General features: G+C 48.4%; 8 protein-coding genes across 8 annotated transcripts; 6 read left to right on the top strand and 2 right to left on the bottom strand.

The window, feature by feature from the left end:
* Positions 1 to 26,058: 26,058 nt before the first annotated feature.
* CLAFUR5_05821 (Vacuolar protein sorting-associated protein 13) lies at positions 26,059 to 35,769 on the top strand (the record flags this gene model as incomplete). Its single annotated transcript, XM_047904969.1, has 1 exon — positions 26,059 to 35,769. One exon carries the CDS (start codon positions 26,059 to 26,061, stop codon positions 35,767 to 35,769), a length of 9,711 nt encoding a protein of 3,236 aa, XP_047761823.1.
* Positions 35,770 to 36,652: 883 nt separating this feature from the next.
* CLAFUR5_05820 (uncharacterized protein) lies at positions 36,653 to 39,158 on the top strand (the record flags this gene model as incomplete). The annotated part of the gene is made up of 3 exons (XM_047904968.1): positions 36,653 to 37,106; positions 37,207 to 38,130; positions 38,212 to 39,158. 3 exons carry the CDS (start codon positions 36,653 to 36,655, stop codon positions 39,156 to 39,158), a joined length of 2,325 nt encoding a protein of 774 aa, XP_047761953.1.
* Positions 39,159 to 39,857: 699 nt separating this feature from the next.
* On the bottom strand, positions 39,858 to 41,189 carry CLAFUR5_05819 (uncharacterized protein; the record flags this gene model as incomplete). The annotated part of the gene is made up of 1 exon (XM_047904967.1): positions 39,858 to 41,189. The coding sequence occupies one exon, from the start codon at positions 41,187 to 41,189 to the stop codon at positions 39,858 to 39,860; it is 1,332 nt and encodes a 443-aa protein (XP_047762546.1).
* A 1,493-nt stretch (positions 41,190 to 42,682) lies between these two features.
* On the top strand, positions 42,683 to 43,055 carry CLAFUR5_05818 (uncharacterized protein; the record flags this gene model as incomplete). Its single annotated transcript, XM_047904966.1, has 2 exons — positions 42,683 to 42,791; positions 42,844 to 43,055. 2 exons carry the CDS (start codon positions 42,683 to 42,685, stop codon positions 43,053 to 43,055), a joined length of 321 nt encoding a protein of 106 aa, XP_047762545.1.
* Positions 43,056 to 44,244: 1,189 nt separating this feature from the next.
* On the top strand, positions 44,245 to 47,356 carry CLAFUR5_05817 (MFS siderochrome iron transporter 1; the record flags this gene model as incomplete). The annotated part of the gene is made up of 6 exons (XM_047904965.1): positions 44,245 to 44,282; positions 44,565 to 45,304; positions 45,427 to 46,031; positions 46,082 to 46,183; positions 47,067 to 47,194; positions 47,242 to 47,356. 6 exons carry the CDS (start codon positions 44,245 to 44,247, stop codon positions 47,354 to 47,356), a joined length of 1,728 nt encoding a protein of 575 aa, XP_047762373.1.
* A 1,392-nt stretch (positions 47,357 to 48,748) lies between these two features.
* Positions 48,749 to 50,253, top strand: CLAFUR5_05816 (cAMP-dependent protein kinase type 2; the record flags this gene model as incomplete). Its single annotated transcript, XM_047904964.1, has 3 exons — positions 48,749 to 49,743; positions 49,801 to 50,175; positions 50,226 to 50,253. 3 exons carry the CDS (start codon positions 48,749 to 48,751, stop codon positions 50,251 to 50,253), a joined length of 1,398 nt encoding a protein of 465 aa, XP_047762640.1.
* A 2,012-nt stretch (positions 50,254 to 52,265) lies between these two features.
* Positions 52,266 to 53,012, bottom strand: CLAFUR5_05815 (uncharacterized protein; the record flags this gene model as incomplete). Its single annotated transcript, XM_047904963.1, has 2 exons — positions 52,266 to 52,714; positions 52,769 to 53,012. The coding sequence occupies 2 exons, from the start codon at positions 53,010 to 53,012 to the stop codon at positions 52,266 to 52,268; spliced, it is 693 nt and encodes a 230-aa protein (XP_047762641.1).
* Positions 53,013 to 54,095: 1,083 nt separating this feature from the next.
* Positions 54,096 to 54,659, top strand: CLAFUR5_05814 (uncharacterized protein; the record flags this gene model as incomplete). Its single annotated transcript, XM_047904962.1, has 1 exon — positions 54,096 to 54,659. The coding sequence occupies one exon, from the start codon at positions 54,096 to 54,098 to the stop codon at positions 54,657 to 54,659; it is 564 nt and encodes a 187-aa protein (XP_047762375.1).
* Between the last annotated feature and the right edge of the window lie 16,711 nt (positions 54,660 to 71,370).

The raw sequence follows: 71,370 nt of genomic DNA, 5'->3' as shown, positions 1-71,370 counted from the left end.
AGCGACCGGAGCTAGCCTATAAAGTAGATAATAGTAGCGAGCTAGTCAAGGTATTCACGGACTATAAGAACTTAGAATACTTTATAACGACGAAGTAGCTAAATCGTCGGTAAGCACGGTAGGTAGAGTTCCTATTACAATTCAACTTCTAGATTATATATCGCCCCGGGGTATAAGGAACTAAGCTAGATAGCCTAACGAGACGTAGCTAGGGCCTTCCGTAGGGGGTGGACGATCCGAGAAATTAGCACTAGTATTAGACATTGCTTCCGCCGGAGCGATTCCTTAAGATCGACTCTATATAAGCTACCGTCGAAGATACGCCCGAGGAGGAAGACACGACTCTACTGAACCCTAAAGCCGTAGAGTTCATTCTAGAACCTAAGCTAGTACCGTAGTTAGTATAGCCTACGTATAAAGTCTAGATTAAAGCCGAACTCGAATACCGTATAACGACCGCTTACGCTTTAGATAGCGAGCTCAAAGTAGCTATTAAGCTACTATAGAAGGATAGTAGTACTATCCCTCCTTTGTTATAGAAGGCGAAGATACACCCTACGTATTGTAAGGTAGATAGCGACATGTTATATATCCGTAATTAGTACGAAGGTTAGAGCCTATAGGTACTAAATAACTAAGCTCTATAGACTCGATTGATCAAGATGAACCACGATACTCTAGTAGTAGGACATCTAGGGCGGGTACGTATATACGAACTCGTAGTACGTGAATTCTACTGGCCTAGGCTAGTAAGATCCGTACGTAGATATACCGCGAATTACCGTACCTACCGTATATCGAAATCTCTATACACCTAGCCACTAGGATTATTGTACCTACTTTCTGTTCCGGACCGACCTTAGAGACATATCGTAGTCGACTTCGTCGTCGAACTTCTAGATAGCACCGTTAACGGCATGACTTATAACAACATTATAACCGTTACGGACCGACTGACTAAAGAAGTCGAGTTGATTCCTATCGGAGCTATAATAGCATAGAACGCGGCAAGACTTTTCCTTAAACACGTCTTTTGCCGTCGAGGCCTACCTAATACTATCACCTCGGATAGAGGGCGGTAGTAGATCGCGACTTTCTAGAAGAAGCTCTATAAGATGTTACGTATTAATCGTAAGCTAAGTTCTTCCTACTACCCTAAGACTAACGGACAGTCTAAGCGTACGAACTAGGCTATAGAATAGTACCTACGTATGTTCGTTAACGAGGCACAAAGTGATTAGGCAGACTGGCTTTATCTAGCGCAATTCGTAATTAATAACTATATCTTAGAGACTACCGGCGTATCTCCTCTCTATACTACGCTTAGCTATAATCTAGAATTCACGGAGCGTATCGACGTATAGGTAGGCAAAGACCGATAGATAACGATACTATAGCGATTAGATAGCAAATCTGCCGAGACGTTTATTAAGCGACTATATAGCCTATATAAGAATCTATAAGAGAATATAAGAATGTCGTAAGCGCTATAAGCTAAGGCCGCGAATCGCTATCGAAGCATCCTACTAGATTATAAAGTAGGCGATATAGTGTACCTTAGCACAAAGAACATCCGTACGATACGGCCGTCTAAGAAGCTCGATAGACGATACGCTAGTCCCTATAGAATCACTAAGGTGATGCCTACTAGACTCTCGTACAAGCTAGACTTGTTAGATACGATAGTAGGGCTCGACAACTACTTCTATACCTCCCTTCTACAAAAAGCCGACGACCTAAACTTGCCTCTACTCGAAGACTAGTACCTCGTACCGCCGCCGCCGGTAGTTATCGAGCCCGATACGACCGAAGCTAATACGATCGCCGACGTAGTAGCTACACCTACTTCCCCGATATACGAAGTAGAGAAGATTCTAGACATATACACTCGTAAGCGAGTAGGCAAGGTGAAGAAGGGACAGAAGCGTAAGGTAGACACTTAGTATAAGGTGAAATGGCTAGGATATTAGAATAAGGAGGATAGTGAGACCTAGTAACCGGCTAAGGACATGTTTAAACACGTAGCCGCCGCTATTATAGACTTTCACTATAACCGGCCGGAGTTGTCTACGCCTATAGGTTTCGTAGCTCTATCCGACTAGTCTCTACTAGCTACTAAGGTGCTTAGGCTCAACACGATTAGGGTCACTTAGTAGAACGACACCGTTACGAATAAGTTGCCTTAAACTATGCCTTTAATAGAATCTACTCCGTATATGTTCACTACGTACCGCTATACTAGCTAGATTACGGGGAAGCCTACCGTCGTAACTAGGGTCACCGGTCTTATCTATCGCCCTTAGCTCTACGACAGTACTAGCAGTTATACAGATGCTCTAGTAAGACCTATAGAGCCTACAATAATACCTAACCTTAGCTATAAGGATTATACGCGAGTACTAGCCGAAGACAGACTTAGGTCTAGGGCAAGCTAGCTAACTAGGCAATATATTTCTCGAAGGAAGCCGGTCGCGGATAGGCTAAAGGATGAACTAAAGGTAGATTTAGAGACAGAGGTGTTACTAGATAAGGCATAGGCTCTAGAGGATGATTAGGCTTTCGCGAGACTATAGAGTAGTATAGGCAAGTGGCCTTATAAGATAGATAACGCTTAGAGGACTAAGGCGTGTTTTAGGAGGGGGGGTACTATTACGGGCGACCCGCGCCACTTCACTACCGAAGCGTCGGCCCGGCTAAACCGCGGACCTTCCGTATTAGGTTAGCGCGGCTTAGTACTTCCTTATAAGCCCGCCGCGCCTCGCGCTCCTCTTTCGTAGCTTCGTAGAACAACAACTATCTCAATTAGACTCTATAGTACGCGCGCCCTTATAAAGCGATATAGAGACCGTAACCTAGTCGGTAGGGCTCGTAACCGCCTAAATAATCTTAAGATAGATAATAGGATAGCTTCTAGACCTTCTTCCCTAAGTAGCGCTAGAATGCTAATATCCTAGGCCTTAAGGGTAAAGATGTAATAGATAATCTATAACGTAAGCTAACTATCCCTACCTTAATAAGTATCTTAACTTCCGACCCTTATTAATAACTAAGATAATCGACAACCTCTATTAAGTAGACGAAGACTTTAAGATCCTCGACGCCCTATACCCGCGCTCTGAGAAGCTAAAGAACGATAAGAAGGATAATAAGAATAAGGACGATAAGCTAGTAGGCCTAGGCTCGGGCTTAGGCTCTAATAAGCTAACCCGTAAGGCCTAGTCTACCCGTCCTAAACCTTTTAAGAGTAATCTCGGCGAGACTATAGACAAAGCTAAGAATACTCGTTATATACGTAAGAACCTCTATAAGAAATTTCGTAAGCCCGGTTACCGTCTATAGTAGCGTACTTACGAACTCTTTAAATACGAGATACTAGTACGTCCTAGTACTAACGCTAGCGGTACTACCGTTATACTACCGGCGGAAAATGCCTAGTCTGCTATTTGAGCGTAATAAGTAGTAGATATAAAGAGGAGAAGATACGATATAAGGAACTACTACTAGTAGAGCCGCTAGAAGGGCTTAAGCTATTATTATATATTCTTAGAATAGTAGAGATAGAACATAACCCTATTATCGGCTTATACCTTATAATACTAGGGATAGCTAATAGGTAATACACATTTACTTTCCTTAATAATAGTACTAACTCTAAATATATCGACTTCTCCTATACGTAAAAATATAACCTATGTTGAATAGGTACGGGTAGATAGTAGCGGAGTAGAGTACGAGATCAATCTTCAACTGACTAATAGCACGAGCATGTAGCAATATATCAGGAACCAATATGTTGATTGTGTTGGATGTCTATCTAAGCTAAAGGGGAGAGAAGGTATCTCCCTACAAGCTGAGTCATCGTGGATGCCTCAGGCTACTAGATCACTTCCTGATTGTTGACTCCCTTTGAGATGCTACATCTTAACACTCCCACTCATCTCGTATGGGAGGTTACAGTCTGCTCACTTCCTGTCAATAGTACTTGGACCTTTTTATGACAGGTTCAGCTGGCTTGCAAACCTCTGGAAGTGTGGACCAGTCTTTGGTTTTGTAAACCCGTCTGCAACTATCTCAGAGGTTGGGGTGTACTCAACAGCAATAAGCCTCCTCCACCAAAGTTTCCTAACAGCGTTATAGGCAATGTCAATGTGCTTCGACTTGTCATGAACATGTGCATCTTTCACTAGGGTGAGGGCAGCTTGATTGTCACCTCTTAATTGGACTGGTCTCAAATTTGATACAGTCTCCTGGTTTCCAGTGATTCTTGGTTGATGGGAACAGTCTCCCACTAACTCTGGACAATCCATTTCCCTTAGCAGTGAAGCTAGGAATTGGGACTGCTTCGCACATGCATTCATAGCCATGTATTCAGCCTCCATTGTGGATGTTGCTACAGACTTTTGCTTCTTGCTCATCCAAGAAACTGGTGCCCCACAGAGGAAGAAGACATACCCAAGGATTGAGACTCTGTCTGCTTTGTCCATTGCATAATCAGAATCACAGTATCCAATAAGGTGTCCTTTTCCAGACTTTGAGAACTGAAGTCCTAGATCAGGGTATGATCTTAGGTACCTACTGATCTTCTTCAAAGCCTTCATGTGGTAGGTGGATAGGTCACTCACAAATGAGCTCATCCTTCCTAGGGCAAAAGCAATGTCTGGCCTTGTGATTGTTGCTGGCCACATCCAAGTACCATTAATACTCTGGTACTCTGCCTTGTCACACCTCTCATCCATGTGGCTTGAAGGTTTGAGGGCCTCATAGCTGTTCATGGGTGAGTGTGTAGGTGCTGCCTTCTCATGGTTCATTCCTATCTTGGCTAGGCTGTCCCTAACAAAGTGTCCTTGGTCAAGTTTCAGGATTCCTCTCTTCCTGTCCCTTGTGACTCTCATGCCAAGGATCTTTTCAGGTTCACCTAGATCTTTGATCTTGAAGATCTTGCCAAGTTCTCTTTTGAACCAGAGAACATCTGTCAACTTTGGTGTAGCAATTGGAATGTCATCCACATATATAAGGATTATGATCTCCCTCTTCTTATGGATAAGTAGGCATGGGTCCACTTCTAACTATGTGAATCCAATCTCTCTGAGCTTTGACACACAGAGTTGATTCCAATCTCTAGCTGCTTGCTTAAGTCCATACAAGCTTTTGAGGATTTTGAACACCATGTTTGGTGGAAGCTCAACTCCTGGTGGTGGTAACATGAAGATGTCTTCATGGAGGGTGCTTTCTGTGAATGCATTGTTCACATCCACTTGGTGAAGATGAAGATCCTTCTTACACACAATAGCCATAAACACCCTAAGGGTGTCCTGTCTTACTGTAGGTGCAAATGTCTCCATAAAGTCAACACCAAACTTCTGTGAGAAGCCCCTTGCAACTAGTCTAGCCTTGAACTTTTCAATAGCTCCACTAATGCTTCTCTTAATATCAAAGACCCATCTTGATGTAACCAGATTTGCTCCTTTTGGTGGAACAGAATTTTCCCAGGTGTTGTTACTCTGTAGAGCATCTAGTTCCTTTTGGATTGCTTCCTTCCAAAGATGTCCCCATTTCTTGTCATTCACAGCATCCTTGTAGGATTTTGGAATTAGGACCTCTTGCTTGTATGCAATGGCTTCTACAGTTGCTGCAAAGGCCATTTCCTCAACTTCTTCCAGGAATTCGCTATCCCATGGTATTGAACTGTCCACTGATTGCATGGCTGCAAAGAAAGCTTGGTGAAAAGCAGCAAGGTTCTCTGAGAGGTCCATTGCTTCTCCCACTTCAGTGGTTAGTTCGGGCTTAGGGACCATGGATTTTGGGGCTTTCTGTTTCATGTCATAGCCCTCAACATCATAGTCAGCCTTTCTCTTTCCAAGGGATGATTTAGGGACCGTCACTTGTGACCTAGTAACGTCTATTTCCTGGGGATCTAGGGAGCTTCTCTCAATTGGCTGATCGATTTTCTGAAATTCCCCTACGTTCTCCGGAGGCTGGGGAAGTTGCACAAACAGCTTTCTCGGCTGAGCGACTTTAGGGCTCTCAATTGGCTGATCTATTTCGGGGGGGCTCTGATGGACGCCTGAATGGTAGGTAGATTGTCCTAAGGATACGTTCTTCCTCGGCCTTCCTAAGGGCTTCCTAGCTGGTGCACTGCTTGGTAGATTTAATGTTGGAACATTGAGACCCATATCACCTCCAGGCTGGTCCTCAAAGAAGTCTGCATGTGTGTGTTGTTTAACAGCTCTCATGTCTGGTTCCCAAAAGAGCCAGGCTTTAGCTGTGTTTTCAACATACCCAATAAACACTGCTTCTTTACCCCTATTCATTAGCTTGTCACTTCTTGCCCATTGAGGTTGGGATCTTGTGTCTATATAGACAACAGCTTTGCATCCCCAAACTTTCAAATGGTTGATGGTCGGTTTGATACCATCAAAAGCCTCATCTGGTGAAACCTTGAACCCATCGTAATCTGGGCCATTTGGCAGTTTGTTCCTCATATAAGTTTGGGCCTCTAGTGCTTCAGGCCAAAATTCGACCGGCATTTTAGCCTCTTCAAGCATTGCCCTTATAGAGTCCTCTGAGGTTTGTATTGACCTCTCAACTGGTCCATTCTGTAGAGAGTTGTATGCCTCAGTCGGCTCGAGCCCAATCCCCAAATCCTTCTCCCACTGCTTCACTAATGCAATAAGTTCTTTTGCATTGTCAAGTCTTACTGCTTTCAGCTGCGCTGATGATTTCCTCTCTGCTTTGATCTTCCAGTTCTGGAGAGCAACTGGAGCATCTTCTCTTTTCCTAAGAGGAAAGGTCCACTTCTTCCTAGAGAAGTTGTCAACAATCTCAAGCCAGTATTTGAATCCTAGTCTTGAGATTGGTAGTGGGCCACATATGTCAATAGATACAAGGGCAAGTCTTTCAGGTCTTCTCTCTGTAACTTTGCCTTTGTACTTCTTCATCTTTGCTATTGAGTATACTCTGCACTGGTGAAAGCCATCCTTAGGGATAGGAATGGGTTCTTTCAAGTCTGTTACCTTGTGAAGATTCTGGAGCAAATTCTTCCCAAAGTGTGCAAATCTTCTATGCCAAAGCTCCCACTGCTTCAGGTCGGTCTCTGATTGAGCAGTCACAAAGGCATTCTCTATTGGTGGTGCACATAATGAGTAATGTGCCCGTTCTTGTAGGAGAGGAGAAATCTCATCAATGAATGGAACCCCCCCAAGGAGCTTTGTCTGGACAACAGTCTCACCAGAGGGGGAAACAAGAGAAAATGATGGAGGTTGCACACCAAACTGCTTGCTAAACTAGTTCCATGAAACCAGGTTCACTCCTAGCTTGGGTACAAGCAGGACATCTTCCAAAACAACTTTTCTGCCAGCTCTCCCACTCATCTCTGCATTCCCAATATGAGTGGCCAATAAAAACCCACCTCCCACTTTGATCCATTTCTTCCTTGTCAAGGGAGTCATAGATCTAAAGAGGCAGCTTTGGTCAGTCATATAGGATGAAGCACAGGAGTCAAGTAACCACTCTGACGAGGGGAACTTGCCATGGACTTCTGCAGTTGAGTGAGCCATTTCATCATACTCATCATCATCAGACATTGTCTCTAGGGATGAGCTGTATGGTGACTCTTGGGCGGAGAAACCTTTTCCAGTCTTCTTTGCTTTAGAGGTATAAGACTGGGCCTGGTTCTTCTGGAGTGACAGCATATCAGAGCTGAGTTTCTTCACCATTTTCTTAAGTTCTTCTATAGAGGACTTCTCTCTTGGTGTCCTCCTTGAAGTGGGTGGTGGAGTTCTCTTCTTCTTGACATGTGTTGTATTCTGGGAAGATGGTGGTTGGGAATGAGATCTAAGGACCTTTCTTGCCTTAGGCAAACTAGGGCAGTCCTTGATTAGATGATCCTTCTCACAGAGAAGGCAGGAGAGTGGTCTTGCTAGACCTGAGGGCTTGACCCAGGTGGCTGCCATGCCATACTCAGCCTTAGAGGGATCCAACCTGGCTTCTTGAGCTTCAAGGATCTTTAAGGTCCTTTCATGATCCATCTTTGGCTGAGCTATGATAGTATCCCTGGCTACATGGTAGTCAGGTGGCAGTGAGCTTAAGAGCTGGGTCATCCTCACATCAGCTTTCCTGTAATGCTGACCCTCTGGGTCAACATCAGCAATCCTTTTTCCAAGAGAAACCAGGTGTGTCCATGCAGATCTGATGGTGAACTCTTCACTCATCTCAAAGGTCACAAATTGCTTTGTGAGCTCATGTGCATGGGTTGGTAGCACCTGGCTATACTTGTTCCAGAGATACACCCACTTCTCAGCAGCTCTTCCAGATTCACATGAGCCCTCAAGCTCAAATTCATCTTCTTCTGTGATCCTACTAAGGATACTGAAGTTGTATACTGCATTGTGTCTTGTCCATGTTGGCGTATTGAGGATCTCTTTGGTTGTAGCCTCTTCTTGGAGTTTCAGAGTCTTGCCCTTGATGTTGTCAGAAGACACTTCCATTAGGTCATCAATTGCAAAGAATGCTGATTGGCTCTCCATCTTGTATCTCTGAAGGTTGAACCATCTCTTCTAATTGTCCCTCCCAAGAATTGGGATTTTGCCTCCCTTCTCCTCTGTCTTCTCTTGGTATGAATCCATAATAAATTGGATGTAATGAAACAAGGTGTGTATGTTCCAAGGTGGTGGCTCAGATCCTGCTGAGGCTTCTGGTGTAGAATGGGAAAGTTCGTAGGTGTGGATACCAAGGCCTGCTTGGTGAAGTAAAGAAGGAGCGGTGTGAGGTCTCGGGGCTAGGACACAGGTCTGTCTCTCCTAGCAGAGCTTCAAATGACTTACTTGAAGTCCTTCTTGATAGTATCTCGATGCAGTTCTGCCTATAGAGTATCTTCAAGGTATTGGCTTTGAGTAAGCCGCACAGAGTCCTTGTCTGGGTTACCTATCACTTAGTATCGAACTAAGCTCCTTGATAGGATAGACGGGGTAGACTTCTGATTCCCAGATGTTTTCTGCTACGATAGCAAGGGATACAAGTAACCTGTACTGATATAGGTTGCTCTTATTCCTGCACAAACCCGGGCTCATAACCTGTTGAACAGGTACGGGTGGATAGCAGCGGAGTGGAGTAAGAGATCAATCTTCAACTGACTAATAGCACGAGCATGCAGCAATATATTAGGAACCAATATGTTGATTGTATTGGATGTCTATCTAAGCTAAAGGGGAGAGAAGGTATCTCCCTACAAGCTGAGTCATCGTGGATGCCTCAGGCTGCCAGATCACTTCCTAATTATTGACTCCCTTTAAGATACTACATCTTAACAACCTACCTCTAATTAAGCTTAATAACCTACTAGCTCTCGGGTTAGCAAATAGATCAATAGCTAAAGAAATAATAGAATACCGTATAAACCTAGAACTTATACTTAGTAACGGTTATATAGAGACAAGAACTTTCTAGGTAACTTATCTTAAATACGATATCGTACTCGGAAGGCCCTAGCACGACGAACACTAACTAGGCATCTACTTTACCTCTAGTATAATAATACTTAACTCGGAGCACTATAAGGAATATTACCTATAGGATAGCAAGCTAGTTTAGGCCTAAAGGATTAATAATAGAGGACAAGAGCCTATAGTTACTACGTAGAAGTTCGAGACTATATCACTAGTACGACTACCCTTCCGAGCTACTATAGAGGAAGATAATAAAGGAGATCTAGTATAGATAATAACCTCCGGTATAATTATAAAGCCGCGTCCGCGCCTACGTACTTACTCGATATCGCCGTCGACTACGCTACCCTTAGGCAAGTCGGCATAGTACCTAGTATAGAAGGTCATCGCTAGTATAGTCGTAAGGGCCCGTAAATTAGTACTAGCGTATAAGGGCATTCGACCCGGAAACGAGCCGAACTACCGGGTAAGGGACGAATAGCTAGTAATACGGTAGGAAGGTAAGAAGTCGTTTATAGAGCAACTATAGAAAGAGAGGTAGAACAACTAGGGTGTAGGGTATAGTAGACGCCCTTAGCTAGCGGGACAACCTAAGGAATAGTTAGCTACGAAATCCGCGGTTAAGTACCCTCCGAAGCTTATCTACTACCGCCTTACGAGGGTATAGAGTAGTATAGTAACCTAACTACGAAGCAAACATATCGGCCTCTAGGGGTACCTATTATAGAGGAAGGTTCTAGGATACACGAATACTAGCTGCCCCTACGGCTATCGTTCCTAGAACGTACGGTACGTACTCCTCGTCTATCCGAGGTAGTCGCTAGGAAGGGGGGAGTAGATAGTAAAGGCGAGGAACCGGACGATTAGGGCACTTCTTAATAACGCTAAGGACCTACGGCGTATTACGAACTAGATACTAGAGAAGGGCTAGCTAGAACAGTACCGCCTAGTAGGAGTAGTATAGGAAGAGAGGATACGACGTAGCGCGACGAGACCGGCTAGGAGCGGGGGCTAACGGGGTAGTGACATAGACTACGTACGTTTAGAGAGAAAGCTAAACTAGATAAGGAGTAGTCGGGGGCGGGAAGGGTTTTCACCTATTCGGGTATAAGGGCGCGCGTATTATAGGGTCCAAACGAGATAGTTATTGTTCTACGAAGCTACGAAAGAGGAGCGCGAGGCGCGGCGAAGTTATAAAGCAAAGCTAAGCCGCGCTAACCCGATACGGAAGGTCCGCGGTTTAGCCGGGCTAACGTAGCTATAGTAGGGGGTCGCGGGCTACCCGTAATAGTATCCCCCCTCCTAAAACACGCCTTAGTCCTCTAAGCGTTATCTACCTTATAAGGCTACTTACCTATCGAGCTCTATAATCGCGCGAACGCCTAATTATCCTCTAGTGCCCTATCGTTATCCGATAATATCGCATTCGCTCTATTAAGACTATCCTCGACCGGCTTCCTCTAAGAAACATATTACCTAGTTAGCTAGCTTGCCCTAGACCTACTTCTGTCTTCGGCTAGTACTCGCGTATAATCCTTATAACTAAAGTTAGGTATTATTATAGGCTCTATAGGCTCTACTCGAGTATCGAACATATACGGAGTAGATTCTATTAGAGGTAAGGCTCGAGGCGACTTATTCGTAACGGTATCTTTCGGAATAACCCTAATTGTGTTAAGCCCGAGCACCTTAGTAGCTAGTAGGAACTAGTTAGATAGAGCTACGAAGCCTATAGGCGTAGACAACTCCGGCCGGTTATAGTAAAAGTCTATAATAGCGGCGGCCGCGTGTTTAAGTATATCCTCTATACGTTACTAGGTCTTACTATCCTCCTCGTTCTAATATCTAGCCCATTTCACCTTATACTATATATCTACCTTGTGCTTATACCCCTTCTTTACCTTGCCTACCCGCTTACGGGTATATATATTAAGGATCTTTCCTACCTCGTATATATACGTAGGTGCTACTACTATATCGGCTACTATATTAGCCTCGGTAGTGTTAGGTTCGATAGTTATTAGTAGTAGCGGCGCTAGATACTACCCTTTAAGTAGTAGGAAATCGGGGTGGTCGGCTCGTTATAGTAGTGAGGTGTAGAAGTAGTTGTTAAGTCCTACTAGAGCGTCTAATAGTTTTAGTCGATAAGAGAGTCTAGCCGGTATAACTTCCGTAATCTAGTAAGGGCCGGTATATTTCCTATCTAGCTTCTTAGATAGTCGAGTCGTACGGATATTCTTAGTACTAAGATACACCTAATCACCTACCTTATAGTCTAGAGGAATACTTCGGTAGCGGTTTGCTACTTCTACTTAGAGAGCTTATAACATTCGTATATTCTCTTAAAGGTACTTATAAAGCTCGCAAATTCGACGTATAAAGGTTTCTACTGATCGCGTATCTAGTCGCTAGAGAGTAGTTAGTCCTCCCTCCTTTCTAGCGTTCAGGTCAACTCGCTCTATAAACTTAGGGTTATAGCCTAAGGTAGCGTAGAACGGCGGTATACTAGTAGTCTCGGATAGGTAATTGTTGATCGCGAACTAAGTAAGGTATAGCTATTCTACCTAGTCATCCTATGCCTTATTAGTAAATATACGAAGATACTGTTCTATCGCCTAGTTAGTACGTTCTGACTATCTATTAGTTTCTAGGTAATACGAAGAACTTAGCTTACGATTTATACGGAGTATCTTATAGTATTTCTTCTAGAAGGTAGTAACCTACTACTTACTACGGTCTAATGTAATAGTGTTAGGAAACCCGCGCCGACAGAACATATGTTTAAGGAAAAGCCTTGCCGTATTCTATACCGTCATTACGCTAATAGGGATCAGCTAGACTTCCTTAGTAAGCCGATTAGTAACGGTCATAATGTTATTATAGACTATACCGTTAAGAGTACTGTCTAGGAGTCTAATAACAAAGTCGACTACAATATGTTTCTAAGGCCGATCTGGAATAGGAAGTGGCTATAATAATCCTAGTGGCTAGGAGTGTAGAGATTTTGTTATACGGTAGGTACGGCAATTCGCGGTATATCTACGTACGGATCTCGCTAATCTAGGCTAGTAGAATTTACGTACTACGAGTTTATAAGTACGAGCTCGTCCTAGATAGCCTACTACTAGAGCGTTATAGTTTATCTTAATTATCCTAGTCTATAAGGCTTAGTCATTTAGTACCTATAAGCTCTAGCTATCGTATTGATTTCGAACATATAGTAGGTCGCTATCTACTTTATAGTGTGCTAGGTAAATCTTCGCTCTCTATAGTAGTGTAGGAGTACGGTCTTTCTATAGGTCCTTAATTGCGGTCTTAAGCTCGTTATCGGTTACGTACGCTATCGACATTCGATACTCGAGTTCGGCTTCCCGTTAACTTTTACGCGTCGCCGGTTATTTAGTAGGCGTATCTCGTTCTATAGGTATAAACTCTTTAGCTTTAGGGTCTAGCTATACTAGTTCCTCTTCTTCCGGCGTATCTTCTACTATTGCCTATAGTGAGGCGATCTTAAGGAATCGCTTAGGAGGTAGCAATGTCTAATGCTAATGCTAGTTCCGAGGGTCGTCCACCCCCTACGGAAGGTCCTAGCTACGTCTCGTTAGGCTATCTAGCTTTGTACCTTGAAGTCCTAGACGGTATATTATCTTAAAGTTGAACTATAACAAGAACTTAGCCTAACGCGCTTGTCGCCGATTTAGCTGCTTTGTTGTTATAAAGTATTCTAGGTTCTTATAGTCGGTGTAAATCTTGACTAGCTATAAGTCCTTATCATCTGCCTCGTAGGCGAGCTCGGGTCTCTATTCCTTAAAAGCCTTGATGATAGCTAACAGTTCCTTATTATAGATTTCATAATTGTACTCCTATAGACTTAACTTCTTCGAGTAGAAGGCTATAGGATGTAGTACACCCTTCTCGTTATACTACGAAAGTACGCCGGCGTTTATAAAATCTAAAGAATCTGTCTCTACTACCGTTTCCCTACCTAGTATATAATGTACGAGTATATTAGCTTTACTAAACGTAGCTTTCAAATTGTCAAAGGCTCGTTAGTAATCTAGTGACTATTAAATCCTTCTGTTCTTGTGATTGCTTAGTCCGTCCGACTTAGTCAGGTTTATAAGAGGAGTAGCTATACGCGAAAATGCTTCGATGAACCGCCTATAGAAGTTAGTAAATCTAAGGAAGGCCTAGACATCCTTTAGGTTCTTAGGAGCTTCCTATGTCTAAATATATTCGAGTTTCTCGGGGTCTATCTCGATGCCGTTAGGGGTTATAATTAGCCTAAGATACCTTACCTTCTATTAGTAGAATTCGCTTTTGTCGATGTCTACTATAAGTCCTATATTACGTAGCTTAGTAAGAACCTTCCGTACGTATTCAATGTGCTCCTCTAAGGTGTTACTTAAGATAAGTACGTTATCTAGGTAGGCCGATACAAAGTCGTCTAGGTGTTCTTATAAGACCTTATTAATATATAATTAGAACGATGCTAGTCTATTACATAAGCCGAATAGTAGCACTAGACACTCGTAGATACCGTATCGTGTCGTAAACGCCGTTAACTACTCGTGCCCTTTAGCTATCCGTAACTTGTTAAAGGCTACTATAATGTCTAGCTTCGTAAAGTACTTCTTACCGTATATACGGTTAAGCGTCTCTTATATTAAGGGAATCGGATACCGGTTCTTAATAGTGATCGCATTTAATCCTCTATAGTCGATATAAACACGTAGCCCACCTCTAGGCTTACGTACTACTAGCACTAGTATAGGAGACTAGCTCGTCTTTTGCCCTACTTTCCGTACCTTCCCTTTAGATGTTTGCTCGTCTAGCTATTTCTTAACTGCCTCGTTCTCCTTCTTAGCTAGGCCGTAGGGCTTGCGGTATAGTAGCTCTTATAGACTATTAGGCTTAATATAAATCTCATGATCTCCGCCTAGTCGGTAAGGTAGGAGTCCTTTATAATCCTTAGCTAAGAAAGCGTCCGTAATATCGTAGTATATCGGCGGCAACTTCTCCTTCGGGTTGTAATTCAACTACTTGTTCAAGAATTGGTCTAGATTATTAGTAGCTATTACACTTAGCTTAAGCTCTCTATCGTCGCTCTTACGCCTAGTAGGTATAATATAGAAGCACTTAGCCCTAGGCCGGTACGCGTATATTCCCTACGCGCGTTAAGAAACGCCCTAGTAGTCTACTTCTTCATCGTCTATGTCTTCTAGGTTATATAATAAGACGTTTAGCTCCGCCCCTCCTACTATAAAGCTCGCTACTTCTCTAGTAAAGGGCTCTAGTCCGTACCGTACTAGTGCCTACTTCTTCTTCTCGCGATAGCTTAGGGATTACACTATTATCGATATCTTATTCTATAGATAGTGACCAAAGTAGTAATCCGATCTGAATACTACCTCGCCTGTCTCCTAGAAGATGTTTAGGTTATACGCTATAAGCTACGGTAGGCTAAAGACGATATTATATTCAAGGTCGGTGACGTAGTATAACATTTGCTCGTAATAATCGCCAATAACTACGTCTATAAGGGCCGCGTATATAATCTGCCGTATAGTAGCCGTTCTATCTCCTAGTATTAGTCGTCGGCTTTACGTTAAAGGGATTAGGGGTATTGTGTATTTGCTTATAAATTTCTAGTTAAGAAAGAGAGAGGTAGAAGTAGAATCTATAAGGCCTCGAGCCTTTCTATATTATATCATTACGGGTAATAATATATAAGGGTATATAGCTAGCTATTGTTTATCTAGTACGTATACCGATATCTTAAGCTCCTTACTATAGTCTATTACCGTCTCTTACATTCCGTGTCTCTTAATCTTATACTCTTTCTATCCTAGGAAGTTCGGGTAACCGCTATCTACTACGCTTAGGTAGCGGTCGTACTATTTCCCTACTACGGATCGGCGGCTAGGGAACTAAGGTTCGCGTTCGGATTCGGCGTAGTATTACGTAGACGCGGTAGGCGATAGTCGCTATCGTACCTATATATTAGGCATTTAGGGTTAGTCGATACGTAAGAACCTATACAGTAGCGGTAGTACTTACCCTACTTCTTAAGGTCTTCGCGCTACTTACGGTTAAGCGTAGGTAGGTTCTATAAATATATCGGTAGATCCTCCTTCTTCTTAGTACTAGCGTACTATAGTAGGCGCTATACTAAGGCACCTACTATACCGGTAGCGGTACTAGTAACTACGTTACCGTTATTCTAGTTATTCTAGCCGCTATTACCGTTCGAGTTACTATTACTACGGGGGCGCTCCTTCTACGGGTATAGTCGATCTGTCTCGTAGAAGCTCTCGTCTAGTACGGTATACTCCTCGATAACGTCTTATATACTATCTAGGCGGCGGTCGACTTCGCGGTCGCCGAAGGTCTTAATAAAGTACTTACGGTTTAGTTAGTTACGGAATAGTATAAGCTCGGTCTTATCGGTCTATAATATCTAGACGCGTAACTTCGAGTAGCGTATATAGAAGGCTATAAAGGTTTCGCCTTGTTCTTACTTATAGGTAGTAATATTAACTATAGCCTTAGTTCCTTTATTACGTATACTATATTAGCGTGTTATCTAATCTAATAACTCTTCTCTAGTCTTAAACTCGTTAAAGGACTACTATCTAGGTATAGGGATCCTCGGCTTAATGCTTCGCTAAGGATCACCTTACGTCTACCTATATACGAAGCGTAGACTATCTACCTTAGTACGGAAGGTTACTATAGTAAGCTTTAGGAGAACACTACTATACTAGCTATCGAAATTAGGGTCATTATCGTTCTTAAAGTACTTAGGGTTAGGCACACCCTTACCGATCTCTATACCGCGAGTAAGGGTACGGTTAATCGTAAAGAGACGTTCTAGAAGGTCAACTAGTAGTGTCTAGGTACGGGTGTTACGTATTCTCGAGTTACGAATATTGTTAGGTCCTAGTCGCGGACGGTCGTTATTACGTCCTCGGCTATTATAACTACGGTTATAGTCGTCTCTATCGTTATTACTACTACCGCTACCGCTACCTCTACTAGTAGCTACGCGATACCTACGTAATAGCTACTCGAGTAAGGTCTCGCGTAGGTAGGAACGAGAGGGTCGGCGGCCTAAGCGGCCTCTACCTCCGTTCTATATAGTGTCTCCTACCTTAAGCCGAGCCTTTAGGTCATCGACTTCTTGTTATAGGGCCTACTTCTTCACCTTAGCATCTTGTGCCTTCTTCTTCTCCTTCTCGTAGATCTCGCTAAACTACTTATATAGGTTGTTAGCTTCCTTATATTTCTTCTCTAGCTCTTATAACTTAGCTAGGTCGTAATCCTTCTTACTCTTAAGATCTACTACCATTTTCTGTATAACAAGCTCTTTACTTCGTAGCATCTTATAGATACGGTCGTATTCGGTGTATAGCGTAGTATACTAGGTGTTCTAGAGGTCGTTAGCTCGCTCTATTACATCGAGTTGTCTACCCTTAGTAATTGCCGTGTTAACTACTTATAGTACGAAGTCGTAGGTAGTCTTCGGGTATTAGGATATAAGGGTCGTAAGGTTGTCTAGGGTAACACTCTAGTATTCGGATACGAGAATGTGTTCTGCCTCGTCGAGTAATAGATACACCTCGTCTAGGTCGCCGCCTAGGTTCTCTTCGAGCTTAAACTCGAATAGTTCTATAAAGTCAATCTTACTACCTTCTTCTCGCTCGAAGGCCTTCTAGTAAGCTTTATTGATCTCTTGTTATAGCGCGACACCGGTGTCTACTATAACCCGCCGGTTATCGTCCTATATCTAACTCTAAGGGAAAGAGGAGAGGTCGGGGAAAAGAGATATACGCTACTTACTTTTGCCCTTAGGCTTAGGTAGCGGTAGTATACCGCCGTTCGCTATTTATAAAGTTATATTATCTAGGTTCGGGGGAGGCGTAACGGTACCTATATCCTGACTGTCTACGAGCGCGCGACTACCTACTAATAATATCGCTACGTTACGTTCTCTAGGTATCTACGCGCTATACGCCTTACCGTGTTCTATGTTCTAATACGACTCTACGCGTTCTCGAGTTCTACGGTTCTATCTATTCCTATTATTACGCGTCCCTTACCTAGATCCGCGATCTAGGTAGGGTAGTAGAACAAACTATAAGGGCGCGCGTATTATAGGGTCCGAACGAGATAGTTATTGTTCTACAAAGCTACGAAAGAGGAGCGCGAGGCGCGGCGAAGTTATAAAGTAAAGCTAAGCCGCGCTAACCCGATACGGAAGGTCCGCGGTTTAGCCGGGCCGACGTAGCTATAGTAGGGGGTCGCGGGCTGCCTATAACATCGGGTTTTCCTTTATATATAACAATAGATATATACCTATATAGGCCGGATAGGGTCCTAGAATAGGGGAATAACAAATCTATCTATCTATCTAATATCTCCCTCGGATATATCCTATTAGACCGCGATACTAGAGGCTAGGGGAGTAGAGCTATTTATATCGCTTAGATTAGCCTCGACTAGGGGCGGGAAGAACTTACTAGCTAGTAGACGCGCCTTAGCCTCGGGGTTACTAACCGGGCTACTAGGCGATTATAGCGCTAGGATAGAGAAGGAGAGGTCCTATATAGAGTCCTATCGGGCCTATTTTACTAGCTTCTATATCCTCGCTAGCTTGCCGGCGATGTCTTCTACTATAGCTCTCTAGCCGACTACTTTCTCCCTCCGTATTATAGCTTTCTTCTATTAGTATACCTCCCTATATACGTTCTAGGCCTCTTCGCTATAGCTACTTATCTATACCCGGCGGGCTCTACTTACTTCTCTTACTACCGTAGTATACGTCGGCGTCTAGTATAGTTTAGAGTATATTATTACTTAGGTAAGCGGAACGTAAAGTAAGGTCGCTTTTCTTATTTCGTCTATTAACCCTTAGACTAGGACACCTATAACTTCGACGAGACAGAGTTTATAATAGGTATTATTACGTCTTAGAGCGTCGTTACGGGCTTAGAAAGGCGTAGCAGAAAGAGGAAGAACGTTTAATAGGGTAATAGAGAGGGAGTAGAGAGATAGCGTATTAGATAGCTCTTATACGAAGCGAGATTAGTAAGCTACGTAAGTCTAACGAGGCCCTTATATAGCAGAAAGTACGAAAGTATAAGTATATTTAGTCTAGAGGGTCTCTAACCTTCTGTCATGGTCTCCCCACAGAGTGTACAGAAGGTGGGGACAGAAGAGCCTCAGAGTGCTCAGAAGTCGTCAAGAAGTGACAGTCCAGCTTGGTGTGTGAGCACCAAGAATCACATGCCCCGCAACATTCACTACGGGACCCAGCCCTCCAAATTCACCCCTCTACCAAACCTTGACAGATTCACTTCGGCTCGTGACTGTGTGACTCACGGCACTCCCGCGAGCACCCGCGACTGCGCTGGACCCTAGAAGAAGCACGTGGAAGACTCGGAACGTAGGGCAGGTTGGAATAAGGTTTTGAGCAAAGCTGCTGAGCGCGGCTTCGCACGGGTTAGCCCTGTTGATGCGGGGACACGCACTCGCGAGGGTCGCGTATAAATATCTGGCCTTCCCCAGGCCTCTCTTGCTTCCTTCGTCTTTTGTTTTGTGTAGCAATCATACCATACCCTTTTGCATCTGCACTTCGCACCTGCATTCTCGCTTTCACCCTTGCATCTCACAGGCCAGGCTCTCGCCCTGACATCACAAAAGACCAACAAACCGTCAACCACTCGAGTCATCCTCATGGGTGACCACGCCACCGATGGAGGTGTCAACCTCGACAACCAAGACACTCCATTCCACTTCAGTGAGTGGACTGACATCCCCTTCTCGAACGCCGCTGCCTTCGGTGCCTGGGCAAACGCCAACCCCGACACCGCCTACGCTCTCATCAACCGCACCGTCTCCTCTTTCCGCGAGACCGCCCAGCAGGTCGAGCAAGCAAACAACCAAGCAACATACCTTCAAGGTATTGTGAACACCTTCCAGAACCTCGCCCCGCACGCCGACGACAACCGCCGCCAGCACTTCTCCAAGAAGGTCAACGACCCAGACGAGTTCGACGGCAACAAGAGCAAGTTTGAGGCATTTGAGACACAGCTCACCATCAAGCTGTTGGCTAATGCCGACCACTTTCCGCAAGAGAAGGACAAAGTCACGTACGTCTTCTCCCTCCTTCGGGGAGACGCCGCGGCTCAGGTACAACACTACATCGACAACGCCACGCAGACTATCGGCTGCCCGGACGTCCTCACCTTGATGCAGGACCTCCGTGCTGCCTTTGGTGATCCAGACCGTAGAGCCACCGCCCAGAACGCCATCCACAACCTCCTCCAGAAGAACAAGAGCTTCGCCGAGTACCTCGCGGCCTTCAACCGCGACATCGGGTTCACCGGCTACAACGAAGAGACCAAGAAGAGCACTCTCCGCCGTGGTTTGTCAGCAGAGCTTCTTCGAGCCCTCGAGGACAAGGACGTCGGTGCTATGAGCTTCCGTGAGCTCGTCGAGACCTGCCAGCGCCTCGACTCCAACATGAAACACACCGCCTCTCTCCTCGCTTCCCGTTCTCAAGGTCGTCAGCCTCGTGGTCCCGGAAGCCACTTCGCTGCTCCACTAGGCGCCGCCGCTCCTACGGCTCTCCCTCCCGTCTCTGTAGGTGACGCTATGGATCTCAGCGCTGGTGCCGCCGTCCCTCGAGTCCAGGGCCTCGTCAACGGTAAGCTCACTCCCGAAGAGAAGCTTCGCCGTCGCCAGGCCGGACTCTGCACCTACTGCGGCGGTCCAGGCCACATCGCAGCCAACTGTCCGCAGCTCGCTGCCCGTAACGCCCGCAACCCGGTTCGCGGCGCTGTCGGCGCTATCGAGCCTGCTCCTGCTGCTCCCGCTGAGCAGGAAAAAGCCTAGGTCTTCCTCATCGACGCGATGAAGACCAAGAACAACGTTTACCGAAAGTGAAGAGAGGAAAGAAGTTGAGGATCAATACAGCACAGCTAGACCTGTACGACGAGACGGGCAAGGACCACGCTTGCAAACCGTTCGTCACGAATGTAAATATCGGCTCAAAGAAACTCTCTTCTTCCAATCTCACTCTCATGGACACTGGCGCACTAGGCGAGTCTTTTATGGACTATAAACTCGCGACCTCTCTCAACCTCGAACCCCAGGAACTGAAGTACCCTCGCACCCTTGAACTCTTTGACGGCACGGAGACTACCACTGGTAAGATTACTCATGTTGTACACACGTCAATCACCCTCGGAGGCAAGCGTATGTCGATCACCAGCTTCCTTACGTCCCTACCGCATCAGAAGTTTATCCTCGGCCTCCCCTGGTTCAGACGACACCGACCTATCATCGACTGGACTTCCCTTACTGTCAGCTTCCCTCCAGAAGTTCCTCCGGCACCTCCGCCTTCTCCGCCGCCTCAGCGCGGTCCTGAGTATACCAAGATCTTCCAGGTGAACGCCGCTGCCTTCACCACTGCTGCTAAGCAGCCCAAAGCTCAAGTCTTCGCCGCCTCTCTCCGCGATATCGACATCGCCCTCGAGAAGCTCGACAAGAAGCGTACACCTACCGACCCTGCTACGAAGGTCCCTCCTTGGGCACACCACATCCTCCACGTATTCGATGCTAAAGCCGCAGACGAGCTGCCTCCTCATCGCCCTCACGACCACAAGATTGAGCTAGAAGAAGGTGCAGAGACACCGTTCGGACCGTTATATTCCATGTCCCGAGAAGAGCTTATCGTCCTCAAGAGATACCTCGAAGAGAACCTAAAGAAGGGGTTCATTCGAGCGAGCCGTTCCAGCGCTGGCAGTCCCGTCATGTTCGTCAAGAAGCCCGGCGGTGGTCTACGCTTCTGCGTAGACTACCGAGGCTTGAACGCTGTTACAAAGAAGAACCGCTACCCAATACCGTTGATTCAGGAGACGCTCGAGCGCCTCTCTAAGGCCAAGTACTTCACCAAGCTCGATGTCATCGCTGCGTTCAACAAGTTACGAATGGCAGAAGGACACGAGTATCTCACAGCCTTCCGTACTCGCTACGGGCTGTTCGAGTCGCTCGTTATGCCCTTCGGCGTTTGTAACGGGCCTAGTACCTTCCAGAACTTCATTAACGACATCCTTCAGGAGTTCCTCGATCAGTTCTGCACTGCCTACATCGACGACATCCTAGTCTATAGCGAGACCAAGGAGGAGCACCGCGAGCACGTCTGTAAGGTCCTTCAGAAGCTCGCAGACGCCGGCTTGCAGCTCGACATCGACAAGTGCGAGTTTGAGAAGACCGAAGTCAAGTTCCTTGGTTTGATCATTACCGCAGACGGCATCAAGATGGACCAAGAGAAGATCGACGCTATCGTCGAATGGGATGCTCCTACGAACGTCAAAGAGGTCCAGGGTTTCCTAGGCTTTGCCAACTTCTACCGCCGCTTCATCCACGCATTTTCGGGCGTGGTACGCCCTTTGACGAAGCTCACGCGCAAGGGTGAGAAGTTCGCCTGGACCGACGAATGCCAGGAGGCTTTTGACTTGCTCAAAGCGAAGTTTGTTGAGAACCCGCTTCTACGGCACTTCGATTTCGAACTGGAGACCCGTGTAGAGACCGACGCATCCGACGGCGTGGTGGGCGGTGTCCTGCTACAACGCCGCTCGCCTGAATCCCCCTGGTTACCTGTCGCCTTCCTCTCCAAGAAGATGACCGCCACGGAGTGTAACTACGAGATCTACGACAAGGAGCTTCTCGCCATCGTCAAAGCTTTCGAAGAGTGGCGCCCCGAGCTCGAAGGCTCTGCTATGCCCGTCCAAGTAAGCTCCGACCATAAGAACCTCGTCTACTTTATGAAGAGCAAGCTGCTCAATCGTCGCCAGGCCCGCTGGAGCGAGTTCCTCTCCCGGTTCAACTTCGTGATCTCGTACACGCCCGGCAAGGCCAACTCGATGGCCGACGCCCTTACCCGCCGCCCTGGTGACTCTCCAGTTGATCGAAGAGGGGGCCGGCAAATCGCAGGGCAACAAGTCATCAAAGAGCACAACCTCTCTTCCGAGCTTCGAGAGTACCTATCGAATGGCCAGCCTACGCTCGCCGCTTCCTTTGCTACTCTCGTGCTCGCTCCTGCCTACCTTGACGAGAGTGACGATGAATCCGAGCCTGAAGAATACGCCTCGGACGCTGAGGACTTGAACGACGATGAAGAGGGCTCAGTAACGACCGACGGCTCATCCGAATCAGACCTTGAGGGGTTTGATAATGAGGAGCAGCCCGAAGGCATCATGGCACGAGTACGAACAGCGTACGATGCCGACATAGACGCCCAAGAGTTAGTTCAGGCCCTTGAATCTGGCGCGAGGACATTCCCGGGCTTCTCGCTGTCCGAGTGCGAGCTCCAGGAAGGTGTCGTCTACTTCCGTAAGAAGCTTTACGTACCGCAGCCCGAAGGCTCTAATATCCGAGCTGAGATTCTTCAAATCATCCACGACTCCGCCTCTGGGGGTCACCCAGGCGTAGCCAAGACCCACAAGCTCCTCGCTAGGTATTACTGGTGGCCGCATTCCTGGAAGGACGTCCGCCGCTACGTGCTGAACTGCGCTGCTTGCCGAAGAGCCAAAGCTAACCGCCACCGTCCCCACGGTCTCTTGCACCCTCTCCCGGCTCCTGATCGTCCGTGGAAGCACATCACTATGGACTTTATCACCGATCTTCCTCACGGCAAGACCTTCAGCGGCGTGAAAGCAAAGGCCCTTCTAGTGATCGTGGACCGTCACTCCAAGGACCGGTACATGATCCCGTGCTGGAGCATGACCGCAAAGGAGACTGCTCGCTTGTTCTACGAATTCGTCTGGCGCTTTCAAGGCCTCCCGGATAGCATCACCTCTGACAGAGGCACCCAGTTCATCTCGCACTTCTGGAAGCGTCTGTGTGCTATCCTAGGCATCAAGCATAACCTCTCGACCAGTTTTCAGCCACAGACCGACGGCCAGACCGAAATTACGAACGCTATCCTCGAGCAGGTCCTTCGTTGCTTCGTCGACTACCACCAGAAGGATTGGCCTCAGCATATCCCTGCGGTGGAGTTCGCTACTCGTAACTGGGACTCGGAGACTACTGGCTACTCTCCCTTCTATACTACGAGAGGTTACCACCCTCGTACAGGCATGGAACCAGAAGAACCTCTCCCGCCTACCGAAGACGCAAACGAGCAAGCAGCAGACGAGTTCGCTACTATGCTCTCACAGATCCATGAAGAAGTTCACGACGAGATGGTGTACGCACAAGCAATCTACGAGGATCAAGCCAATCGTCGTCGCCAGCCAGCTCCCGACTACCAAGTAGGCGATATGGTCTACCTCAACTCCAAGAACATCAAGACAGACCGCCCCTCCAAGAAGCTGAACTGGAAGAACCTAGGTCCTTTTGAGATCACCGAGCGTATCAGTTCACACGCCTACCGTCTAGCTCTTCCTGCGAACATAAAGATCCACGACGTCTTCCATCCCGTACGCCTTCGGCCGTCGGCTGAGGACCCATTCCCGAACCAAAACCAAGACATGCCAGGTCCTCCCGATGAAGTAGAAGTCGACGAGCCTGTTAACCTACCTTCTGACGACTATGCCGTCCGCAAGATCCGGGGAATCCGCGTAGAGCCCAACGACGTTGAAGGACTACCGCCGATCAAGTATGAAGTCGAATGGCAAGGTTGCCCTGAGTGGGATACCTCATGGGAACCTATCCAACATATCATCTTCAATCGTCAAGCAATCGAAGAATACCACGCCCGCGCAGACGGCCCAGAAGTCAACATCGGCAGGCTCTTCGAATCTGAGCTTTTCGACGGGGCTTACCAATGGTGTATCGACCATGACATCAGGCCTAGGCCTGGTACTGAAGCTGAACATCCTCGATATGTGGAACTACTACGGCTTCGTAGGAACTCAGCTTTGTTCGGGGGGGCTACTGTCATGGTCTCCCCACAGAGTGTACAGAAGGTGGGGACAGAAGAGCCTCAGAGTGCTCAGAAGTCGTCAAGAAGTGACAGTCCAGCTTGGTGTGTGAGCACCAAGAATCACATGCCCCGCAACATTCACTACGGGACCCAGCCCTCCAAATTCACCCCTCTACCAAACCTTGACAGATTCACTTCGGCTCGTGACTGTGTGACTCACGGCACTCCCGCGAGCACCCGCGACTGCGCTGGACCCTAGAAGAAGCACGTGGAAGACTCGGAACGTAGGGCAGGTTGGAATAAGGTTTTGAGCAAAGCTGCTGAGCGCGGCTTCGCACGGGTTAGCCCTGTTGATGCGGGGACACGCACTCGCGAGGGTCGCGTATAAATATCTGGCCTTCCCCAGGCCTCTCTTGCTTCCTTCGTCTTTTGTTTTGTGTAGCAATCATACCATACCCTTTTGCATCTGCACTTCGCACCTGCATTCTCGCTTTCACCCTTGCATCTCACAGGCCAGGCTCTCGCCCTGACACCTTCGATAAGGCGTCGTAATTAATACCTCTAGAGGCTACTAGGAGGCAGGAAGTGAGTAAAGAGTCGCTAGATAGTATTCGGCTAGTACTAAGGCTACGACGCTATAAGTAATATAGTAAGTCGGGGTATAACGTACGTATCTATTAAGTAGACTCGCTAGATAGCGAAGAATCTAAAGAGGAATTGTCCTCCTAGTAACAATTCTATAGGATGTCGTCGTGTTAAGATACCGTCGTAATCAAAGTAGAAGTAGTATAGTTCTTAGTAAAAGTGGCCCGCTCGGTAGTATAGCCCGCTCGGTAGTAAAGTACGTTATAGTAAATATTAAGGCTTTATTATAAGGTTAGCGACGGTGGGGTTAGAAAGAGATAATAGGACCGCTTAGATAAGGTTACTATCTAATTTGGTGAGGCAGGGTCCAAGTCGTCCCGACCCTTTTGTCGACCTGAATAGCCGTTCAATGCAGGCTTATGTAAGGTGACAAGAACCCATCAACGCACACATGTCCATTCATTGAGCACTCGCCTGGTTTCGCGATTGCTTCAAGTGACCGACACGTAACGACTTGCTTGACACTGAAGCATTCGGAGCAGTGTAGGCTTTGCTATACCACAGCATCCATATCATCCCGTCTTCTCCTTCGCGTCGAAGTACATGTATCATGTACAGTATGTTCCTTCACGCGTGCAGCTCAAACGTCCCTGCCAGATGACGTCGATCCGGCGCTTGAGCCACACCTCAAGCTGTTTTCGGGAGGGGCTACCACACGTCTGTTGATGTGCTCCTTCCTGATTCGTAGAACAGCATCGACGTGTCCATCTCCAGCTCTTGGAGAGAAAGTGCATGTGGTGTAGGAGGACAGCAGGAAAGAGCGCGAGTCCACTCCTTTGAGAACGCCACCGACCGTTCCTTCGCCTTGTTGAAGCGTTCATCGTTCACCACCGCGCTCCATCGTCCTCCCTCCACACACACGACTACGGGACATTGGGAGGCTGCCTGAAAGTGCATGTGACGGGCACACGACGGCACTCCACACGCTATAATGAGATAACGAGCCCTCACGACCGATACGACACAATCTCCCTAGCCTCCGTGTACAACCACCTAATACCTCCCGGGCCCGGGTGACGGCCATACACCGCCGCGATGGTGTTGGAGAGCTTGGTGGCCAACCTGTTGAACAGGTTCCTGGGCATGTATGTCCAGAACTTCAACCCGAATCAGCTGAACGTTGGCATCTTGGGCGGAGACGTGAAGCTACGAAACCTCGAGCTGAAACGGGAAGCTCTCGACCAGTTTCACTTGCCACTCAACGTCGTCGAAGGCCACATCAGTTCTCTCATACTGAAGATACCCTGGTCCAATCTACGGGGACAGCCTGTCCGGATCAACATTGAAGATGTCTTCCTTCTTGCCTCGCCGAAGGAGGACCAGGAGTACAATCCAGAGGAAGAGGCGAGGCGAGCACATGCCGTCAAGATGGAGAAGCTGGACAGTGCAGAACTGCTGAAAGAGAGGAACACAGAAGGCATGTCGCAGGCAGAACAGCAGAAACAACAGTCCTTCACCGCCGCTCTGACCACCACTATCATCGACAACGTGCAGATCCAGATCAAGAACGTTCATATTCGCTACGAGGACGCTCTATCTGATCCTGGCCACCCCTTTGCCGCCGGCATCACCCTGCAAGAGTTGAGCGCCGTGTCAACAGATGAGAACTGGAAGCCAACATGGATCCAGAACGCAAGCGCTACCACACATAAGCTTGCCACCCTGGGCTCACTTGCTGTATACTGGGATACGGACACAGAATTGCTGGGCACAGGCACTGGCTCTAAGGACACCAGAGAGGATGCTCCCAGTCACGACGACATCATGAAGAAGCTTAGTGAGCTCATTGTGAAAAGTGATAGCGAGGCCGTCAAGGAGCACCAGTTCATTCTCAAGCCCGTCTCAGGTCGGGCTGGCCTGGAGATGGACAAGACAGGCAAACACGATAGGCCGAAAATGAAGGCACGTCTGCTGTTTAACGAGCTCGGATTTGTTCTAGACGACACACAGTACCGTGATGCGCTCATGCTGGTCGATCTTTTCCATTACTTCATACGGCACCAAGAGTTTCGAAAGTATCAGCCAGACAAGTCGCCGAAAGAAGACCCTCGTGCTTGGTTGCAATTCGCAGGCAAAGCCATTCTGGATCGTATACATGACAAGAACAAGCGTTGGTCGTGGGCCTACTTCGCGGAGAGACGAGATGATCGCAAGCATTACATTCGACTCTTCAAGAAGAAGAAGCGGGAAGAGAAACTCGCCCCAGAGGAGAACAAAGAGCTCGACCGACTCGAACACAAGCTCACGTACGAAGACCTGCGATTTTGGCGATCACTTGCACGAAACGAGTTGCGTAAGGAGGGCGCCCTAAACAAGCCGAAGCCTCAACAGGGTGGCTGGACTTCTTGGATCTGGGGCTCTTCTAACAAGCAGCATGAGGCTTCAGACGATAGCCAAATGACCGAGGACCAGCGCAAAGAGCTGTACGAGGCCATTGAGTTTAACGAAAAGCAGCAGATCACCGAGGCGGTCGATGCTCCGAAAGATGCAATCAAGATGCAGGTTGACATGAACCTGAAGACTGGCAGCTTCACACTCAGACGAGATCCGCACGGCAAGAAGCAGGACATGCTGAAGCTCATGTTTGATGACTTTAGTACAGAGTTGATACAGCGGACAGACTCCATGTTGGTGGACCTGAGTCTAGGCGGTATGCGACTGTACGATGGCTCAACAGAGGGCAATCTCTATGAGCAAATGTTATCTGTCAAGGATGCGCCCCCGGTGGCCGACAAGGATCGCATAAAAGAATTGGCTGACGACGATCAACACGGTGACCAGGATGATGGAGAGGATGATCCCGAAGACGACGATCCGTTCTTCGCAGTGTCTTTCGAGAAGAACCCCATAGACGGTCGAGCCGACACTGCTCTCACAGTCAAGCTGAAAGCTATGGAGGTGGTGTACAATCCGAACTTTGTAGTGCAGGTCACCAAGTTCTTCAAGCCACCCGACAAACACATGGACTCTATTGGAGCCTTGATGGAAACAGCGGGATCGACTGTCGAAGGCTTTCGCCAACAGACCAGAGCTGGGCTCGAGTATGCCTTGCAAGAACACAAAACAATCGACGTACAAATGGATCTTCAGGCGCCTCTCATCATCGTGCCTGATACAGTCACTAAGCAGAGCACGATCTGTCTGATTCTTGATGCAGGTCATATCGCCGTTCGCAGTGAGCTCATAGATCGCGACACGATCAGGGATGTTGAACAGAAGCAGAAGCAGAAGTACACCGATCGGGACTACAAGAAGCTTGAGTCGCTTATGTACGACAAGTTTCGAGTAGATCTCAAAGCTACTCAGGTGCTCATCGGCAGTACCATCGATGAGACGAAAAAGCAGCTCGAAGACGAATCGGAGAACCGCAGCTATCATTTGATTGATCAGATCAACATGGACTTCCAGATCGATACCTGCATTGTGCCAAAGGCGACCGACCTGACAAAGTTCAGGGTGCAAGGGCACCTTCCCGTGCTTCATGCGAAGTTCTCTGACCAGAAGTACAAAGCTTTGATGAAGCTTTTGGACTTTGCAATACCGAAGTTCAATCAGGACGAGCCAACTCAAGCTAGAGAGCGTCCCAAATCAGCTGATGCAGAAAAGCTGAAGGCGAGACGCAAGAGCGAGGCAACAAGACCGCGAGGCAAGTCTTTCCAAGTGTCTGGTCGCAACGACGACCTTGCCCACGAGATTGAGAAGGGTGCCGAAGAGAAGCAGCATGACTTGAAACGCAACAAGGATGCCCACGGCAAAGACACGCCCGAAGTCAACTTGCAACAGCGCAACTTCGAGTTCAAATTTACCGTGGACAAGCTACAAGGCTCATTGTACAAGTCGGACCCAGAGGGCAAGGAACCGGACCGTCTTCTGGTGGCACTGATCGCGGAGTCATTCTATCTTGAGTTTTACCAGCGTGCCTTTGACATGGTGGCCGACGTCAAGCTGAGAAAGCTCGCTGTGGAAGATCACGTCGAGGACAGTCCTGCCGAAGAGTTCAAGAACCTCATCACGAGCGAGGATCTGAAAACGAAGAAGCAGGAAGATCTCTTGAGCATCCATTTCCAGATGGTCAATCCAAACCACCCAGAATTTGAGAGCAAGTACGAAGGTGTCAAGATCAATCTTGATGCGGCCGTGTCGACGATCAACCTTATGGTCACGCGGAAGACATTGCTCACTCTACTCGATTTCGTTATGGTTACGTTCACGGGCGGCGACAGCAACCAACAGCAGATACAATCCGCGAAGGAACACAACGAGGATGAGGAAGAGGAGATAGAGAAGCCTCAGCCGAACCAAGACAAGATCCGCATCCAAGCCAAACTCAACCGTATCGCTGTCATCCTCAATAACGATGGTATCCGTCTAGCCACACTGAGTCTGACATCCGCTGATGTCAATGTCTTTCTCAGCGGCAAAGCTCTGCGAGTTGGAGCCAGACTTGGCGCTCTGGATCTTGTCGACGACATCAACCAGGGTGTTTCTGAGCAATCTGCTCTTCGACAGCTAATCTCTATTCAAGGCGAAGAGCTCGCAGATTTCGCTTACGAGACCTTCGATGCCGAGTCGAAAGACTACCCGGGCCACGACAGCTCGATCTATCTTCGATCTGGCTCGATTAAGATCAACTTTCTCACAGAGCCGTTCCGAAAGATCATGGAGTTTGGTGTCAAGTTTGGCAAAATGCAGGCCATCTTCAATGCTGCTCGGCAGGCGGCTGCAAATCAAGCTAGCAAGGTTCAGGAGTCTGCTAGCAAGATGCACTTCGACATTGTCATTAGCACTCCGATCGTTTCCTTCCCACGCATGGTGGTGACCGAGACTGCGGAACGAGACGTGGTAACGGCGTACTTGGGTGAGATCTACGCGAACAACAAGTTCACTGCGGTCGAGGGCAGCACAGACACAGCCAACAAGCTTTCTGCAGGAATACACAACATTAGGCTCACCTCCGAGTTTCACTACACAGAGGGCAAATCTGAGGAGTTGGAGATGATCGACCAGGTGAACTTGGACTTCAACATCACACAAGTTGAGCACAGGTCTGGGCTCAAGCAGCCTGATATGGAGATCGAAGGCTCCATGTCGAATATGAATCTCAAGTTGACGGAAGCTCAGCTCAAATTCGTCCTGGAACTGTCTCGAAACATTCCCCAAGCTTTTGCACTCGAGGACAGCGAAGAGCTAGAGGAGGAAGCGCACGAAGAGTTACCGGAGCACCTCGTTGAGCCAGGCAAATCTGTTCCGACTGCTGAAGAGAAAAAGTCTGCGGAAGATGCCCCAAGTCAACCTTCCCATCAGGACCCGGAGCTGGGATCAGACAAAGACACCTGGACCAAATTGGATCTTGTCTTCAAGATTGGAGCTGTTGGCTTGGAGCTCATTCAAGGACCGCCCGATGAGCCAGTCGGCGACCTTGAAGCCGCCAGTCTGTCCAAGTTCTCGCTGAACGAGACCAGTGTGAAGCTGCGCATGATCAGTGACGGTGCTCTCGAAAGTGAACTCCTAATACAGTCATTCACCATCACGGATACGAGGAAACAGGAGAAAAACAAGTTCCGCAAGATCATGTCCTTGATCAACACCGATGTGAAGCAACAGTTCATGGCTAGCGTATTGATATCTGGAGGAGATGACAAACACCTCATTGCTTTACTCACCATAGATAGCCCGAGAGTCGTGCTGGCGTTGGACTACCTATTTGCGGTGTCGAACTTTGTACAGGACGGCCTGAAGCAGAACGAGCCGCTTGCTATCGAGGAAGACAGCGACGAGAACGCTGATGGGGAAAAAGCAGACGACGCTAGTGTCTCCACGAAAGAAATCGTCAAGCGAAGAGAGACAGAGCACGAGCAGAACAAACAAGAAGGCCAGAGCGGCAGCGGCATGCAGATCTCCTATCGCGTTAATGTTGTTGATGCGCAGGTCTTACTGATCGCCAATCCTACAATCAGCAATTCCGAAGCGATCGTGCTGGGGACGAAACAGGTACTGGTCTCACAGCAGCACGCCATGACACTACAAGTTGAGAAGATCGGCATGTTTCTCTGCCGCATGGATCAGTTCGAGACCACACGATTACGCATACTGGACGATTTTAGCATACAGACGTCCTTAGACATGCGCTCTTATGGTGAGGATTCTTCCCTTTGCAGCATCCAGGTGGACATCGAGCCGCTCGTGCTGCGCCTGTCCCTTCGGGACATCATGCTCGCTATGCAGATCTTTCAACGAGCATCCGCCATGTCAGCGAGCCAAGATAAAGGCATGGCAGACGAAGGACCCAAGAAGATCGATCAGGTCAAGGCGGCTTCTGCAAAGAGCACGAAGAAGGGCCTCAAATCTGGTGCGAAGTCGACGCAGAAGGTCACCGCAAATACCATCAGCACGAAGAAGACCACGCCGTCCAAGCAGGCCGAAGCAAAGAGTGCCGTTGGATCTGCAGTTCTCAAGCGCGAGGAGATGAAAATCTCTTTGGAAGGTATTCGTGTTGTGCTGATTGGCGACTTGCACGAATTGCCAATGCTGGATTGGAGCGTCCGAAAGTTCGACGTCGATGTGCGTGACTGGACTGGTAACATGACTGCCGATACCAGCATTGACACCTTCTTCAACGTGTACAACTTCTCGAAGTCGGCCTGGGAGCCGCTCATTGAGCCATGGCAGCTTGGTTTCCACATGGCGAAGGAGACAACCCCTGACAAACTATCGCTTGAGCTGTACTCGAGAAAGAGTCTCGAACTCACCATCACAAGTGCCACAATCGCGCTGGCATCCAAATCGGCGACGTTCCTGTCGAGTGAGGAAGACGTGCTATCAAAGCCACGAGGAAATGACGCTCCGTATCGCATTCGAAATTGGACCGGCTTCGATGTTGATGTCTGGGCTAGCTCAGACCACAGTGAAGACGGAGAAGCAGCCAAGCTCGAAGACGGCGAAGAAAAGCCATGGCGTTTCGAGGACCCTACTACCACCCGGGAGACACTTTCCCCAGAAGGTCAGACTGGCATCATTGGCATCCGCCTTGAAGGCAGCGGCTTTGACAGTATCGACCGCATTCGGGTCAGTCGTGAAGGCGAGCAGCTTTATAACTTGAAGCCGCGGAAGGACAAGGTGCAGCACCGCATGCTCGTGGAAGTCAAACTTGGCACAGACAACGTGAAGTACATCACTTTGCGATCGCCCATGCTCGTGGAAAACCACACTCAGATCCCGCTTGAAATCGGCGTCTATAGCCCAGATGAGGGGCATCTCCTCAAGATCGAGAAGATTGCACCGGGCGAGAGCCGACCAGCTCCTGTCGGTGCTGCCTTCATGCACTCGCTGGTCGTACGGCCCGATCAAGGATTCGGCTATACTTGGTCGAACGAGCGTCTGTTCTGGAAAGATTTGCTCAAGCGTCCCGTCCGCACGCTTACCTGCCAGGGCGAGAACAACGATCAGAGTGCACCATTCTACTTCCAGATGCAAGCGTCGTTCGACAAGAACAACCCACTTACCACCGTCTATCCATACATGCGCCTGCGCTTATCGGCGCCAATCGAGGTACAGAATCTTCTTCCCTTCGACTTCAAGTATCGCATCTACGACAAGAACACGAAGAAGGACTGGACCAACTTCTTGCGCAAAGGAGGTGTCAGCCCAGTCCACGTGGTTGAACTGTCACATCTGCTCTTGATGAGCGTTGATATGCAAGACACTCCGTTTAAGAGTAGCGAGTTCGCAATCATCAACACCAACAACGAGAACGACTTCAGGCGCGAGAAAAACATCACTGTCAAGGACAACAACAATTTGGAGTTGCGACTAAAAGTACACTACTACAATGTACCTGACAGCGGCGGTGCATTCAAGATCACCATCTACAGTCCCTACGTGATCCTGAACCGCACTGGTCTTGAGCTTGACATCCGGAGTAAGGCGGCCTATTTTGGTGGTACCAAGTCTGCAGCTGGATCTGGCACATTCGCCGACACTGAAGAAGATGCGCGAAGGGCGACTCCGTTCATGTTCTCGTTCCCCACAGATGATCGCAAGAATCGTGCCCTGATCAAGGTAGGAGACTCTGCCTGGAGTCAGCCGGTTAGTTTCGATGCGATCGGGGCGAACACAGACGTCAAGCTACCTTCAGCCTCTGGTCGCGAGGAGATGCATTGTGGTGTCAGCGTGACTGAGGGTGAAGGCAAGTACAAATTCACGAAGGTCGTTGCGGTCACGCCACGGTTCATAGTGAAGAACAAGCTATCAGAGGAGATACAGATACGGGAACCCGGATCGTCGGAGGCGTCTACCCTAAAGCCAGGAGAGCTGCACCCGTTGCGCTTCTTGAAGCAGACTACAGGGCAACAGTTGAGCCTTTGCTTCCCTGGCGTGAACAACTCTTGGTCATCACCCTTCGACATTGCAAACATGGGCAGCGTCCACGTCAAGCTGGCAAAGACTGGCGAGCGGCAGAAGCTCATTCGTGTGGAGATTCTGATGGAGAATGCAATGATCTATTTGCACTTGAGCCTCGAGACCAAACATTGGCCATTTTCTATGAGAAACGAGAGCGACCAAGAGTTCCTGTTCTGGCAGGCCAACCCCAATGTTGACGAAGATGAAGAGGACAGGAGCTCTGGCTGGAAGCCGATCCGCTACAGGCTACCGCCGAGAAGCATCATGCCATACGCCTGGGACTATCCATCGACCAAGAACAAAACCTTAGTCATCAGCAGTAACGGCAAAGAGCGACACGTGAAGTTGGCAGAGATAGGCAACCTGATACCAATGAGGGTGCCTGCTAAGCAGGGCGAGCCTAACAGGCAAAAGATCATCGACCTCAACGTAGTCGCAGATGGGCCAACGCAGACTCTTGTCATGAGCAATTACAAGCCGCATATGAGCCTGTACAAGCAGAAGCCAGCAGCAGCCAGTCAGTCTACTACTGCAGGCTTCGAGGTCAAAGAGCAGGACACCGACGTTACCATGAGAGCGACCATTCGCTTCGCTGGCATCGGACTGTCTTTGGTCAATTCGCAACTTCGCGAGTTGGTTTATGCCACTTGGAGGGATATCGAACTCAAGTACACAGACTCACCACTTTACCAAACAGTGGCATTGACCATCAAGTGGATACAGATTGATAATCAGCTCTATGGCGGTATCTTCCCGTTGATCTTCTACCCCAGTGTGGTACCCAAGACCGGCAAAGAGATGGAAGTACATCCCATATTCCGGACCACAGTTACCAGAGTCAAGGACGATTCTTATGGCGTCTTGTACATCAAATATGCTACATTCTTGATGCAACAAATGACCATTGAGATCGACGAGGACTTCATCTTCGCGGTCCTTGACTTCACCAAGGTCCCCGGCGCAAGCTGGACCGAAGAAAAGGAAGGTCAGCTTGCACCAGACAGTCTTGAGGTACCAGAACCTACACAGCAGCAAGGAGGACAGGACATCTACTTCGAGCTGTTGCACCTACAGCCGATGCAGTTCGATCTGTCCTTCGTCCGAACCGAGCGAATCAATGCCGAGGATACAGGAAGCTCGTCGAGCAACCCATTCATGTTCGCCGTCAACGTCCTGACCATGTCTATCGGCAACGTCAACGATGCACCGATCCGCTACAATGCTCTCATGCTGGAGAATGCGCGCTTGAGCACTGGTGCTCTGATTGCCAACATACAAAGCCACTACGTACAGGAGAGCTTGCGACAGGTCCACATAGTGATTGGATCTGCTGATTTCTTGGGCAACCCTGTTGGTCTCTTCAACAACATCTCATCTGGTGTGGCGGACATCTTCTACGAGCCGTACCAGGGACTCGTTACCGATCGACCGCAAGACCTCGGAGTCGGCATCGCAAAGGGGGCTAGCAGCTTCGTCAAGAAGTCGGTCTTTGGTCTCAGTGACAGTGTGAGCAAGTTCACTGGCAGCATCAGCAAAGGTCTTGCTGCTGCAAGTATGGACAAGGAGTTCCAGGATGCTCGTCGCATGTCACGATCACGCAACAGGCCAAAGCACGCTCTATACGGTATCACTTCCGGTGGCAACGCCTTCGCGTCCAGTCTGGCAAGCGGTATTGGTGGTCTCGCCAGGCAGCCCATGCAAGGCGCTGAGAAGGAAGGTGCAGCCGGTTTTGTCAAAGGCGTGGGCAAAGGTCTGCTAGGTCTCGCTACCAAGCCTGCCATTGGTGCGTTCGACCTAGCATCCAGCATGGCCGAAGGCGTCCGCAACACAACCACCGTCTTTGACCAAGAAGGCCTCGATCGCGTCCGCCTCACACGTTTCATCGGTATAGATGGCATCGTCCGTCCATACAGCCAACGCGAAGCTCTCGGCCAATTCTGGCTCAGGACCCTCGACAACGGCAAATACTTCAACGAGCAGTACATTGCCCACCTCGAGCTTAACTCAGGCTCGCAGGGCAACCTCTCCAGCCCTACCTGTCCTTCGTCTCCCAGCGGCAGCGGTGGTGCACGCGCAGCACAACAGGCGGAGGCGAGCATGCTGGTGATGATCACGTACAATGCCATTATGCTGGTGAGGGCTAAGCGTCTCACCAGTGAGTGGGAAGTGCCATTGAAGGACATCCAAACGATCAGCAAGGAGAGAACTGGTATGAGTATCATCTTGAAGGGAGGAACCAATGGGCCTTTTGTTCCTATCGCGGACGAGCAGAGCAGGAATTGGTTGTACAAGCAGGTTGCTGTGGCGGTTAATGCGTACAACGATAAGTGGAACGCGAAGGGCTAGGTGGCGAGGCGCGAGGGATGGCATATGGTTGTAGGTGCTGCATGAGTGCTTTCCGGACAACAGTATGACAGCAGACAGTAGCATAGCATAGCATAGTAGCATACAGAGGCGTTTTGATAGGTACCTAGTGCATATTTTCGCAGACTTACACCTCGGCTTTGTTCCTGTTGATTTTCAAGCCGGGTCTCGGCTGCGCGCAACGTGTCTGACATCCCCGATCGGTGGTCAGAGAAGCGAGATATGTGCCATGGCGAGTGTGCATGTGGCCAACAAGGTGGGCCATAGAATGGCATAGATCCTCTTCGCGTGGGCTTCGACATCGTTGGTTACGTGGGGGATGTTCGGTTCCCTTTGCCACACTGTTCAAGGCGTGATCTATGGCTATTGATGATTTCCACAATGTAGCGTCGGATTCACGAGATGACACTTTCATTCACATAACAAATTGTTGAAATCATTGCATGTCATGATAGAAAGAAAGGAGAAGGTCATCAGAAGTGCAGCGAATCTCCACCTAAAACGCATCCCTGCTCGGTAGCCGGCTGCGGGCCCGCCGAGTCTATTCGCTGTACGTTGTCCGTGATGTCCTCCCGCGGATGTGACTGCTTCATCCTGGTCCTGCACACGACAACACCACCGACCGTATTCCTGGATAGCAGAAGATGTACGTCTGACCGAACAGGATTGCTTCGAGGCTATGAAAATATGATGGTGGATGACGAAACTGACTCGAGGGGCAGAATCGCTTTTTTGATCGAGCCGTGCGTGTGAGGAGAGAGATTGCTATCATCTTGAGCACCGATCCACTATCTTGGATCGCAAGGGCAACGTGCTTGGACTTTGTGCTGTGGGAGAGGTTCTGCAGGACCATAAGAGAGGGAGCATGGCTGCAGCGACGGGTACGTACGACACATGGACACCGGATGGCGGCGATGGCGACACGGGCAGCGAGGCATTATTCACCGTCACCCGCACTTTGAGAGACTACATCACCGTCTACATGCGGCCGGGCAGAAGGATATGGACATCATTCCCTACAGACTTTGGCAGCGCGGATGGTCGAAAGGTCGTCATGTTCTGCGCACGCTTCTGCGATCTGCTGTCGGAGGGCTATACTATCCAAGACATAAAGCATTGGTGTGTTGCTTCATCGAAGCGGGAAGTCATGGTCCAGCGCCCACGATCTTATGGTTGGTGGGTGAATGGCGGATGGGAATTCATGAAAGCAGTGCTGGATGAAGCGAATGCCTTGGAACGCAACGGGACATGGACACCAGAGCGCATCGCTTGGGACAAGAAGGAGCCAGAGGGCGCAGTCACCAAGGAAGAGATCAGAGGTTGGCTGCTGGGGGATGATACCCCAAGTCCGGCTCATTGCTCACGCCCCATCCAAGTCCTTCCTCGCTCACGGTCGTTGCTTGCTAACACGATATTTAGAGTACGCTCAGACAGCCTTTTCTCCATCTTCGTCCTTTTCCGCTGCTCGCTCTCCCGACACGGCCTCGCCGATATACCCTGAGCGAGCGATTAGACCACTCCCTCGGAATCGACTGAAGTCGAAGCTCTCGCCAGAGCAAGCGTCCACCATTCAGTTCCCTCCCGAACCACCGCCGATTCCGCCCACCTTGAGCTTCAACATACCCGAGACGAGCGCACCGAACCATCATCGTCATCTCACGAATGGTCACGCACACCGCGACCACGACCACGACCACGACCACGATCACGACCCCGATGACGAGGATTACGACCATTGTCAACACCGTCGTGGACATAGACTAGTCCACCATCACTGCACTTGCCATGAGGACGCTGACAGTGGTGAGGATGAGGTCGAGTTCGATCATCCAGATTATCGCTATCCTCCTGCACCCATGATGACGAATGGCGTCGCGGTTAAGCCGGTGGACTCGCTGCAACGAAGATTGGTGGAAGCTGCCCGCGCATCAGGCAAATCTCCACCAACCGGGTCAACAGCATCTTCTGCGGATGGGTATGAGAGTTTCGAGAACACCAGCAACAAGAAGAAGAGAAAGATTCCGCTGTCAGGAGCCTCGAGCATGCACCAGAGTTCACTCAGCGCCGAGATGGCCAACATGGGCATAAGCAATACACACAGGAACGGCGCACCGGACGATATCTCTGTGCATGGTATGACGGCAGCAGAGCTGGAACAGTATCATGCCCAAGCTGCGCACGCGAGCAATGGAGGCTCAGGGACAGGCATCAGCGGTGCCGGCCGCGGGAGATACGGCCGCCAGGAAGCAAGGCACCGCAAGCCACTCGCCCACGCCGTCAACACCAGCAATCTGCACAACTCGCGACACCCGAATGGCACTGTTCGCAGTGACGATGCAGCAGGTGAGTGCTAACCAAGGTCCAGTTGATGGATGAACCAATCGTGGTTGAATATTTGATGGCTGACGTGATGCTCTTTGTTAGACTCCGGGGTCGAGAACACGGGTGGAATCATATCGCAGGCCATCAAGACGGCTGCAGAGCAAGGGCCTTTGACTCCCGCGGTGAAAGGTCGGGAGAACGTGAGTCTTCTCCAGTCAGCAGCTAGCCTGTCCACCTCCACAACTCCCAAGACACAGTTCACCTTTACCTGCGAATCCGATTCTGCCACTAAGATGGTTGACCAGCATCCCGCCCACGCTGCACCATATGGCACACCCACCCCTCAGCGACATGCCGCAGCGCCGGGGAAGAGTACGCATGGCACCCAGACCACGCCCAGCCACCGAGGGGGCCATCCGCCCATCAACAATGCCGCACGACCGCCGCCACCCCCTGCGAACCATGCACCTCCAACTAGCCATCATCACCAGCAGCAGCATCAACAGCAGCCCGCGCCTTCACCGAAGCCGAGACCCCGTCGAAACCCCACGAGAGAATACGCCCTACAAGCCGCTCAACGGAAGAAGAATCAGCAGTATCAGAACTACCATCATCAGCCCAAGCCCCAAGATGTGTACATATGCATGTTCTGCGAGTATGAAGACATCTACGGCGTGCCGCCCTACGCCCTCATTCGTCAATACGAGATCAAGGATCGTAAAGAGCGCAAGAAGGCTGCCGAGAAGCGCAGATTGCTGGAGAAGGCCAAGATGAAGGGACGCAAGAATAAGAAAGGCGCGAAAGGGAAGAACAATGCCGTTAACAATGCTGCAAACCCAGCACCACCGAACCAACCTCAAAACTACGACCCGAATCTGCCACCTCCAGATGGCGAAGAGTTCTACGATGACGAGGAAGAAGACTATGAGGGTGATGAGTACGATCCGGTCGGAGAGGACGAGGAATTCGATAACGAAGGATACTACCCACCACCACCGGCACCTGCCAGCACCCCAGCGATGCCGCGCCTCGAGAGGGTACCCGGATAGCTCTCAGCGGGCGTTGCGGCGCTAGTCTTGGCCATGCTTCTTCGGTCGTCACTGCCGTACTACCTGCTATTCGTTCACAAAGCTCCAGTCCTCGGCTACGTCTGGCACGCTGTGTTTGGTCGTACTGGTCGAAACAACAGGCGGGATTGGCTGAAGCATGATCGTTGGCTTGATGGATAGTGGTGGCCAGGAGCAGTATCTGGGTACTTGAAAGGTCGTATCTGCCTGCGAACATTATCTTGTACGGCCGTTGTACATATGATGAACCCTTGTTGTTCTTGTTGTTCTGGTTGCAGGAAGAGGTTGGGTCAGCTTCAGCATTTGTTGTCTCTTGTTGCGTTCCGTATTCTGCATTGCATCGCATTGCGTCTGCATTTTCCGGGCGTTCTATACCTCCGCTCATAAAAAGAAAGAAAATGAACAGAAACGTGTAAAGCAGAAACAGGAATTGGAGGAGAGGATTAGGAGGCGAGAACGGGGACGAGCAATGGGTTGAGGAAGAGGAGGATGTGTAGGTAGATGTCGATAACAGTTGTCAATAAAGGTGGATGTGGTCGAGGCCTTCCTGGCAGTTTCTGGACGGAGTGTTTGGATATGCTCCCAGACCAATTGACGTTGACTTGGTGGTAACGGTCCACCATGGTCTTGCTGGCTGTCAACATGAGTGCGCTACAGAGACTCACCGGATGTGTTTCCTCACTACCATATGCCGAGCCAGCTTTCATTATCACACTGTCGCATGTCTTCCTGCCACTCGAGGACCCGATGGTGTACCCAACCAGATGAGATGCCGGCACTGGCCTCACCAAGTGCTGGATCAATACGCGTGCGGCAACGCTTTGCCGAGTCAACGGAGTACTGTTTACACTCCTCGTTGCTTATGCACTTCAGGCGACACTCGTTGAGCGAACCCACGATTCTCACATCTTCGTCACTCTCGTTGTCCCAGTCGACTTGCGGTCCAACCATTCGGGGCACGATGAAGTCTGCGAAGACGTTATGGTGGTGCAGGAAGCTCGCATTGTGCGATTTGAGCCAAGTCTGTTCGAACTGCCACATGTCGGTAATCAGTTGCGGCGTTACATGGTGATACGAGAGCGCCGGATAACACCATACGCGCTTGTCCGTATATATTCCAGGATGGTCGGCTGGACTAGAGTATGGAACCTTGCCTGGGATTTCTCCTTGAAAAATCGGCCATCCCCAGGTCAGAGGCACTCCAGCATCGTTGAACGTCTTACCCAGGACACAATCGCCTGCCCAATGCCCATCGGTGGAGGCCTCGATATCAGCTTTGTGCGCAGCATAGTGGTCAACAACGAGACGCATCGCTGGCTGCGACACGATGAAGCCGGAGCCGCCATGCGCGAATGGGTCTTCGCCGATTTGAGCTGAGCTTCCGATGTAGTACGGCTTTGTGTGGTCGAGTGCAGCAACATACTGGAGTACCGAGAACCATAATAGATATGTGTCGGCCTCCATGAACACAAACCAACGCTTGTCCGGATGGTCGTGCAAAGTCCGGTTCACCATTGGCAGGAACTTCCATTTATCGAGCTTCCAACCGGGGTTCTCGATTTTACCGGTATGCGAGGTCTGAGTGTCATTGAGATCGTGGAGCTCGGCTGTCGAGAGTGCCTGTCTACCGTACTTAATGAGGCGCCGGTGCATTTCAAAGTCAGGGTGCTGAGTCCGGATTGAGGAGCTTACGGACTCGAGAGCGTCGTGGATCTGGTTGTCCTCAAAGTACTCCTCGTGATCGGAGAAGATCATGTAGTGAGGAAAGCATCGCATTGACGTTCGGAAGTGCACTGGCAACCTGCTTTCGATCTCCGTGGACCCAGTCCGGATCACGACCACAATGTGTTCGGCTCCGGGCGGTTGTTTGCAGGGGAGCGTCTTTGGATAAGTAGAGATGGTATGGGGGCCGACTTTGAGCATGTGAGGATGCGTCAAGGTCCAAACTATCATCAACGCCGTCAGACTTGCACTGGCGAGCAAAATGATTGGACTGAATCTTTTGTTGCCCATCGTGGCTGCTAGGGTTGGGTTTTGACGTTCGGAGTTGCGTTTGTCGTTGTGCCAGTAGGTGCGCTCTGACCAGAGTGGCTAAGAATCGCAGACGGATTCATGCTCGTTGAAGCGCGTAGCTCTGGGACCACATGCAGTAGTGGCAAGAGTAATGACAAGTGAACAGGCCGCCGGGCGCTAACCTCCGCACAAGCTAAAGTGAGCTTCACATGCTCAGACTTTGGTACCCCACGGTCGGAGACGTATGGCCCAAGATCAAACCTGTGACTTCAGATGCATATTTTCAGCTGTCTCGCAATGGGACATTTGCCCTAGCCAATCGTCGCGCCGTGACACAAGGCGCGTCGCCGCCACGTTGGTGCTCGAGGCTCTGCTTGAGGCCACAGCGGACAAGTCAGGGATAGCTGATAGATAAGGCAGCTACCCAAGTCTGACTGTCTGAGCGGTGCGCTTCTTCATATATCGCCTTGTTATTAGGGCTGAGAATGGCTGCAACCGTCCTGCTCATGATATGCCGTGTGCATTCTTGGGACAGCATTTATGCATCATCATTATCGTAGACGCACCTTCGAAGCATACTTGCAGCATGGCTGTGGTCTGGAGAGTGGTAACAGCGCATGTGGACTCGGCAACCCGACTCCATTAATGTTGTGTCACCGGCGATCCACACCGGTTTATGACCAAGCAACGCAGCCGGCAGTCTTCTGATAGTGGTGACCGTACCCGGGGAACATCAGTCCTTTCAACAGATCAATAATTCTCTGCGGAGGGCTGTCGCGCTTAACATACAGCTTTGAGGCTCGCAGATTACCACGAGCATTTACAACGTCGCGGGCACGACTGTTCTGTCGAGTGTGACGCTGATTGGTCCAGTCTGCTTAATGCACAATATAGCTGAGACAGTCGCTGTCAAGAGGACGGGATTTCAGATGTGCAGGCAGTACTGTAGTCGATCACCCGCAACAGGAGGAAGCGAAAATTCGGCAGTGAACCACTCAGGGCCTTTCAGATGCAGGCATTGATATGCCCTCTGCCGCCATGGCGCCCCGTGACGGCAAGCAGGAGTGGTTTCTGATCGCCACGGCTGCATAAGGTAGCACAGCACGCTGTCGCTTGTGGAAGTGGATTATGGTGGTGGCGAAGCGCGATTCATGCCCTTTGTGGATCTGCAGCAACAGCTGAAAAGCAGACTCTCGTACTCTGGAGGCGCAATTCCAGCCAAAACTCCACACAGGCACCCTGTTGACTTTATCTCATCGCACAGGTTCCTGCCATCGCGTCACGGAGATCCTCATGTGCAATATCGATAAGCCCGTGAACATTCGGCGCGAGAACAGCGACGATGGCGTTCAGAAGGCAGATCATATCGAGGCTGTTGCTCGCGGTCCCTCCCCTTCACAGAAGCTCAGACACCGTCGCTGTATGCCTCGCTATCACCGACTCCCATCGGCGGCAGCCAGGGCACTTTCGACTGGCCTTCGGGCAGCGCTCAAATGTTCGACGAGGGCGCAATGATGACAATTAGATGGACGACAGACTTTCCATCGGTCAACCTTTGTATCATTGCCAATCAGTCTTACAACTCGCCGCGTATGCTTGCTAGTAAGTTGGAACGCAGGACACCTTGACATGCCCGCCAACTGATGTTGTCCAGGTGGCTATGTCCCCCAGACGTTGGACTGGGAGGCCGAGTGCTACATCAATTGCAGCATACCCTTCATGCTTCGAGCAGTCGATGCCGAGGGTACGCCCGAAAAATTGGCCGGCGGTGGCTTTACCAGTCGACAATTCTGGATTAAGCCGCCCGTCGTGAGCTCGTCCACAAGTGCATCAACACCAAACTCCGCTGCCTCTTCAACGTCGTAGGACGTCACGTTTGCTTTGGCGTCCCCTTCGTCATCAACACCATCGACAAGTCTCTCATCGAGCCTTGCCTCGGGAATTGGCAGTCCCGCTGCATCAGCTACAAGCAGCGAAACTCAAGACTCGGCATCCAGTACGATTGGAATTGGTGCTGGAGTCGGCATTGGTGTTGGTCTTTCGGTCCTGGCGATTGGCATGTTCGTGTTTTGGCGCCGCCACAAGCGGAAGATGGTGCAAGGAGACCATGGGGAGCAGCGACTAATAGCGCCTCAGGACTCTCGCGCAGCATTCGACGGTCGAGGGTCCGCTCCTTTCATAAAAGATACGAAAACCCATGGTGTAGAGATGGAGACTTACAGCCAGCCTAGCGAAGCTCCGTCTGGGATTAGAGAGCCACAGGAGTTGTCTGCTGAGACGCCGGAAGCGGATGCGGATGCGGAAGCGGTCAAGACCAGGCGGCAGATCAGCATTTCAGTGTAAAGCGGAGTCGTTTGAAGATATTAGGATCCAGATACGGGGAGACTTGCTTCTATCTTCGTGCAATGGCATGAATCCAGTAGTTCTTGGCGTCAATAACATGGCCCGGAGAGGCCTGGTTGACATGGTGGATTCCGGCTGCTCCCGGCCTGCATGCTCAATTGCTCGATGCTGTTCATTCTTGCAATGGCCTATGGCTGCGAGCCTATTTTGCAGTGCCATCGCAGGAGCGTGACTAGACAGATGCGTTGATCACGGTGAAGTGAATGTACTATACCAAGGTATTTTCACATGTTGCTGACCTATGCAACTGCCTGCGCGACCATTCGTTCCTGCTGCCGGACTATTGCCGAGGAAGGTTCCAAAGTCAATTGGAGCAACTTCGTCCGCACTTTTTCGACCACCATCTGCCGGTCTCATGCCTGCGCACTGCCATTCTCGTACATCACAACATCTCCCTTACGCTGTGGACCTGCGGAGACGACTTTTATCGTAGGCAGGTGGGCACGGCATGACCAGGGTCCAGTGTCTTGGTCACGCCGATCATAGCCGAGGACAGCAACTAGCGCGATACCACTGTACCATCGACCACCTCCGCCGCGCACCCTAGCTCTGCAGAGGCATTGGCATTTCGCCAGTGTCCCACCGGCAGTGCCTGCCAGACGGGCCAGCAGCCGGACGCAGGCCGTCTTGAGCGGCAGAGGAATGGAGAAGCATGCACAGTACTCGAGACTACGAGACCAACGCCGAGAGGTGAGTCCCACAACAGGTTCGCCGTGTCTTGCAGACCGTCAACACGCCACGTGCGGAATAAGATAAGGCGCAAACTCTACCAAGCGAGAGGCTGAAGATCCCACCGCGTGATCGACACTGTGCAGCTCTGCAGCGTTGTTTAAAGTCTGCTGTGTCTGCCCGCAGCGTCAGCTTTGGTTGTGCTCCCACGCGACACATTTGTTTTGGCTGGTACTTCTGTACATGCTCGCTTTTTCCCCACCTGAAACTACTCGATTGAGCATCTGTATTCACCCTGGATAGCGGACCTAGCAATCAACGCGAACAGACCGAACGCCTTCTTGCTCGAGCGAGTTGCGACGGCCTCGAAGGCGACGTCGAGATGGCCGACTACGACGATAAGAACCCGAACTATGGCGACCTCAAGTATGCGCAGGCAACCGACTCGCCGCAAGAACGAATGAGCGATGAATTATCGGTCGGAAAGGGCGACCTACTTGGTCAGGAACATGTCGACCCAGTATTGGATGCCAAAATGCACCTAGTAAACAACGCGATCGACGAGATTGGCATGACTACATACCAGTGGAAGCTGTTTGTGTTGAATGGGTTTGGATATGCAGTAGACTCGTTGATTCTGCTGATCCAGTCGATTATTGCTGGACAAGCTGCGTACGAATTCAGCCCGGGATTCGAGTATGGCTTAACAGTTGCTGCGTATGTCGGGATGCTGGTCGGTGCGCTATTCTGGGGTCTGAGCGCAGACTTGATTGGGCGAAAGTATGCGTTCAATATCTCGCTGCTGCTTTCGTCGGTCTTCTGTATTGTGGCTGGAGCTTCGAACAGCTGGATCCTGCTCGGCTTCTTCGTCTGCATGACTGCATTCGGATCTGGTGGCAACTTGGTTCTGGATACTGCAGTTTTTCTTGAATATCTCCCTTCGAAGGACCAATGGCTTCTGACTCTAATGGCTTCCTGGTGGGGCGTTGGTCAGCTTATCGCTGGTCTGTTTGCCTGGGCGTACATGCCCAACTTCTCCTGCGGTGAGTAACTTCGGCGGGCGGAGGCAGCATCTGTCTGGAACATGCGCGCGGCATTCCCAGCTCGGTAGCAGTTGAGGCATTGACACGTCGTGTCTGAGTTTGGCTAATGCCCTTTTGTTTAGATGACCCCGCCGATACTGGAATTGCTTGTGGCTGGAGTAACAATGCTGGATGGCGATATATGTGGTTCACCAGCGGAGCTCTGGTCCTTGCGATGTCCCTGGCACGAGTCACAATCATCAGGCTAAGGGAAACACCGAAGTACTTGGTTGGAATGGGCAAGGACGCTGAGGTCGTCGAGACTCTGCAGTGGATTGCGAAGAAGTACAACCGGCCCTGCAGTTTGACACTTGAACGCATGGAGGCTTGCGGAATCACTGGAGCTGCTACCGGTCGCGAGCGTCGCGGCTCAGTATCTGCTAACGCCAGCAACCGCTTCTCCTTCGGAGAGGTCGGCCTGCACCTTAAGGGTTTGTTCGTCACCAAGAAGTTGGCTCTCAGCACCAGTCTGATATGGATTTCGTGGCTGCTAATCGGCCTCGCGTACCCTCTTTTCAATGTATTCTTGCCCACATATCTGGCAACCCGTGGAGCAGCTCTCGGAGGCTTGAGTGACAGTGCCAGATGGCGCAACTACGCTATTGCCAATCTTTGCTCCATTCCATCTCCCATTCTGGCCGGATTCATGTGCAGGTCGAGGATCTTCTGGGGACGTCGGGGAACCATGGTACGTACATTACCTCTCGCATCACAATACCACTCACTGACCGTGCACAGATTATTGGCGCCCTCGTTACGATGGCGTTCTTCTTCGCATACACGCAGGTGCGAAGTAACGCTCAAAACCTTGGTTTTACCTGTGCTATCAGCTTTTGTCTTGTAAGTTTTTCCTGCCCCCTGCTTTGCTTTATGTTCCGTAGCAAGAGTGCATCAATCTATCCTTGTTCGAACGAAAGACGCCGGATCTTAGCTTCTACTCGCCAAGCCTGACCTGCTTTGTCTGGATGGTGAGCCTTAACACCGCACTTTGCGCTACATGCAATGTGCCCATACCTGGATGCTGGAGAGCCAATATGCCTTGTTGGGGTGGTGGGCCTCAACAACGTACCTCGCGCATGATGCACAGTGCCCAGATCTGGATACTGGACGATCGATATGCCTTGTCTGGGTGGTGAGCCTTGACACCGCACTTTTGCGCGCTGTGCATAGTGCCCAACGCTGGAAGCTGGAGAATCGACATGCAATGCCTGGGTGATCAGCCTTCATCACACTTTGCAACTTACGCAAAGTGTCTGGACGCTTCGAATACGAATATCATTCTGGCCCTATCCGCCAACCTTTGGCTCGTGCTCTGAGTACCAGGGTCTTGGTCATTTTGTCCGGATGGTGTGCCAAGGACTGCATCCTACTCGACTCGCGCGATGTCCACACCGTAGAAGAACTGGACTCGAACTTGCCTTGTATAGGTGATGGGCCTTCATCATATCTCTGCTGCATGTTGCATGTGAATCTGGTCGTGGGAGGCCACTTAATCGACCACAAAAAGCCGTTCCGAAATCTGCGGAGCATTCGCCTAATCTTGCTTGGCTGTCTGTCACTGCATGATGTCTGAACTGCAGACTGTCCATGATGGTAGAAAACTGGTCTCCATGTGCCCTCATGCCAATTAGAGAAGGACCGTGGCCACTTGGAGACCACCGAGGCCGAAGTTTGCGAAAGGTGCGATGCGCGATTCGGGCTGAGACTGACACGCGCGCTACAGAACATCTACTATGGCACGCTTTATGCCTACACCCCCGAGGTCCTGCCTTCCGCGCACCGCGGAACCGGCAATGGCATATCGATTGGTCTCAACCGCATCATGGGTATCATGAGTGCAGTGATTGCCACGTGAGTACGTCGCACCTGATCATAGGTCTTGACTGACAGTGCGACAGTTACGCCGATACAAGCACGCCGGTGCCGATCTATCTTTGCGCGGCCCTGTACATTGTCATGGCGACAGTGGCGGGGTGCTTCCCATTCGAGCCGATGGGCAATCGAAGTTCGTAGGGTATGTACAATGATGAGTGTGACGATGAAGGGGTATTTGTGTATTCTGAACGGGCCCGAAAGTGGCTCGGATCTGTCGTTGCATATGAGATGAGTTATGAAATATCGATGACTTAACACTCCCCTTCACCCATGCCATGGCCACGTTGCGGTGTCAAGGCTCACACGGCAGTAGTAGCATGGGCATGGCGCGTAGATGTGAGCCATTGTCGGCGCGAGTTGCTGCCTCTCATACGGTGCCTCGTGCTTTCCCTCCGTAGTGCGCGGGTGGTGCCACATGGAAGGCGTGTCACGTGTGCAGTGTGCACAAGCGACGGGCGGGATGACTTAGCGCGCGACCCCCGCTTCGTCGATTGTGGGCAGCTTGGAACGAGGAAAGCAAGTTAGCTCTTGGTGCTGTTATACGTCTCGCTACCCATTCGCCGTGCTGCGTCTGCGTGTAATAATCCGCATTCGCCGCTGCAGTATTCGACCGCAGACGATTGGGAGTTGGTGTGAACCTGGAAGTGTAGCAAGCGCTGGATGCTTGGGTCGCCACTACGGCACTCGGCTAGCGGCATTCCTCACCTCTAGTTCTACGTTTGCGTAACCCAGCCACAGCCCACAGCCCACAGCCCACAGATCGCAGAGACAGCCCGACGGCCAGCTTTGTCTTGCATTGCATTCATCCACCACCCATACAGCACTCCTAATCAGTCCTTCTTGTCGACGGTGCATATATCAATCTGCATTAGCTTGTGAGTGCACAAGCGACTGTGCATCGAGCTCCACCCAGCAGCCGACCTCAGCTTGCCTACTACTACTAGAACGAGGTGTCGAGCATCCGCCCACCACATCCCAGCAGACGACGTCCTGGGCGCTGCTGAAACAGGCTGAAGCTTTGCGAATTCCCGTCCGACGGCCAGCGAATACAGCGTCGGGCTGCACGTCTCAGCCATATCTGCCTGCAAACAGCGCGAGACATACACCTGCACAAGCGACAGCCGCCAGAGCCCGGGCATCACGCTTGCGTCAGGCCAGCCGGCAGATCACGAGAGGACGAAGCCTGATTCCACCCGTTCGTTCGTTACCAGCGAAGCCAGCAGTGAAGCTCGTCACCTCCACCTCCGCTCTTGAGGACAGCCTGCAGGCTTAACTTGCACCACAGCTTCTTCCTGTCTGCGGCCGGTACCGCTGCCTCCCGCGTGCCTCTGTCCTCTCCGACGCCCGTCTCGGCCTCACGATCGGTCGCAGCAGCATTCCACCACACAGCTAGAGGTACCTCTGGCAACAGAGATAGCGAGGAAATTGGCTTCCTCCGCCCAAGCCCGTCTTCCTCCTCCCTGCGTTCCACAGAAGCGGAAGGGCCCCAGCTCCAGCTCCAGCTCCAGCTCCAGCCCCAACGCCTCCTCCATGCCGTCACTCGGCTTCCTCAAAAAGAAGCGCACCAAGGACTCCTCGCAAGGGTCTGACCACAACGTCAACTCACCCACGTCGCCCACCCTAGACAAAGGCGGCTCGCCGATCACGCCAACCCTCTCCAAGAACAGCAACCTCTTCGCCGAGCCGCATTCCGCCGACACGCCGCAGCAGACCTCCATCGCCGCCCCTCCCAGCCAGACGCAGTCGCAAGCGCAACAAGGCATGGGTGCACAAGTTCAGCCCTCGATCCAGAACCTCATGAACCACCAGCAACAGCAGCAGCAGCCGCAGCACCAGGGGTACAACACGGTCTCTCAGCACGACTCCGGATTCGCACCACCCTCTGCTGCTCACAATGGCGACCACAACATCCCCACGATCAACGCGCCAGCTGCGAAGCCAGTCACCAACCCACAGCGCGAGACCAAGGGCAAATACACGTTGCAAGACTTCCAGATACAACGAACGCTCGGCACTGGCTCTTTCGGACGTGTGCATCTCGTACAGAGCAAGCACAATCAGCGCTTCTACGCAGTCAAGGTGCTCAAGAAGGCGCAGGTGTATAAGATGAAGCAGGTGGAGCACACAAACGACGAGCGGAAGATGCTGCAGCGGTGTAGACATCCATTCTTGATCACACTCTGGGGCACATGGCAAGACTCAAAGAACCTGTACATGGTCATGGACTTTATTGAAGGCGGTGAACTGTTCAGTCTCTTGCGAAAGTCGCAGCGCTTCCCAAACCCGGTCGCCAAATTTTACGCTGCTGAAGTCACACTGGCGCTGGACTACCTGCACAGCATGAACATCATCTACCGCGATCTCAAGCCGGAAAACCTACTTCTGGATCGACATGGACACATCAAGATTACCGACTTCGGATTCGCGAAAGAGGTGCCCGACATAACATGGACGCTTTGTGGAACGCCAGATTACCTGGCACCCGAGGTTGTGAGCAGCAAAGGATACAACAAGAGTGTGGACTGGTAAGTGCAATTTTGCTGATAATGGTGTGAGTGATAGGGACTGACTTTCGATCACAGGTGGAGCTTGGGCATTCTGATCTTCGAAATGCTGGCTGGATTCACACCTTTCTGGGATTCTGGTTCGCCGCTCAAGATCTACGAAAACATTCTCAAGGGCCGCGTCAAGTACCCACCTTACATACATCCCGATGCACAAGACTTGCTTTCGAAGCTGATTACGGCGGACTTGACCAAGCGGCTGGGTAACTTACACGGCGGTTCCAAGGACGTCATGCAACACCCCTGGTTCGCAGAAGTGACTTGGGAACGACTCGGCAAAAAGGACATAGATGCGCCATACGTGCCACCTGTTCGAGGAGGCGCAGGTGATGCCAGTCTCTTCGACAAGTATCCTGAGGAACCTGAGGCATATGGCGCGACTGGCGATGACCCGTGAGTACTTTTCCCATAACTTTGCGGCCACCATATTAACAAGATTATAGTCACCGAGCATTGTTCCCCGACTTCTAGACTTTGTCTAGCATAAATGCTTCTCGAAGCAAAACTCGCCACCAACATCATACTCACAGAACCGGACACGTTGCCAAAGCTAGAGGCGATACCGGGCGACGAATTTTAGACGGGAATATACGCCAGCGCTGTCGGGAACAGCTTCTTGTGAGCATTATTAGCAACGATTGTTAACGGCCAGCTGAGGACCGGCACCGCAGACTCCTAGGAAGGAAACTAGTCTTCGGGCACAGCGATGTGGGTGTTGCTGATTTTGGATACTGAGAGTGGCCATGTAGTGTGTGATCCTATGCTGGGTTTTGTGGGTTGGATACCAACTGACCTGCATTCCTATCCCGACAAAAAATGAAATGAAATCCATACAAATTGGACTGTGTGGCTTCTTTCACCTTGATTAGGCTGGACAGACTTCGCAAAGTTTATCCTGTGAAATGTCTCATGCTGATCCACTGCTAACACCTCGGCTCGCCCGTAAATCACCCCTGTGTCCACGGAGAGACGCATGCACGAAGCGCGCCTGCCCCAACAGAAGACTACGATCCGGATACGGAAGGTGCAAATGGCAAGAGGATCTGTAGGATCATGAAGTACTTTCTTTCCATACCGCAAATGTGTGCGCTCAGCCAGAAGTGCCTCGAGCATATGTATTAGCTCATGACCAAGCTCTGGGTTGCTCCCGGCGGCAAGAAGGGGGTTATGACGATTGCGAAGAGTCGGTCGTTTCGAAGGCTGTGGTGATGGGGTTCGGAAAAGAGCTTCGGAGGTGGGTATGCGCAAGCCACGTCTTGTTGATTGTGCAGGTGGGCGCAGGTCGAGGGGAGGCCGCTGATTCAGTCCCCAGGGGAGGATGAGGAGGCAAGTCAGGCAGGGATAGAAGCTAAGAGGTTGGAGGTATGATGTTTTTTCGGCGGATTGACCTAGGCTGCGTGAGACAGGAATTGATGTGGTGCTTGAGGGTGCTCACCAGATCCTCAGATAGCTCTTCAAGGGACCGCCGTCGGTCATTCGCGAGCGTCGTCTCCGATCATGCTACACCGAATTACTGGGGCGCGAGGCGATGCTTCCCATCCATGCCAATGCCCCTCAAGCTCCGCACGTGCGGTTGCCGGTAGTTCTGGTGGCTTGGCCCCATCTCCAGCTTCATGAAGTTCGCGGGTTTCTTGCGTGCAAAGTCCCGCGCCGCGTGGTACCTGATGTTCATTATCGAGGTCTCGCTGTTTTCTGCGTCGGCTATTGCATTTTCGTATCGAGAGTATAGTAACGACCAGAAATATCGTGAAAACGATCCCACAGCCCGCACCGAGGAGGGCGTATCCTACGGGCACGCCTGCTGGTCCAGGATAACTGGGTGTAGACGGTTTCGTAGTCGACGAGATTTGCCAGGTATTCGATGGCTCACTTGTAGTCGCCGCTGGAGACGAAGTCGGCAGATCGTCCAGAGTAGGGAGGTCAGAAGTCACCAGTACGTCGGTAGCAAAAGAGGAGGCCGTGACTGTAACGACGATCGGGCCTGGATCTATTCCATCCCCCGTCACTAACCGTGTTACCACGGATGTGACAACCGCGGTGGATGGAGGTATCGAGATGTCCGAAAAAGTCAGAACTAGAGCGCTCGATGGGGTGTCCAGATTCGCGTCGGCCGATGTCTCTGACTCGACGGTATCCGCCTGCCGGTACCAAAGCTCTAGTGACTGGACCAAATCCATTGATGTAGCTGGCCAGCGGTTGACGGAAGGTGACAAGTGCTTGTGTTCTGCGCGTTCGCATCCGCAAGGAAGTGCTAGGTTTCCTCAAACCTGGACGACGAGGGAGAAGAGCTGGTGACTCGATGCATAGTCCTAGAATCATCGATGCAGCAGCCCGTCCAGTGCCACGGATGATGTTGAGATGGGCGAGTGATAGAGTGCAAGTCATAGTAACACCACCTGAGCCGAAACACCAGTGACATAGCTGTGCCACACCTCAACGTTCCAGGCTTAGCGTGCACTTCTTGTGCTCCAGCAGAAATACTGCTAGTAGTCTTGAATGCCAGTCTCTCCAGTCGGGTTCCCATGTCCTACAAATTGCGCTTCTTCGGTCTGAAAGTATTGCTCAAGCCTGGATCGCTCCTCTTCGTCCCGGTCATCGAAGTCTTCGATGCCATCTACAGCAGCATAGTCGAAGTCGCCGTCGTCGCCACGCATGAACCTCTGACTCATCACGTCAATCCACCTCACCCAGGCGTCGTCTTTACTCATGGCTTGGTCCTCGGCATCTTGATCGACGGAGTAGATGGATCCACGGCCATCTCGTTTGTACACGAGTGGGCTATTGGGATCCGGATGCTTAAGAGCATCGATCTTGGCTTCTGATCTAACCAGATCTGCCTCAAGCACTCCAGTGTAGCCTCGCTGACGGCCTTCTTTCTCGCGTTCGTCTGCGGACTGATAGCGTCGCACAAGTCTGTCGTACAGTAAAGGGTCTAACGGTCAAGGTCGGCTTTTGTGATTATGAAGAAGATGTTGAGACAACAAACCTGCAAGTTCAAGCTCGGCGCTGAGGAAGTATTCAGGGTGGAGATCAAGATAGCGCTTTCTGCGATTCTTGACTGTGATACGATGTGGCCGAGGGATTTCTGAGGTTGGCATCTGGGCTATGCCTTCTCCGATGGACAGTTTGGAAAGTGCTTCGCTCGCCACCGTGTTGCCGCTGGTGGGAAAGTGTGGCATTGTGGCGCTGGCGCTGGAGGCTTCTTCTAGTGATGATGTGCACAAGGACATGTGTATGTATCACTGCAAGACCTGGCGTTGGCGTATGTCGGTGGCTGTGCTGACACACAACGTGAACGAGCTCTTCGACCGGCCCTCACTCGCTCTCCAAAGACGGCCGCTAACGGTTGACAACAATTTCTGGCATCACTCTTCGTTCACGAATCGCTCATGCTATCGTCGAAGAAGTATAATACCATTGGCAGTGGACGTAGTTTGAGAAGCGGCCGCTATCTGCAATACTGTGGCATCATCCTTCGTTCACGCCCACCTGCACTCCTCGAGCGCCAACTCGAATCTAGACTGTCGATTCGAGGCACCCATACCACCTGCATACCACGACTCGTGCATCATTCACTACTGATAGTTCTAGAGCATATCGCCAAAAACTCCAGTCCGAATTGCAGCGCATGTGTGAACAGTACCGCCTATCTCGAGGCCTTGGAGCTCACACGTGCTCTCATTAGCAACGAATGTAAGTTACGCAGATTCTGGCATCATGACCGTCTGCCAGTCGCGTAAAGTGAAGATGTGACCGGGAATCCCCTTGCTCAAGTTGTGTGCAAGCACATATTCAGGACAAATGCATACCAGCTTCCTGCCACCCGCGCCAACGTCGTCGCACGTTTGCTGAACGCCATCTGTTACATCGTATTCGCCATTATGAAGCGTTGCTCCGATAGCACAATGTACCATTTGAGCCCATGCATCCGGATGTTGCTCAGGAATCTTGTGTAGCACATAGCGATCAAGATGATGAACAATGCAACGACAACGAAGATGCTGCTACAAGAACACTGCGCTCTATAGTGACAAAAGACGCAGCGCGAGGAACTCAGACAGCATACGAGGAAGAGTTAGAGATGTGGAGTATCAGTGGAAAGCATTTGGCTAGCACTTCTTAAGTGATAACTTATATGGAGAATCATGGCTGATAAACCCGCCAACGGTGTTCCTGGTACTCGGTCGTTGTCAGCGATGGTTGGTGTCGCTGTTCGCATCGCCCAGCGCATTGGCATACACGACGAAGCCACCAATTCCAGATGTAGTCCTTTCGAAGCTGAAATGCGCCGAAGACTTTGGTGGTCTCTCATCATGTTCGATAATCGCGTTGCGGAGCTGTCCAACAACAAAGCTGCTATGATGGGACCTACCTGGGATTGCAAGACACCAACGGGCATCAGCGACTACGACCTCAGACCTGAGATGAAAACCATCCCTTCAGCAGGCAGCAGACCTACAGAAGCACTCTCTGCAGTCGTCAGAAGCCAGTTGATGGACTTCATCAGACACAGTCAATTTCATCTCGAGTTCACCAGGGTGGTCGGCAACAATGATCGAAGCTCCGCCTCACTCAGCAAGGCCGTGGACCTCGAGACGTTTGAGAAAGGCTTGGAAGACCAATTCTTCAAGCTATGCTCAGACGATAATCCGTTGCAAGTGATGGCAATCAACATGATCCGAGGCTACCTCGCGAAGTGTCATCTGCTCCAGCAGAGATCGAAGGAAGTCAAGGCAACAGTCAAGCAGGCGGAACCGAAGCGAAACCTCGTCATCACATATGCCATGAAAATGCTAGAGTGCGACACAAAGCTGATGACCTTGCCCCTCACAAGAGGCTACACCTGGCCAGCACAGGATTACTTCCCTTTCCGGTGAATTACTCCGACAGGGACAATTATGTCAAGAATTACTACGACAGGGACCATTATGTATTTCTTACTCCGACAGGGACCTGCACGGTATCTATATTACTGCTACAGGGACCATTATTGCCACATCGTCGCATTCTCACCCCAACCTATTTAACCTACTCTCCCATTCCAGTAGAGCACGTTAAATGAGTTAGGGCAAGGTCAGAAACGTATGGCCTTGTAAAGGCGAATGATCGTGAGCTACTGAGCTATAAGCAGGTTAATCGTAGAGGTGAATAAACGAGAGGCACGAGTAGCGCGAGCAGGTTAATCGTGGAGGTGAATATACGAGAGGCACGAGCAGGGCAATAAGACGATACGAGCAGGTTAATCGTGGAGATGAATGCACGAGAGGCACGAGTAGCGCGAGCAGGTTAATTTAGTAGAGGTGAATGAACGAGAGGCACGAGTAGGGCAATAAGACGATACGAGTAGGTTAATAAGACAATACAAGCAGGTTAATGACATAATAAGAGCGGGTTAATGAGACGATACGCGGCCAAGAGAGTTTATTCGAGCAGAGTAGAGACAGACAGATATACCCTAAAGCTAATCATAATCCTTACCTTAGTAGCGGTACTAGGTATACCGATTTATAGCGTCGACGCGAACGCCGATAGTAGAACGACTAGCTATAGAGTAATACTAGCACCTATTACTCGTATTATCCTTAGCGATACGGCTAATATAGCGACGGTATAGTATTAGGCGAGCTTTACGAAGCTTTAGACGCTCTATAATATTACCGACGTACGTAGCTTTATAAAGCTCGCTAGTAGCGTTCTTATTAAGATAAGTATTTAGCTCGTAAGCTACCTACTTTATAGTAGACTACGACTACTACTTACTAGCGACTATAGGTCGCCTACGAGTGACTTTTGTCGTACCCGTAGGACGACCTCTCTTCTTCTTAGGAGTAGGTAGCGGTATACTAAGATATATTAGCTTCGAGGTCGTAAAGGTTTATAATACGGACAAGGCGTAAGACAGGGCGCAAACGTATTAATACCTTAGAATCGAATAAGTTCTACGAAGAAGAGAAGATAAGAAAGTCGCGAAGCTACGATAAAGTAAACGTCGAGGTCGGGGTCTAGGGTCCGGGCGCGCTAGCGTACTAGGTTAAGTAGTACTAAGTATAGTCTTACGAGGTGAACCGTAACACTACCCCCTCTCTTAAACCGCCGTACGCCCTTATACGCGGAAACATATCGCCGCGGAGTATATCCGTAAGGAAGAACCGTACTATTAGGAAGCGCTAGCTTACGTCGGGTTAACCGTAGAGAGACTATATATCTTACCGTAGTAAGCCTTAAGTCGAGAGTCTAAATTATACCGTAGTATACCTTAGATAAGCTAACTATATATCAAGCCTTAGCTTGCCTTAAGTTATATCTATATTACGCGGGTGTCGTAGGGTCGACTATCGGTAATAATATCTAGGTCGTCTAATATCTAACCTTTAGGCTTCTAGGTTCTTAGTAACCGAGCGAGAAAGCTCCTCGGCTATAGCGATCTAGAACTCGGTAGGGTTATACCGTAGCCTATATTCCACCTCTTTGCCCTTCTAGGTAAAGTCAATTAGTATCGTATAGCGGTAGCTAAGATATTCCTCCTTCCGTGTACGTATACCCTATTATAAGGTCTTGTCCTCTCTACCTATACGGAGTCAAGTTTCCTTCTTAGACTAACATCAGTTATACTTATTACGTAGTAGCTCTTAGTACTTCTAGCGCCGACGTTCTTCCTCTTACTAACGAGCCTACTTAGTGTCTCCGCGACCCTAAGTCTCGTTCTATATCTCTTACGCTATATTACGTAGTCGTTCTATACCTACGGTGTCGTCGAAATCCGGATCCTACTACGACTCGTCTTCTACCTCTTACTACGCTACGCTTAGTACGCCGTTCCGCTTTTATCGGGCTTCTCGGAGGAACGCCTTCGTAAGAGGGTTTAGGTTAAGTCTTAGGATAAAGGATGATTCGTCTAGTCCGATAGTCGTATTAGTACCTACGGCTATTCGAGTCTCGGTCGTACGCGGTCGTAGTAGCGATACGTAGTCTATAATCGTACGGCTCGGCGATCTAAGGGCGGTAGAACTTAATAATACGGATAAGGCGTAAGATAGGGCGTAAACGTATTAATACCTTAGAATCGAATAAGTTCTACGAAGAAGAGAAGATAAGAAAGTCGCGAAGCTACGATAAAGTAAACGTCGAGGTCGGGGTCTAGGGTCCGGGCGCGCTAGCGTACTAGGCTACGTAGTACTAAGTATAGTCTTACGAGGTGAACCGTAATAGGTTAAGAGAACAATAAGCTTGCTTATCGTATTCGAGGCTAAGGAGTAAGACTTATATAGAGGAGGGACTAGCCGTGTCGTCTTTGTCGTCGTTGTCGTTAGTACTAGTAATATATTAGATCGTTACTTAATACTTAACGTAAAGTGTCTTAATCAAAGCCGAGGATATAATTTGATATATATTATAGCCGGAGCCTACGTCGAAGTCGCCGCCGCCGACTTTATCGTCGTCGTTATCGTTATTAGGTATACTAGAAACATATTAGATCGTTACTCGATACTTAATATAAGGTAAGTACCTTAACTAAAATTAATTAAGACACGAGTCTTATTAAATAGGTACGGATTGATAGTAGCGGAGTAGAGTAAGAGATCAATCTTTAACTAACTAATAGTACGAGTATATAGCAATATATTAGGAACTTATATATTGATTATATTAGATGTCTATCTAAGCTAAAGGGGAGAGAAGGTATCTCTCTATAAGCTAAGTTATCATAGATGCCTTAGGCTACTAGATCACTTCCTAATTGTTAACTCCCTTTAAGATACTATATCTTAACACTCCTACTTATCTCGTATAGGAGGTTACAGTCTGCTCACTTCCTATTAATAGTACTTGGACCTTTTTATTATAGGTTAAGCTGGCTTATAAACCTCTAGAAGTATAGACTAGTCTTTAGTTTTATAAACCCGTCTATAACTATCTTAGAGGTTAGGGTGTACTTAATAGCAATAAGCCTCCTCTACTAAAGTTTCCTAATAGCGTTATAGGCAATATTAATGTGCTTCGACTTGTTATAAATATATATATCTTCTACTAGAATAAGGGCAGCTTGATTGTCACCTCTTAATTAGACTAGTCTTAAATTTGATATAGTCTCCTAGTTTCTAGTCATTCTTAGTTAATAGGAACAGTCTCCTACTAACTCTAGACAATCTATTTCTCTTAGTAGTAAAGCTAGGAATTAGGACTGCTTCGTATATATATTTATAGCTATATATTTAGCCTCTATTATAGATGTTGCTATAGACTTTTACTTCCTACTTATCTAAAAAACTGGTGCCCTATAGAGGAAGAAGAGATACCTAAGGATTGAGACTCTGTCTACTTTATCTATTATATAATCAGAATTATAGTATCTAATAAGGTGTCCTTTTCTAGACTTTAAGAACTAAAGTCCTAGATTAGGGTATGATCTTAGATACCTAGTGATCTTCTTCAAAGCCTTTATATAGTAGGTAGATAGGTCACTTATAAATGAGCTTATCCTTCCTACGGCAAAAGCAATGTCTAGCCTTATAATTGTTACTAGCTATATCTAAGTACTATTAATACTCTAGTACTCTACCTTGTCACACCTCTTATCTATATAGCTTGAAGGTCTAAGGGCCTTATAGCTGTCTATAGGTGAGTATATAGGTGCTGCCTTCTTATAGTTCATTCCTATCTTAGCTAGGCTGTCCCTAATAAAGTGTCCTTAGTTAAATTTTAGGATTCCTCTCTTCCTATCCCTTATAACTCTTATGCTAAGGATCTTTTTAGGTTTACCTAGATCTTTGATCTTAAAGATCTTACTAAGTTCTCTTTTAAACTAGAGAACATCTATTAACTTAGTATAGCAATTGAAATGTCATCTATATATATAAGGATTATGATCTCCCTCTTCTTATAGATAAGTAGGTATAGATCTACTTCTGACTATATAAATCTAATCTCTCTAAGCTTTGATATATAGACTTGATTCTAATCTCTAGCTACTTACTTAAGTGTATATAAGCTGCTAAGGATTTTGAACACTATGTTTAGTAGAAGCTTAACTCCTAGTAGTAGTAATATAAAGATGTCTTTATAGAGGGTGCTTTCTATGAATGTATTGTTCATATCTACTTAGTGAAGATGAAGATCCTTCTTATATACAATAGCTATAAACACCCTAAGGGTGTCCTATCTTACTATAGGTGTAAATATCTCTATAAATTCAACACTAAACTTCTATAAGAAGCCCCTTATAACTAGTCTAGCCTTGAACTTTTTAATAGCTCTACTGATGCTTCTCTTAATATCAAAGACCTATCTTAATGTAACTAGATTTGCTCCTTTAAGTAGAACATAATTTTCCTAGGTGTTGTTACTCTATAGAGCATCTAGTTCCTTTTAGATTGCTTCCTTCTAAAGATGTCCCTATTTCTTATCATTTATAGCATCCTTATAGGATTTTAGAATCAGGATCCCTTACTTATATATAATAGCTTCTATAGTTGCTATAAAGGCTATTTCCTTAACTTCTTCTAGGAATTCGCTATCCTATAGTATTGAACTGTCTACTAATTATATAGCTATAAAGAAAGCTTAGTAAAAAGTAGTAAGGTTCTCTAAGAGGTCTATTACTTCTCCTACTTTAGTAGTTAGTTTAGGCTTAGGGACTATAGATTTTAGGGCTTTCTGTTTCATGTTATAGCCCTTAATATCATAGTCAGCCTTTCTCTTTCTAAGAGATGACTTAGGGACCGTTACTTATAACCTAGTAACGTCTATTTCCTAGGGATCTAGGGAGCTTGTCTTAATTAGCTAATCGATTTTCTGAAATTCCCCTACGTTCTCCGGAGGCTAGGGAAGTTGCACAAACAGCTTTCTCGGCTGAGCGACTTTAGGGCTCTCAATTGGCTGATCTATTTCGGGGGGGCTTTAATAGACGCCTAAATAGTAGGTAGATTATCCTAAGGATACGTTCTTCCTCGGCCTTCCTAAGGGCTTCCTAGCTAGTATACTACTTAGTAGATTCAATGTTAGAACATTAAGACCTATCTTACCTCTAGGCTAGTCCTTAAAGAAGTCTATATATATGTATTAGTTAATAGCTCTTATGTCTAGTTCCTAAAAGAGCTAGGCTTTAGCTATGTTTTTAATATATCTAATAAACACTACTTCTTTACCCCTATTTATTAGCTTGTTACTTCTTACCTATTAAGGTCAGGATTCTATATCTATATAGATAACAGCTTTACATCCCTAAACTTTCAAATAGTTTATAGTCGGTTTGATACTAACAAAAGCCTTATCTAGTAAAACCTTAAACCTATCGTAATCTAGGCTATTTAGTAGTTTGTTCCTTATATAAGTTTAGGCCTCTAGTGCTTTAGGCCAAAATTGAACCGACATTTTAGCCTCTTTAAGCATTGCCCTTATAGAGTCCTCTAAGGTTTATATTGACCTCTTAACTAGTCTATTCTATAAAGAGTTATATACCTTAGTCGGCTCGAGCCTAATCCCTAAATCCTTCTCCTACTACTTTACTAATATAATAAATTCTTTTGTATTATTAAGCCTCACTACTTTTAGCTACGCTAATAATTTCCTCTCTGCTTTAATCTTCTAGTTCTAGAGAGTAACTAGAGTATCTTCTCTTTTCCTAAGAGGAAAGGTCCACTTCTTCCTAGGGAAGTTATTAACAATCTTAAGCTAGTATTTGAATCCTAGTCTTAAGATTAGTAGTAGGCTATATATATTAATAGATATAAGGGCAGGTCTTTTAGTGTTATAGTCTCCCTATAGAGTGTATAGAAGGTGGGGACAGAAGAGCCTTAGAGTGCTTAGAAGTCGTCAAGAAGTGACAGTCTAGCTTAGTATGTAAGCGCCAAGAATTATATACCCCGTAATATTCACTACGGGACCTAGCCCTCTAAATTCACCCCTCTACCAAACCTTAACAGATTCACTTCGGCTCGTGACTATATGACTCACGGCACTCCCGCGAGCACCCGCGACTACGCTAGACCCTAGAAGAAGCACGTAGAAGACTCGGAACGTAGGGTAGGTTAGAATAAGGTTTTGAGCAAAGCTACTAAGCGCGGCTTCGTACGGGTTAGCCCTGTTAATACGGGGACACGCACTCGCGAGGGTCGCGTATAAATATCTAGCCTTCCCTAGGCCTCTCTTGCTTTCTTCGTCTTTCGTTTTATATAGCAATTATACTATACCCTTTTATATCTACACTTCGTACCTATATTCTCGCTTTTACCCTTACATCTTATAGGCTAGGCTCTCGCCCTAACATTACGAAAGACTAACAAACCGTTAACTAATCGAGTTATCCTTATAGGTAACTACGCCACCGATAGAGGTGTTAACCTCGACAACTAGGACACTCTATTCCACTTTAGCGAGTGGACTAACATCCCCTTCTCGAACGCCGCTACCTTCGGTACCTAGGCAAACGCTAACCCCGATACCGCCTACGCTCTTATTAACCGCACCGTCTCCGCTTTCCGCGAGACCGCCTAGTAGGTCGAGCAAGCGAACAACTAAGTAATATACCTTTAAGGTATTATAAATACCTTCTAGAACCTCGCCCCGTACGCCGACGACAACCGCCGCTAGCACTTCTCTAAGAAGGTCAACGACCTAGACGAGTTCGACGGTAACAAGAGCAAGTTTAAGGCATTTAAGACACAGCTCACTATTAATCTGTTAGCTAATACCGACCACTTTCCGTAAGAGAAGGATAAAGTTACGTACGTCTTCTCCCTCCTTCGGGGAGACGCCGCGGCTTAGGTATAACACTATATCGATAACGCTACGTAGACTATCGGCTACCCGGACGTCCTTACCTTAATATAGGACCTCCGTACTGCCTTTAGTGATCTAGACCGTAGAGCTACCGCCTAGAACGCTATCTATAACCTCATCTAGAAGAACAAGAGCTTCGCCGAGTACCTCGCGGCCTTTAACCGCGATATCGGGTTTACCGGCTATAACGAAGAGACTAAGAAGAGCACTCTCCGCCGTGGTTTGTTAGTAGAGCTTCTTCGAGCCCTCGAGGACAAGGACGTCGGTACTATAAGCTTCCGTAAGCTCGTCGAGACCTACTAGCGCCTCGACTCTAACATAAAATACACCGCCTCTCTCCTCGCTTCCCGTTCTTAAGGTCGTTAGCCTCGTAGTCCCGGAAGCCACTTCGCTACTCTACTAGGCGCCGCCGCTCCTACGGCTCTCCCTCCCGTCTCTATAGGTGACGCTATAGATCTTAGCGCTAGTGCCGCCGTCCCTCGAGTCTAGGGCCTCGTTAACGGTAAGCTTACTCCCGAAGAGAAGCTTCGCCGTCGCTAGGCCGGACTCTATACCTACTACGGCGGTCTAGGCCACATCGTAGCTAACTGTCCGTAGCTCGCTACCCGTAACGCCCGTAACCCGGTTCGCGGCGCTATCGGCGCTATCGAGCCTACTCCTACTACTCCCGCTAAGTAGGAAAAAGCCTAGGTCTTCCTTATCGACGCGAGGAAGACCAAGAATAACGTTTACCGAAAGTGAAGAGAGGAAGGAAGTTGAGGATCAATATAGTATAGCTAGACCTATACGATAAGACGGGCAAGGACTACGCTTATAAACCGTTCGTTACGAATATAAATATCGGCTTAAAGAAACTCTCTTCTTCTAATCTCACTCTTATAGACACTAGCGTACTAGGCGAGTCTTTTCTAGACTATAAACTCGCGACCTCTCTTAACCTCGAACCCTAGGAACTAAAGTACCCTCGTACCCTTAAACTCTTTAACGGCACGGAGACTACTACTAGTAAGATTACTTATGTTATACACACGTTAATCACCCTCGGAGGCAAGCGTATGTCGATCACTAGCTTCCTTACGTCCCTACCGTATCAAAAGTTTATCCTCGGCCTCCCCTAGTTTAGACGACACCGACCTATTATCGACTAGACTTCCCTTACTATTAGCTTCTCTCTAGAAGTTCCTCCGGCACCTCCGCCTTCTCCGCCGCCTTAGCGCGGTCCTAAGTATACTAAGATCTTCTAGGTGAACGCCGCTACCTTTACTACTACTACTAAGCATCCTAAAGCTTAAGTCTTCGCCGCCTCTCTCCGCGATATCGATATCGCCCTCGAGAAGCTCGACAAGAAGCGTATACCTACCGACCCTACTACAAAGGTCCCTCCTTAGGCACACTACATCCTCTACGTATTCGATACTAAAGCCGTAGACGAGCTGCCTCCTTATCGCCCTTACGACTATAAGATTAAGCTAGAAGAAGGTGTAGAGACACCGTTCGGACCGCTATATTCTATGTCCCGAGAAGAGCTTATCGTCCTTAAGAGATACCTCGAAGAGAACCTAAAGAAGAGGTTTATTCGAGCGAGCCGTTCTAGCGCTAGTAGTCCCGTTATGTTCGTTAAGAAGCCCGGCGGTAGCCTACGCTTCTACGTAGACTACCGAGGCTTAAACGCTATTATAAAGAAGAACCGCTACCTAATACCGTTGATTTAGGAGACGCTCGAGCGCCTCTCTAAGGCCAAGTACTTCACTAAGCTCGATGTCATCGCTACGTTTAACAAGTTACGAATAGTAGAAGGACACGAGTATCTTATAGCCTTCCGTACTCGCTACGGGCTATTCGAGTCGCTCGTTATACCCTTCGGCGTTTGTAACGGGCCTAGTACCTTCTAGAACTTTATTAACGACATCCTTTAAGAGTTCCTCGATCAGTTCTATACTACCTATATCGACGACATCCTAGTCTATAGCGAGACTAAGGAGGAGCACCGCGAGTACGTCTATAAGGTCCTTTAGAAACTCGTAGACGCCGGCTTATAGCTCGATATCGACAAGTACGAGTTTAAGAAGACCGAAGTCAAGTTCCTTAGTTTAATTATTACCGTAGACGGTATTAAGATAGACTAAGAGAAGATCGACGCTATCGTCGAATAGGATACTCCTACGAACGTTAAAGAGGTCTAGGGTTTCCTAGGCTTTACTAACTTCTACCGCCGCTTTATCTACGTATTCTCGGGCGTAGTACGCCCTTTAACGAAGCTCACGCGTAAGGGTGAGAAGTTCGCCTAGACCGACGAATACTAGGAGGCTTTTGACTTGCTTAAAGCGAAGTTTATTAAGAACCCGCTTCTATAGCACTTCGATTTCGAACTAGAGACCCGTATAGAGACCGACGTATCCGACGGCGTAGTAGGCGGTGTCCTGCTATAACGCCGCTCGCCTAAATCCCTCTAGTTACCTATCGCCTTCCTCTCTAAGAAGATGACCGCTACGGAGTATAACTACGAGATCTACGATAAGGAGCTTCTCGCTATCGTTAAAGCTTTCGAAGAGTAGCGCCCCGAGCTCGAAGGCTCTGCTATACCCGTCCAAGTAAGCTCCGACTATAAGAACCTCGTCTACTTTATAAAGAGTAAGCTACTTAATCGTCGCTAGGCCCGCTAGAGCGAGTTTCTATCCCGGTTCAACTTTATGATCTCGTACACGCCCGGTAAGGCTAACTCGATAGCCGACGCCCTTACCCGCCGCCCTAGTGACTCTCTAGTTGATCGAAGAGGGGGCCGGCAAATCGTAGAGCAACAAGTCATTAAAGAGTACAACCTCTCTTCCGAGCTTCGAGAGTACCTATTAAACGGCTAGCCTACGCTCGCCGCTTCCTTTACTACTCTCGTGCTCGCTCCTACCTACCTTAACGATAGTGACGATGAATCCGAGCCTAAAGAATACGCCTCGGACGCTAAGGACTTAAACGACGATAAAGAGGGCTTAGTAACGACTAACGGCTTATCCGAATTAGACTTTAAGGGGCTTAATAATAAGGAGCAGCCCGAAGGCATTATAGTACGAGTACGAACAGCGTACGATGCCGACCTAGACGCCTAAGAGTTAGTTCAGGCCCTTAAATCTAGCGCGAGGACATTCCCGGGCTTCTCGCTATCCGAGTACGAGCTCTAGGAAGGTGTCGTCTACTTCCGTAAGAAGCTTTACGTATCGTAGCCCGAAGGCTCTAACATCCGAGCTAAGATTCTTTAAATCGTCTACGACTCCGCCTCTAGGGGTCACCTAGGCGTAGCTAAGACCTACAAGCTCCTCGCTAGGTATTACTAGTGGCCGTATTCCTAGAAGGACGTCCGCCGCTACGTACCGAACTACGCTACTTACCGAAGAGCTAAAGCTAACCGCTACCGCCTCTACGGTCTCTTATACCCTCTCCCGGCTCCTAATCGTCCGTAGAAGCATATTACGATAGACTTTATTACCGATCTTCCTTACGGCAAGACCTTTAGCGGCGTAAAAGCAAAGGCCCTTCTAGTAATCGTGGACCGGCACTCTAAGGACCGGTATATAATCCCGTACTAGAGTATAACCGTAAAGGAGACTACTCGCTTGTTCTACGAATTCGTCTAGCGCTTTTAAGGCCTCCCGGATAGTATCACCTCTAATAGGGGCACCTAGTTCATCTCGTACTTCTAGAAACGTCTATATACTATCCTAGGTATTAAGCATAACCTCTCGACTAGTTTTTAGCTACAGACCGACGGCTAGACCGAAATTACGAACGCTATCCTCGAGTAGGTCCTTCGTTACTTCGTCGACTACTACTAGAAGGATTAGCCTTAGTATATCCCTACGGTAGAGTTCGCTACTCGTAACTAGGACTCGTAGACTACTAGCTACTCTCCCTTCTATACTACGAGAGGTTACTACCCTCGTATAGGTATAGAACTAGAAGAACCTCTCCCGCCTACCGAAGACGTAAACGAGTAAGTAGTAGACGAGTTCGCTACTATACTCTTATAGATCTATAAAGAAGTTCACGACGAGATAGTATACGTATAAGCAATCTACGAGGATTAAGCTAATCGTCGTCGCTAGCTAGCTCCCGACTACTAAGTAGGCGATATAGTCTACCTTAACTCTAAGAACATTAAGACGGACCGCCCCTCTAAGAAGCTGAACTAGAAGAACCTAGGTCCTTTTAAGATCACCGAGCGTATTAGTTCACACGCCTACCGTCTAGCTCTTCCTACGAATATGAAGATCTACGACGTCTTCTATCCCGTACGCCTTCGGCCGTCGGCTAAGGACCTATTCCCGAACCAAAACTAAGACATACTAGGTCCTCCCGATAAAGTAGAAGTCGACGAGCCTATTCACCTACCTTCTAACGACTATACCGTCCGTAAGATCCGGGGAATCCGCGTAGAGCCTAACAACGTTAAAGGATTACCGCCGATTAAGTATAAAGTCGAATAGTAAGGTTGCCCTAAGTAGGATACCTTATAGGAACCTATCTAATATATTATCTTTAATCGTTAAGCAATCGAAGAATACTACGCCCGCGTAGACGGCCTAGAAGTCAATATCGGTAGGCTCTTCGAATCTGAGCTCTTCGACGGAGCTTACTAATAGTATATCGACTATAATATTAGGCCTAGGCCTAGTACTAAAGCTGAACATCCTCGATATATAGAACTACTACGGCTTCGTAGGAACTTAGCTTTGTTCGGGGGGGCTACTATTATAGTCTCCCTATAGAGTATATAAAAGGTAGGGACAGAAGAGCCTTAGAGTGCTCAGAAGTCGTTAAGAAGTAACAGTCTAGCTTAGTGTATAAGCGCTAAGAATTATATGCCCCGTAACATTTACTACGGGACCTAGCCCTCTAAATTCACCCCTCTACTAAACCTTAATAGATTCACTTCGGCTCGTAACTATATGACTTACGGCACTCCCGCGAGCACCCACGACTACGCTAGACCCTAGAAGAAGCACGTAGAAGACTCGGAACGTAGGGCAGGTTGGAATAAGGTTTTGAGCAAAGCTACTAAGCGCGGCTTCGTACGGGTTAGCCCTATTAATACGGGGACACGTACTCGCGAGGGTCGCGTATAAATATCTGGCCTTCCCTAGGCCTCTCTTACTTTCTTCGTCTTTCGTTTTGTGTAGCAATCATACTATACCCTTTTGTATCTACACTTCGTACCTACATTCTCGCTTTCACCCTTACATCTTATAGGCTAGGCTCTCGCCCTGACATTTAGGTCTTCTCTCTATAACTTTGCCTTTATACTTCTTTATCTTTACTATTGAACATACTCTATACTAGTGAAAGCTATCCTTAGGGATAGGAATAGGTTCTTTTAAGTCTATTACCTTATAAAGATTCTGGAGCAAATTCTTCCTAAAGTATACAAATCTTCTATACTAAAGCTCCTACTGCTTTAGGTCGGTCTCTAATTAAGCAGTCACAAAGGCATTCTCTATTAGTAGTGTATATAATGAGTAATGTGCCCGTTCTTATAGGAGAGGAGAGATCTTATTAATGAATAGAACCCCCCTAAGGAGCTTTGTCTAGACAATAGTCTCACTAGAGGGGGAAACAAGAGAAAATAATAGAGGTTAAACACTATACTACTTACTAAACTAGTTCTATAAAACTATGTTTACTCCTAGCTTAGGTATAAGCAGGATATCTTCTAAAACAACTTTTCTACTAGCTCTCCTACTCATCTCTACCTTCCTAATATAGATAGATAGATTTGTTATTCCCCTATTCTAGGACCCTATTCGGCCTATATAGATATATATCTATTATTATATATAAAGGGAAACCCGAATAGGTGAAAACCCTTCCCGCCCCCGACTTCTCCTTATCTAGATTAGCTTTCCCTCTAAACGTACGTAGTCTATATCACTACCCCGTTAGCCCCCGCTCCTAGCCGGTCTCGTCGCGCTACGCTATATCCTCTCTTCCTATACTACTCCTACTAGGCGGTACTATTCTAGCTAGCCCTTCTCTAGTATCTAGTTCGTAATACGCCGTAGGTCCTTAACGTTATTAAGAAGTGCCCTAATCGTCCGGTTCCTCGCCTTTACTATCTACTCCCCCCTTCCTAACGACTACCTCGGATAGACGAGGAGTACGTACCGTACGTTCTAGGAGCGATAGCCGTAGGGGCAGCTAGTATTCGTGTATCCTAGAACCTTCCTCTATAATAGGTACCCCTAGAGGCCGATATGTTCGCTTCGTAGTTAGGTTGCTATACTACTCTATACCCTCGTAAGGCGGTAGTAGATAAGCTTCGGGGGGTACTTAACCGCGGATTTCGTAGCTAACTATTCCTTAGGTTATCTCGCTAGCTAAGGGCATCTACTATACCCTATACCCTAGTTGTTCTACCTCTCTTTCTATAGTTACTCTATAAACGATTTCTTACCTTCTAATTATATTACTAGCTATTCGTCCCTTACCCGGTAGTTCGGCTCGTTTCCGGGTCGAATACCCTTATACGCTAGTACTAATTTGCGGGCCCTTACGACTATACTAGCGATAACCTTCTATACTAGGTACTGTGCCGACTTACCTAAGTAGGAGGTCCGTAGTCCCTAGATATATAGGTCGATCGGCGGTATAGCGGTCTCGTACTTAAGTATCCTTATTAGTATCGACTTATATACCCCGGTGACCTTCCTTAGGCATTAGTTTTAGATCTTCGCTAACGGCGCGACGAGTCCCTTTAATAGGTAGGCCCTCTCGCCTAAGGACTATACTTAGCTACTATAGGTAAGGACTAGCCGTATAATAGCCGTATATAGAAGTCGTAACTACCGAAAGTCCGCCCCCTATATAGATGTAGTAAGCCTCTAGTATAATGCTATATTCTATTTAGCTTTCTATTAAATAGGTACGGGTGGATAGTAGCGGAGTGGAGTAAGAGATTAATCTTCAACTGACTAATAGTACGAGTATATAGTAATATATTAGGAACTAATATGTTGATTATATTAGATGTCTATCTAAGCTAAAGGGGAGAGAAGGTATCTCCCTACAAGCTGAGTCATCGTGGATGCCTTAGGCTACTAGATCACTTCCTAATTGTTGACTCCCTTTGAGATGCTACATCTTAACACTTTCCGTAATATTACCTATACGTACTTCCTCTACCGTAGCGCCGGGTCTACCTATAGTCCGAGGATCCTAAGCTGATTTACCGGGTTAGTTATATACCCCTATATCTAGATAGAAGCTTATATGTTATAGAACCGTAGCCGGCGCGTAAAGTGTATTAGATTATACTTTTCTAGGGCAAACCGAGCCCTATACCTCCTAGCCTAGTCCTCGTAGATCTTATACTTCTCTTCTAGTAGCCTATAGTTCTCCTTAGTCGAGGAAGACTACGCTAGGATGTTCGTATCGTCTACGAAGCCGCTCGTAGCGGTGTTCTAGGATTCTAGGGCTAGGAGTAGCGTCGCTATAAAGAAGAAGAACAGGATAGGTACTAGCGTTAAGCCTTACGGGATTCTAGTATAGACTACTTAAAATAGGCTTTTATACTAACCGACTAGGATCGACGTACTACGGTTTTAGAGGTAGGACCGTACGAAGTTAATAAGCTACCTAGGGAGTCCTTTCGACCTTAGGATATAGAGTAGCCGCGGGTATAATACGTAGTCGAAGGCTCCCGATATGTCTAGACTAATAAGGAAGGAATTATATTTAGTAAGCTAGCTACGAGATAAGGTAACAAGTCTTAACCGCGCTTTCCTACTTATCTAGTACTACCGTATAGCCTCGTTTCGAGAGGTAAGCCCGGAGTAAAAGCTTCTCTCTACGCCCTCCCTCCCTATTTACTCCTTAAGCTAATATCGTCCTCTATAGGCCTAAGCGCTTTAGTACTCTCTATTAACCGATATACGTATCCGTCCTCTCGGGCTATATAGACAGTATTAGCCGTCGCTACTAGTATATACTACGCCCTAGGTTTTGACGCCCTTCGCGTTACCGTAGCCTATCTCTAGAAAGCGGCCGTCTATACCTCGTAGGTTTACTCGGGGCATATACTACGCCGGGTAGCGTACTCCTTACGTTTCTACCTACTAACTAATATAAAGTTCCTTATTACCCTACCCTCGATCCTCCCCGATTATAGAACTAATCTACTTATATTATACGTCTTTTCCCTATCCTAATAGCCGTTTTTTCCTTACTTAGGCTATCGTCTTTTCCTCGTCGTAATCTACTATATTAGACTAGGTACATTATATAGCGGGATAGGTAGTGCCTTAGGTAAAACCCTCGTTCCTATACCGGGTACTTAATAGGCCCTTATAGGCTTCGTCGCGTATCTACCTACCTACCGTATTACCCGCTAGTAAACACTAGATTGTTTTATAGTCCGCCCGACGACGTCGTATAGTCCGCTTAGTTGTTATTCTATAGTCCGCTCGTCTAATGTTCGTCGCTTAGCCCGCTTAGTTTACGGTCTCCGGAGGTAAAAATTCTATACTTATACTAGAGGTGTCCTATCGAGCGTATAGGCTACGGTTCCGCGCCCTTCTTATACGTAGAAAGAAGAGGGACTCGCTCCCGACACGAGTATACGCTCGTCGGATAGTTTTTACACCCGTTTTACTAGTAGTCCTCTATTCGCCGCGGCTTCGCCTACGTTACGCGCCCGTCGCGCCTACGACGCTCTAGCGTAAGAATACTTAGCTCTCTCGTAGTAAGACGAGAGGTTCGTAGCCGACACTACGTATAGGTAATTCTCGTCGTCGACTACATTCCTAATATAAGTAGCTAATAAAAACCTACCTCCTACTTTAATCTATTTCTTCCTTATTTAGGGAGTTATAGATCTAAGGAGGTAGCTTTAGTTAGTTATATAGGATGAAGTATAAGAGTTAAGTAACTACTCTGACGAGGGGAACTTGCCTTAGACTTCTTTAGTTAAGTAAGCCACTTTATTATACTTATTATTATTAGACATTGTCTCTAGGGATGAGCTATATAAGTCACGTAACTCTTAGGCGGAAAACCCTTTTCTAGTCTTCTTTACTTTAGAGGTATAAGACTAGGCCTAGTTCTTCTAGAGTGACAGTATATTAGAGCTAAGTTTCTTTACCATTTTCTTAAGTTCTTCTATAGAGGACTTCTCTCTTAGTGTCCTCCTTAAAGTAGGTAGTAGAGTTCTCTTCTTCTTAATATATATTATATTCTAGGAAGATAGTAGTTAGGAATCTAAGGACCTTTCTTGCCTTAGGTAAACTAGGGCAGTCCTTAATCAGATGATCCTTCTTATAGAGAAGGTAGGAGAGTAGTCTTACTAGACCTAAGGGCTTGACCTAGGTGGCTACTATGCTATAATTAGCCTTAGAGGGATCTAACCTAGCTTCTTAAGCTTTAAGGATCTTTAAGGTCCTTTTATAATCTATCTTTAGCTAAGCTATAATAGTATCCCTAGCTATATAGTAGTTAGGTAGTAGTGAGCTCAAGAGCTAGGTTATCCTTATATTAGCTTTCCTATAATACTAACCCTCTAGGTCAACATTAGTAATCCTTTTTCTAAGAGAAACTAGGTATGTCTATATAGATCTAATAGTGAACTCTTTACTTATCTTAAAGGTCACAAATTGCTTTATAAGCTTATATATATAGGTTAGTAGCACCTAGCTATACTTGTTCTAGAGATATACCTACTTCTTAGTAGCTCTTCTAGATTTATATAAGCCCTTAAGCTCAAATTCATCTTCTTCTATAATCCTACTAAGGATACTGAAGTTATATACTACATTTTGTCTTGTCTATATT

This window comes from Fulvia fulva, chromosome 5 (assembly GCF_020509005.1).
Source record: "Fulvia fulva chromosome 5, complete sequence".
Lineage (NCBI taxonomy): Eukaryota > Fungi > Ascomycota > Dothideomycetes > Mycosphaerellales > Mycosphaerellaceae > Fulvia > Fulvia fulva.
This window is presented reverse-complemented; position numbering and strand designations above follow the sequence as displayed.